This window comes from Schistocerca cancellata, chromosome 3 (assembly GCF_023864275.1).
Source record: "Schistocerca cancellata isolate TAMUIC-IGC-003103 chromosome 3, iqSchCanc2.1, whole genome shotgun sequence".
In the NCBI taxonomy this organism is placed as follows: domain Eukaryota; kingdom Metazoa; phylum Arthropoda; class Insecta; order Orthoptera; family Acrididae; genus Schistocerca; species Schistocerca cancellata.
This window is the reverse complement of record NC_064628.1, coordinates 248,131,670-248,203,758: the sequence shown is the minus strand read 5'-3', so window position 1 is coordinate 248,203,758 and position 72,089 is coordinate 248,131,670.

Sequence of the window (72,089 nt, the reverse complement as noted above, 5' to 3'; positions counted from 1 at the left end):
AATTATCCAGAATGTATCCTTAGATTGCGCATTTTTATGTTATGCGCTCGCAGTATGGAAACAAATTAATGCGAGCTGTATATTTAGATGCGTAGTTAAATAATAATATCTAAATGGTACTGACTCTGGTAACACGAGTTTTCTGTAATTTTGTGCCAAGAGTAATGTAATGAACTAATTAATTCTCATTGTTGGTAATCATTTTGAAGTAGCGTCTTTTCCCGAACATTTGACATAATAAATTACGTATCTCTAGCATCCGCAGTGATATGAAATAATGTGCAGTATCTGTTAAACGCACGTTATGTAATGCGGAGCTGTTCAGTTTGTGCCTGGATACCACAACCGTCATCAGAGAGACATGAACACGACGTTACTGCTGCGGACGTTACTACAAACTCTCATATCAAATCTGTGCATCAGTTAAAGACTTGTAATGTAATACATGCGTATTATGTCATCATTTTTGTTTTGTCAACTATTATCTTGTCCAAAATATTGTTTTATTCAGATAACGTCTCGGTGCGATATCATGCCATGCTTCCGTTACTGCGTCGTTTCATTCTGAACACTGTTTGGTTGGTCAGCCCAGAACACGCCACCTCACGCACCGGATGCTGCGCACGTCGTTTCGTAACACGCGCTTATTTTACCGCCGACAAACAAACACTATTATTATCCGAATATACAACGGCGCAACTTTGACTCTTCACTTTCACTTTAACTAATTTCTAACGAAACACTGGTTAACAATACTTCACGGCTTTCTGCACTGATAAGGTCTATGGTAATAAATGCTGTATAGTTTTAAGCCTATGAACGCGCATGCAGGTTTCCCGTATGTGTGTATCACACCATAGCAAGTAAATTATTAACCAATGAGTAGTTAGTGTCGGTCTCTTCTTCGATACATAACTCGAGTTAAAAAATTTAAAGAGCTGTGGATACAACGTGTACTCGCTACTGCTGTGATTAAAGACTTGTTCAGTTTAGTTTCCAATTTATGGCTCAGTAGCATATTTGTATCTTTATGCGCGACACTTAGCTGTTTCCTGACGACGGTCTAATAATCGGAAAACTGGTTTGTGACAACGTAAGTATTAGGACAGCAATCACAGTCCATTGAAAATGCTTACTGTTACAGACAACGGTAGACCTTTTATCCTGCTTTTATATCTTCTGATTGAATCAGAAGACGACAGAGTTGTGTCATGGGCCGAGAAACTAACAATACTTATCGTTTCTCTCTCACCACCCCCACTCTATTAATCATAATATTGCCGAGCTGAGGTGGCTTGTGTGCCTCAAGAATACAGATAGCCTACCTCAAGTGCGACCACATCGGAGGGGTCCCTGTTGAGGGCCAGACTAACTGGTGATTCCTGAAGATGGACGCATTCTTTTTAGGAGCTGTGGGGGCAAGAGCCTGGATGATTGACTGATTTAGTCTCGTAACTTTAACCAATACTGACTTGAAATGTTGGTACTGCAAACAACTGAAAGCTAGGGGACATTACAGCCGTTATTTTTCTCGAAAGCATGAAGCTCTGCTATATGGTTTAATAATGAAGGCGTTCTCAGTATTCTGGCGGTAAAATAATTTCCCACACGGAACTTCGGCCGGGGACTACTTAAGGGGCTCCGGAACGCCCTATACTTGCAATGTTAAAATAACGCTTATAAATTACATCTTTCCTCACAAAGTATTTGAGGTAGGAAGTTGAACTTTTGACAGATTATTTATTGGAATATGGGCTACAACATAACACAGGGATTTTACAAAATTTTAGTTCAGTTATTAAAGATGATTTTTTTCAATTGTAATGAAAATTCACAACATTTTTTTGCAATTTTTTATTTATATATTAAAAAATATACAGTTTTTTTGGAAAAAGGCTGTGTTAAATTATGTAGAAGGTACTGTGTAACATTTACTGAAAGTTTGAAACAAATATGTTTGGAAGATCCTTAGAAAACATGTAATTAATATGAGAAAATAAAAGTTTTGGGAATCGAGCGACAAAGATTGGATTAACTTTTTAGTGCATTCCAGGTCCATAGGATGGATTATCTTCATCCTCTGCAAACTCCTCCTCCAGCTTCCTCTTGTTCCTCCTCCTGTTTACTCTTGCTTGTATTTCTAGACTCTTTACAGCCCTGTCTGCAGCCCGAAGGCGTTCCTTGTCTAAAGCAAGCATCGCTCGTACCATGTTAGAACCTATCTTCATTCCCATATTTCTAAATACCTTGCACCTTACAATATTGCCATCATTGAAAGTCGCAACAGCATCATACACACCAAAGTGAAGTGTTTCTATTCCAACAAATACAGTCTTGGGGATTCTCGACCATATAACACTATTTACACTTTCATTGGGGTTTTGAGTTTTTCCGTGAATACACTTTTTCAACAGTTCAGGTGCTGCTAAGTCTCTGAAAATAGGTTTTATCACCTCCATTATTGCATGAGGCAGACTATGCTTATGAGTGTACACTTCACCAGTTAGCAATCCTTTGTTATATTTACACCAACTGTCTTCTTCTTTGGGGCACAAGCTATGTTGGGGATTTTCATCGGTGGAAGAAGTATGAAAAAAAAAAGAGCCCAAACAGCCTTCTTCATTTCGTCGACACTTTGTGTATTTTGCCTAATAGCCATTCCATAATAGTTCTGTATTTTGTCAATTACACTGTCAGTTAACCTTCCCTTCCCATCTAACCCTTTACCATCACTGAGTTTTTTGTACGAAGCTTTCAGTCGCCGAAGTCTTGTTCCCATTCGCTTCTGTACGTGTCCAATACACTCAAATTTCTGCACTACAACATCATCACCATAGGGCTTCAGTCCTTGAACATGTTTGAAACTTTTAGAATCACCGTTACCAAGGTAGTTAACATATTGCACTTTATCACACGCCTCAGAACGCTGGAATATACTGGCAACACCAGCCACTTCCATTCCTGCACTACTGCCACTATAGTTAGCTTTGCAATTATTTTCATGTGTACCTTTATATTTCTGTGGACATCAACAATACTTTGATATTACTGCTACATCTAAAACTTTCCCTGTATACAGACTGGTGGCAGATACTACACCATGAAGAGATGTGTGTCCCCGTTTATGCCAGGTACCATCGAACGCTGCAGTCAGATCTCTGTTACCATTATTTTCCATTACTGCCTCTTCCACAGACATCTTCTACTTTAGACCCTATTAATTTATTATAGGTCGAAAACTTGGTTGGGGGATTTGGAAGATTCATGATGCCACAGAAAATTGCACCTGCAGTAGCACCCTTACCAACTAAACGCAAGGAATAAACAAATCTAATGTTGTGTTCGTAGATTTTGCTACCATTTTTTTCAGTTGCAGTTACTGCAACACTGTTCCAAAAGGTGGTCATGTATGAACACTTATCACATTTCAGTTGTATTTCACTAGCAAGTCCTACGTGCTTTATTATGGAGAGTTTCAGACCAACTTCACTACAATGAATACATCTTACACAGTTTGAAAAAATTCCTTTGAGAACCGACATATCAAATATTTCATTCACATCCGATTCGCCCATAAAACATTCATAGTTTTCACTCATTGAACCAAGCTTCTTCTGTGAAGTATTTTCTTTCCCACTTTGACTGCTATGGGCAGGTGTACTTGAGAGGTTAGGATCACTCACTTGGTTATCGTCTTTATTGTTTACAGTAATAACACATACTTTTGGCTTTCCAACATTTCTCCTTTTCTTAAAAGCCTTCAGAGGATTTCTAATAACTTTACTTTTACTCATTATTATACTTCAACAAAACAGAGACTCAAGAAACAGAATTAATTACGAATATTTTCGAGATAACGACAGAGTAAATAAACATGAAACAATCGACAATCACACCAGCGATATATATTGAACCGTCACAGGTTAGCCACAACACATACTTTATCTCACATCACTAAAATGTACCTGATGAACATGGACGTTAATAATAACACCATTTGACAGCAGTTTAACAGCGCCACAGTGGGTCACGCCCATGTAGAACACATTTCAAAAACAATTTAAAAATAGTTGTAGTCTTCGGAATTGAATAAATTATATATCTATTAAAAGGTAATAGTTTGCAGATTCAGAAAAAGCAAAAAAGTAAAAATTGAACTTTTCATGATTTTGAGCCTTTCCGGAGCCCCTTAAGCAGACGTCATCAGGTAAAACAAAACTGCCCGGAGCGTGACTGGAAGATCCCTTAAGCATGTAAGGAGGTTAGAGTATTTGAAAAGGGAAATGGTTAGATTGTAGTTATATGTAGCGGGAATGAGTGAAGTGAGGTGGCTGGAAGGCCATAATTACTGATCATGTGAATACAGCGTTCTAAAAAATAATCAAATAGGCGTAACGCAGGAGTAGGTAAAGTAATGGATGAGAAAATGTAATTGCAAGTTGGTTACTGCCAACAGCATAGTGACTGCATTATCGTAGCTATGGTAGAGACAAAGCCGGAACCCATCATAGTAGTGCAAGTTTATAATATGCCTACTACCTCCGCAGATTGTGAAGAGGTAGAAACAATCTGCGGTGAGTCAAAAGATATCATTCAGATTAATGTAAGTGTAGACTTCCGTGACCGTTATCACTGTCAGTATAATTCTTCGTCGGACATAAGAGGGAAAGGAAGATAAGGAAAAAAAAACTGGGAGTGAAAGCTGTCTGGTAAAATTTTGCTCAACGCTTAATTTAATCATTGCAAACCATTCATATAAGAACCACGAAATAAAATTGTATAAATGGAAGAGACGTGGAGACACAGGATGATTTTAGATACTTGTACATTATGTAATAGTAAGACAGAGACTTTGGAATCAGGTTTTAAACTGCCTAACATTTCCAGAGACAGTTCTTTTACTCTGGCCATAATTCATGAACTAAAGATTAAAACTGAAGAAATTGGAGATGAAACCAGGCTAAGCTGAAAGATGATAATGATGTTTGGTTCGTGGGGCGCTCAACTGCGTGGTTATCAGCTTCCGTACAAATTCCCAACCTTTGCTCAGTCCAAACTCGCCTCTTTTATGAATGATGATGAAATGATGAGAACAACACAAACGCCCTGTCATCTCGAGGCAGGTGAAAATCCCTAACCCCGCCGGGAATCGAACCCGGGACCCCATGCTCGGGAAGTGAAAACGCGACGGCGAGACGAGGGGCTGTGGACTGAACTGGAAGAACGGGAGTTTGACATGATAGACACAGTGGTAAATACGATGTAATGTTTGTGTAGCACCAGCAATTAACCACTTTTTTATATACATTTTTTAATTCCTTAGTAATGTTTCCTTAGATCCAATTTCAGTTCATCTTGCACACATTGAGAACGCAGCATTGACAATGGCCAGTTGCTAGTCTAAAAAATCCCTGTTGGGAATGAATACTAAAGCTCAACTCCAAAGAATAATCACTCTGGGGTCCGGACAGTATTCCCAAAAATCAGTAGCTTCTCATTGTTAACATTGTAATCCTCCGAAAACAGCTATTGGATTGTCTCAGTTCCCGCTTAGAGCTGATTCGAAGCAGACGTTATATTCTAGTAACATTCGCCCTCTAGTATTACGGGTAATTCTAAAATATTTCTTTTTGCTGATGACACTATCTTGGTAGCAAAGGATATTGTGTGCGACATTGGCTCTGTTTCAAATAGTGCAGTTCATGACGTAAGTTCATGGCTTGTAGAGAAAGAAACTAACGCTAAATCACAGTAAGACTCAGTCTTTACAGTTTCTAACACACAGTTCAACAAAACCCGACGTTTAATTTCACAGAACGGGCATATGATTAGTGAAACTGAACAGTTCAAATTTCTAGGTGTTCAGATAGTAAACTGCCGTGGAAAGACCACGTTCAGGGTCTTGTTCAAAGACTTAATGCTACCATTTTTACTATTTGAACGGTATCTGAAGCGAGTGATCGTTCGACACGCAAATTAGTCTACTTTGCTTATTTTCATTCGCTTATGTTGTATGGTATCGTATTCTGGGGTAGCTCTTCTCATTCTAAAAGGATATTTTTGGCTCAGAAACGGACAGTTCGGGCAATAAGTGGTGTCAGTTAGCGAACCTCTTGTCGAATCCTGTTTAGCAGTCTGGGTACGTTGACATTGGCCTCTCAGTAAATGCATATCTTCTTTACTGTCTTTTCTTGTAACAGTATCAGCTTATTCCCAAGAATAAGCAGCTTCCACTCAGTTAGTACTCTGCAGAAATCCAATCTGCGATGAATCGCGCTTCCTTAATTCTTGTGCAGAAAGGTGTATAGTATACTGCTGCAGCCATTTTCAATAAGCTACCACAAGAATTCAAAAATCTTATTAGTAATCCATGCGCTTTCAAATCGAAACTGAGGAGTTTCCTCATGGGTCACTCCTATTCTGTCGAGGAGTTCCTTGAAAAATTAATCCAGTTTTTATGTTATATTGTTTATTGCGTTTACTTATGGCTTGACTTTTTTTGGATTGATAAACATTTTATTTTATCTGTCATTACTTTTCTGTTGTAATTTTATGCACTGACACATGCCATGACCTTGGAGATTTGCTCTCCGATTGGTCCTACGGAACTAGACGCATAAATTAATAAATAAATACAAAAGGTCGAAGTGTAACATTTTCACCGTTTTCTTCAATTTTGAACCGATTAAACTAAAACTATTGATGTTTGTCGAACGTGAAAATGTTCTTATTGTTTGAATAATTGACGAAAACATAGCTTAGACGGACACCGTCCTAAAAGGCCTCGGAAGGCTCAATGGTACCTGCCGATGGGTGTCACAGGATGCGGATATGGAGGTACATGTCGTCAGCACACAGGTCTTCCGACTGTTGTCAGATTTCGTGACCAGAGCCGCTGCTTCTCAGTCAAGTAGCTCCTCAGTTAACCTCACCAGTTCTGAGTGCACCCCACTTTGCCAACGCTCCGCAGACCCGGACGATGACGCATGCAGGTGCTTCAAAATGGTTCAAATGGCTCTGAGCACTGTGGGACTTAACATCTGAGGTCATCAGTCCCCTAGAACTTAGAACTACTTAAACCGAACTAACCTAAGGACACCACACACACCCCTGCCCGAGGCAGGATGCGAACCTGCGACCGTAGCGGTTGCGCGGTTCCAGACTGAAGCGTCTAGAACCGCTCGGCCACAACGGCCGGCATTCAGGTGCTAGCCAAGCCCAACAGCGCTTGACTTGGGTGATCTGACGGGAACCGGTGTTACCACTGCGGCAAGGCCGTTGAACTTAGTCGGAATCAATGTTAAAAGTCGGGCATACAGCCACTATACCAACAAAGACGCTCCATGTTATCGATTGTCCAGGGTACCTACACATTTAAAGTGAAAATGACGCTCATTGTATAGAATGCTGAAGACAATACTTTGAGATGTGAAGCAAATGGACGTAAAAGAATATTTTTATTAACATAAACAACTTTCCCTTATAGCAACTGTTCAAGGTAACGACTATCAGTTTCAATGCATGAATGACAAAAGCGATCAAATTTCAGTCACAGTCTCTCAAATAGCCCAGCTGTCAGTTGTACCACGAGGCAAACAGTTCCTCTTTAGTTTCATTTGGGATTTCATTAGTGAAACCACATTCCTCGATACGTAAAATTCTCTCATCCTTCGGCCGTTTGCTCACAGGATCCCACTTTTGACTGAGGTTTGTAAACCTCATATTACATGAAATATTCATTTCTGACCTCTGATTCCTTATCTAAAAATAATCAGTTTAGAGTCTGTATATGAAGGTTCCCGAAAGAACTGATACCATTGATGACCGTGCAGCTTCTCTAGAATGAAATGGTTATTAAATCGACACCCTAGCTGCAAACAGGAGTTGATATACATCATTGGGGACATGTTGAAAATGTGTGTCCCGACCGGAGTAATGAGTGTGATGGGCAAACATCTATTAGGCGCACTACGAATGTAGTGGTGTGGACATGTTGGGAATGTGGGTCTCACGGAGAGTGTGCAAGGGATAAGTCCCTGCAGGCACAATATTCTCTGTGCCCTCGGTGGCTCAGATGAATAGAGCGTCTGCCAAGTAAGCAGGAGATCCCGGGTTCGAGTTCCGGCCAGGGCACACATTTTCAACATGTCCCCAAGGCTGTGTACCAATGCCTGTTTAGAGATAGGGTGCGATTTAATTATCGTTTCAGTTTAGATTCCTTAACATTCCGAATAATTTTGGCACTACATTATTGGGACATCCCGTTAGTGACAATTGAGAACTGTGCTGCAGGTAACAACATGTGTTACAAGTCGTCGCCTGCGTGCTCATCCTGTTGTTTTTTTCTTTGACAGTATCGGTTATGGGGAAGGAGGCGTTCTTCAACCTGGAGTTCATTGGCCTGTCCTCCCCTGACCTTCCTAAATGGGTAGACGTCTGATAAAAGAAAAGGCCGGGTCAAGGACGAGTGATTTCCCCAAATCGGCCGGTATTTTTCACACATCCGTTGCAAAGAGTCGTGGCTGGAGGTAGCGCCTTTCAGAAGCTCTATAAGCGGAGCTGAAAACGACTGGCTGGAAGGGCCAAATGTTAAATAATTTCGTGGATTGGTTGGCACATCGCGAAATCGAGGAAACGATCGGTAACCCTCCCGGGGGGTCGGAATCGTGGGCTCTCTGGAGTGGACGTGCTGATTCGAGAGCGTTACTGATTTCTGCTTTAGGAGACGTACTGATTCACGAAGTGTTTCTCCTAGTACAGATAGCTGAGAGAATTGACAAGGACGCTTCCAACGCGCGTGTGGGCGCTGTTCAACGGTTTCGGTAGGCAAGTGTTGCCACTTAGCGAGTGTACTCAAGCTTAGCAGACAGAATCCTCATACTATGTTGTGGAGCCAACAAATTACTCTGTCCAGCAACATTAAAGTGACCATCTATCAAAAGCCTGAATAATCACCTTCTGCAGCGTGGTCCGCTGCGAGACGCGCAGGAGGAGAGTCAAAGAGGTTCTGGCAGATACTGACAGGGATGTGGAGCTGTGGCGACTCTAGCGCCGCGGCCAGCTGAGCTAGTTTCAAGGTTGAGGACTCATGGCTCGAACAGCCCGATCGAGGTGGTGTCAAAGAATCTCGATTGGGTTATAATCCGGCGAGTTTAGTGGCCAGAGGAGTAAAGTAACTCATGTTGGTGCTCTTTGAACCACGCACGTATGCTGTGAGCTGTGTGACTCGTTGCATTGTCCCGCTGACAGATGCCATCGTGCGGAGGAAAAACAAACTGCATGGTCCCAAAGGATAGGGAGCATATTTTGTCGATCGATTGTGCTTTCCAGAATTACCAGATAACCCAGGAAATGCTAAGAAAACATCCCTAGACCGTAAAGCTCCCTCCTCCTGCCTTGAACCTTCGCTTTAAGACATTTCACGCCCTACACACCAACGGACATGTGTCCGATGCAGGGTAAAACGTGATTTATCTGGACATACCTCCTGTCGCCAGCAAGTACCGGAACTTCAAGCGCTGATAGAAAGCACCGAAGCTGAAATCGTTATAGGTACAGAAAGCTGGCTGAAGCCAGAGATAAATTCTGCCGAAATTTTTACAAAGGCACAGACGGTGTTTAGAAAGGATAGATTGCATGCAACCGGTGGTGGAGTGTTCGTCGCTGTTAGTAGTAGTTTATCCTGTAGTGAAGTAGAAGTGGATAGTTCCTGTGAATTATTATGGGTGGAGGTTACACTCAACAACCGAGCTAGGTTAATAATTGGCTCCTTTTACCGACCCCCCGACTCAGCAGCATTAGTGGCAGAACAACTGAGAGAAAATTTGGAATACATTTCACATAAATTTTCTCAGCATGTTATGGTCTTAGGTGGAGATTTCAATTTACCAGATATAGACTGGGACACTCAGATGTTTAGGACGGGTGGTAGGGACAGAGCATCGAGTGACATTATACTGAGTGCACTATCCGAAAATTACCTCGAGCAATTAAACAGAGAACCGACTCGTGGAGATAACATCTTGGACCTACTGATAACAAACAGACCCGAACTTTTCGACTCTGTAAGAGCAGAACAGGGAATCAGTGATCATAAGGCCGTTGCAGCATCCCTGAATATGGAAGTTAATAGGAATATAAAAAAAGGGAGGAAGGTTTATCTGTTTAGCAAGAGTAATAGAAGGCAGATTTCAGACTACCTAACAGATCAAAACGAAAATTTCTGTTCAGACACTGACAATGTTGAGTGTTTATGGAAAAAGTTCAAGGCAATCGTAAAATGCGTTTTAGACAGGTACGTGCCGAGCAAAACTGTGAGGGACGGGAAAAACCCACCGTGGTACAACAACAAAGTTAGGAAACTACTGCGAAAGCAAAGAGAGCTTCACTCCAAGTTTAAACGCAGCCAAAACCTCTCAGACAAACAGAAGCTAAACGATGTCAAAGTTAGCGTAAGGAGGGCTATGCGTGAAGCGTTCAGTGAATTCGAAAGTAAAATACTAGGTACCGACTTGACAGAAAATCCTAGGAAGTTCTGGTCTTACGTTAAATCAGTAAGTGGCTCGAAACATCATGTCCAGACACTCCGGGATGATGATGGCATTGAAACAGAGGATGACAAGCGTAAAGCTGAAATACTAAACACCTTTTTCCAAAGCTGTTTCACAGAGGAAGACCGCACTGCAGTTCCTTCTCTAAATCCTCGCACCAACGAAAAAATGGCTGACATTGAAATAAGTGTCCAAGGAATAGAAAAGCAACTGGAATCACTCAACAGAGGAAAGTCCACTGGACCTGACGGGATACCAATTCGATTCTACACAGAGTACGCGAAAGAACTTGCCCCCCTTCTAACAGCCGTGTACCGCAAGTCTCTAGAGGAACGGAAGGTTCCAAATGATTGGGAAAGAGCACAGGTAGTCCCAGTCTTCAAGAAGGGTCGTCGAGCAGATGCGCAAAACTATAGACCTATCTCTCTGACGTCGATCTGTTGTAGAATTTTAGAACATGTCTTTTGCTCGAGTATCATGTCGTTTTTGGAAACTCAGAATCTACTATGTAGGAATCAACATGGATTCCGGAAACAGCGATCGTGTGAAACCCAACTCGCTTTATTTGTTCATGAGACCCAGAAAATATTAGATACAGGCTCCCAGGTAGATGCCATTTTCCTTGACTTCCGGAAGGCGTTCGATACAGTTCCGCACTGTCGCCTGATAAACAAAGTAAGAGCCTACGGAATATCAGACCAGCTGTGTGGCTGGATTGAAGAGTTTTTAGCAAACAGAACACAGCATGTTGTTATCAATGGAGAGACATCTACAGACGTTAAAGTAACCTCTGGCGTGCCACAGGGGAGTGTTATGGGACCATTGCTTTTCACAATATATATAAATGACCTAGTAGATAGTGTCGGAAGTTCCATGCGGCTTTTCGCGGATGATGCTGTAGTATACAGAGAAGTTGCAGCATTAGAAAATTGTAGCGAAATGCAGGAAGATCTGCAGCGGATAGGCACTTGGTGCAGGGAGTGGCAACTGACCCTTAACATAGACAAATGTAATGTATTGCGAATACATAGAAAGAAGGATCCTTTATTGTATGATTATATGATAGCGGAACAAACACTGGTAGCAGATACTTCTGTAAAATATCTGGGAGTATGCGTGCGGAACGATTTGAAGTGGAATGATCATATAAAATTAATTGTTGGTAAGGCGGGTACCAGGTTGAGATTCATTGGGAGAGTCCTTAGAAAATGTAGTCCATCAACAAAGGAGGTGGCTTACAAAACACTCGTTCGACCTATACTTGAGTATTGCTCATCAGTGTGGGATCCGTACCAGATCGGGTTGACGGAGGAGATAGAGAAGATCCAAAGAAGAGCGGCGCGTTTCGTCACAGGGTTATTTGGTAACTGTGATAGCGTTACGGAGATGTTTAACAAACTCAAGTGGCAGACTCTGCAAGAGAGGCGCTCTGCATCGCGGTGTAGCTTGCTCGCCAGGTTTCGAGAGGGTGCGTTTCTGGATGAGGTATCGAATATATTGCTTCCCCCTACTTATACCTCCCGAGGAGATCACGAATGTAAAATTAGAGAGATTAGAGCGCGCACAGAGGCTTTCAGACAGTCGTTCTTCCCGCGAACCATACGCGACTGGAACAGGAAAGGGAGATAATGACAGTGACACGTAAAGTGCCCTCCGCCACACACCGTTGGGTGGCTTGCGGAGTATAAATGTAAATGTAAAAGTGTGCGTCCAGTTTCTGTATTGGCAAGCAAATTCCAGCCTTCGGCGTCGATGAATAGTAGTGCGTGAACTAGGCGCTTGCTGTTGAGGCCAATAAGCAGCCTCATTCACTGAATGGTCATTGAGAAAATATTGTGGTAGCCTCTTGGTTATCTGGGTCTTCACTTGCTCAACAGCTGCACGTCTGTTTGCCCGTACACATCTCCGCAACCATCGTAAATGCCTTTCATGTATTGCCCGTGGTGCGCCATACTTTCCTCGAAGCCGCGCGGGATTAGCCGAGCGGTCTCAGGCACTGCAGTCATGGACTGTGCGGCTGGTCCCGGTGGAGGTTCGAGTCCTACCTCGGGCTTGGGTGTGTGTGTTTGTCCTTAGGATAATTTAGGTTAAGTAGTGTGTAAGCTTAGGGACTGATGACCTTAGCAGTTAAGTCCCATAATATTTCACACAAAACAGCCAGGCCAGTTTCCTCGGAGTCGGTCTTGGATAGCGTCGTTTTGCCATCTACTTCTACATTCATGCTCCGCAAACCACCGTACGCTGCGTGGCGGAGGGTAACCTGTACCACTACTATCATTTCCGTTCCTGTTCCATTCGCAAATAGATCAATAGAAAAAAGACTGTGTATATGCCTCCGTATCCGTGTGAGTCCTACTTCTTCGTATCTTATCTTCCTGGTCCTTACGCGAAATGAATGTTGGTGGAAATAGAATCATTCTGCAGTCAGCCTCATATTCCGGTTCTGCAAATCTTGTCAGTCGTGTTCTTTGAAAAGAACGTCATCTTCCCTCTAGGAATTCCCATTTGAGTTCTCGAACAAACTTCGCCATTCACTGTATCTTTAACCACAGCGTCACGCGAATGGTTTAGAAACTTAGCCGTTTCGGAAATGCTTGCACCCTTGTCCAGAAAGCCGATGATCATGCCCTCTTGGAAGTCAGTTAAATCACTCCGTTTCCAAATTGCGACGACGACTGCACTACTTTTTACGTCCCACTGACAAACTTTGTATAACCTCAACTGCTAGTGCTGCCACCTGTCGTCTACGTGTCATTACTACGTGTCATTACTGCACGCTGACGTCGAACGTAAGGGGCTGTCACATTATTGTTAGTGGACCGTGTAGTCGGGTGGTTGGTGTTTCAGTGAAGTACTTGGAGGAGGTTTCATTGAAGCTAATGAATTACAGGCGTTCCATGGAAATAGGTGTGTGGTGTTTTTGTGTGACTCATTCTTTCCCTGTTGACTTTGAACTGTATTCATGTTTTCTCGCTATGGAGATTACCAGCGGAAGTTTCTAGGAGCCAGCTGGAGGACGCTTGTGAACTGCAAGCGGTGTACATATTCCAGTCCAGTGACCGAATTACTGAATATTTCTGAAAGTGATTGGATAGCTATAGGGCTTTTACCTATTGACTTTGGAGTACTGAGAAGTTTAACCATGTCATGCGGGCCAAAGCGAAGCTGGTGGTTCTTTTTAAAACAGACTGGAGAGTGTGGCAATGCGGATAATTAATACTGGTTTGACAATAAACACTTCCAATTAAACCTGCTGAGTAGTACATTGCGTAATTTGTCTTGCGCGCAGCATACTGCTGAAAGTGCGTGACCTCTACCCACGGCCACGGAAACTCTGAAGAATGGTTGAAAGGAATGTCTCACTTGGGTACGTGCCATCCGTGAGTAGTACGCTAACAATTCGGCTACCCGAACATGCCTCATGAACTAATTGAAAGGTTAAACCTGCCACAAGCTATTCCTCGTTATTTGGGGAATTACTACCAGAGAGTCAGTCTGGCTTCGGTCCTTCTAAAGGGACCACAGACATATGCGTAGCTATTCCGCTTTAGGAAAAATGCGGGGAACAAAATAGATCTCTTTACATGACCTTTATTGACCTCGTTAAGGCATTTGATTCCGTAAAGCCTAAAGCTTTGTGGAACGTTTTAGCTCTGTATTATTTTATACAAATTTATTGCCATCTTTAAATCACTCTACACAATTATGAGAGAAGCTGTCATTGGTAACGACTCTATCGATGAGCCATTCCGTATCAAAACTGGCGATAAGGAAGTATGTGTAAGGGACAAAAGAATATCAGTGTCACAGTCGACCGGGTGACTCTTCAAGTAGTTAACACCTTTCCTTACCTCTCATCAAGTGCAAATATATATTCGGAAATTCAAGGCAGAATTAAGCGTGCTGGGATATCCTTTGCCAGATTAAGATCTCGAGTATTCGACAACCACGATAGCAATGCTGCAACAATGATCCTTGTGAACAAGTCAGTTATATTGCCACTCTGCTTTATGGATTTGAGTCGTGGGATTTTTACAGACAACATCTCAAAAAGCTGGAACAGTATCATCAGCGATGCCTGAGGAGGATTCTGCGCAAAAATGGCAAGATGGACACACAAGTATCAACATCCTTGAAGAGGCATATAGATCCAGAACAGAAGCGAAGGTTTTAAGACGCCAGTTATGATCAGCAAAGCATGTAGTCCGCGCGCCCAGTAATCGCATTCCCAAAGAAGTGTTTCACTCAGAGTTACCAATAGGCCAACGATGTGTGGGAGGTCAAAAAATGGTTCAAATGGTTCTGAGCACTATGGGACTTGACATCTGAGGTCATCAGTCCTCTAGAACTTAGAACTACTTAAACCTAACTAACCCAAGGACATCACACATATCCATGCCCGAGGCAGGATTCGAACCTGCTGTGGGAGGTCAGAGGAAACGATTTAGGATGTAATTAAGACTAATATGAAGATGTGTCACATTAATTTTACAACTGGGAGACTTCAGCACTCTCGTTCAACCTGGAGATTACTAGTCCACCGTGGCGCACTTTTTATGCAAGAAGACGGCTACTGATAAGGAGCAGAGTAGAAGAGAAAAGGAAATGCTGAAACGAAGTGGAAGTTTAGAACCTTCTCCACCTGTCATACTGTCGCAAACTGCGTACCTTTCGCTTTGGACTGTACAGTCGCCTCCGGACTCACAGATGATTGGAAGATAAACCTACTCGACTACGAGCGTTTGCTATGATGATGATGATGATGATGATGATGACGGCGATGGTGATGATGATAGTGGTGGTAGTGATTATGATGATGATGATGACAACTCTTCGTTCCTAATAAACATCAACGACGCCCTCCGACCACCGCTGGACCGGTTTCTGCGAGAGAAACGATTTAGTGGGTAGTTTGGCTTTTCCATCATGGGATGTTAATGTTACGGAGTTCCTAAAGAAAGGGAGAAGCCTTTGAGGAATTAAAGCTTTGAGTCAGTTCCTGAGGCGTGCTCGGGTAGTGCAGTATCTCGGAAGGCAAGTAACAGGCCACAAACCTAGTGCAGCACACATTATCAACATATCGCATTCAGTAAGCATATCACTTCTCTGTAACAGTAGAATAATTTAATCTCAGCTCCGTATAATTGTTTGAAGACCTGATTGTACTAAAAAACGTGAACCATTACAACAAGACGTAAGGTAACATTCGGAACGATATGGCAAACTTAAAAATGGACCACGAATGGATGCTGATACTCAGGACAGAAACCAATGGAAGAACGTTAACTGTGGACTTACAAATCCGATCCGCAATAGTTGACTCCTAAATGAACGGAAAACAAGATGTTAACATCGTGGCGGTTCTTCTGTTTATTGCTTCATGGTTTTGATATAATTTATAAGCGTCCAGCTTCTGAGCGCTCACTTCGCATATACGAGGTATGATCAAAAAATACGGCGAATGACTTGCTGTAGCAGCAACAGCTCACGCTATAACCATTTGATGTAATTTATCCGATAGCGTGATCCGTTGACACAGACAACGTCAAGTTGGAACAAGTTTTGACTTGGCTATGTTCGTCCAGAGACGCTAGAGTGAGGTTGTGTTTACCGTGTCTGTCGCGCATCATGGGTTTCGAACAACGTGTGAATATTAAGTTCTGTTTCAAGTTGCAAAAAAGTGGCGAAGAAATTCATAAAATGTTGAAATTGGTGTATGACGATAATGCTGAAACTGTAAAGACTATTTAAGGATGGTACGAGCGACGTAAAAACGGAAATGAGTTGTTAGAAGACAAGGAACTTTCGGGACATCGATTAACTTCGAAAACAGAAGAATACGTGCAAAAACTGTAAAAATTGTTCTTTCAAAAAGGCAAATAACTATTGGAGAGCTTACCAAAGAAATTAGCATCTCGTATACGAGTACGTGCAAAACATTTCAAGCGATAATTTCCAGATGAAAAAATGGGCTAGTGGCAGTCTTCATGGCGACAACGCGCTGTGTCACATTTCGCTTTTGATTCACGAGTTTTTGACCGGAAAAAGTGATCATGTTTGTCCTGCGTTACTCACCAGTTTCAGCGCTGTGCGACTTCTGGCTCTTCCCAAAAATTAAAACCGTGCTTAAAGGTAATCGTTTCACACCATTCCTGACATTGAGAGGGTCACGATAGAGCGGCCGTACACCTTTCCAAAGGAAGCTCTCCAGAAATGCTACAAATAATGGATTCAACGTTGGGATAAGGGCATCGATAGCCAAGGAAAGTACTTTAAAGGAGATTAAATCAAATGTCACGTAAGCTTGTTGCTTTGTTTCTAATAAAATTATTCACCGTACGAGGTGCATTCAAGTCCTAAGGCCTCCGATTTTTTTCTCCGGACTGGAAAGAGATAGAAACATGCACATTGTTTTAAAATGAGGCGGCGTTCATTGTCAATACGTCCCAGAGATGACAGCACCGTACGGCATATGGAATTTTACCGCCAGCGGCGAGAATGAGAACTGTTTTAAATGCTTAAAATGGCGACGTTTTCCTTACTTGAACAGCGTGCAATCACTCGTTTTCTGAATTTGCGTGGTGTGAAACCAATTGAAATTCATCGACAGTTGAAGGAGACATATGGTGATGGAGTTATGGATGTGTGGAAAGTGCATTCGTGGGTGCGACAGTTTAATGAAGGCAGAACATCGTGTGACAACAAACCGAAACAACCTCGAGCTCGCACAAGCTGGTCTGACGACATGATCGAGAAAGTGGAGAGAATTGTTTTGGGGGATCGCCGAATGACTGTTGAACAGATCGCCTCCAGAGTTGGCATTTCTGTGGGTTCTGTGCACACAATCCTGCATGACGACCTGAAAATGCGAAAAGTGTCATCCAGGTGGGTGCCACAAATGCTGACGGACGACCACATGGCTGCCCGTGTGGTATGTTGCCAAGCAATGTTGACGTGGAACGACAGCATGAATGGGACTTTCTTTTCGTCGGTTGTGACAATGGATGAGACTTGGATGCCATTTTTCAATCCAGAAACAAAGCGCCAGTCAGCTCAATGGAAGCACACAGATTCACCGCCACCAAAAAAATTTCGGGTAACCGCCAGTGCTGAAAAAATGATGGTGTCCATGTTCTGGGACAGCGAGGGCGTAATCCTTACACATTGCGTTGCAAAGGGCACTACGGTAACAGGTGCATCCTACGAAAATGTTTTGAAGAACAAATTCCTTCCTGCACTGCAACAAAAACGTCCGGGAAGGGCTGCGCGTGTGCTGCTTCACCAAGACAACGCACCCGCACAGCGAGCTAACGTTACGCAACAGTTCCTTCGTGATAACAACTTTGAAGTGATTCCTCATGCTCCCTACTCACCTGACCTGGCTCCTAGTGACTTTTGGCTTTTTCCAACAATGAAAGACACTCTCCGTGGCCGCACAGTCACCAGGCGTGCTGCTATTGCCTCAGCGATTTTCCAGTGGTCAAAACAGACTCCTAAAGAAGCCTTCGCCGCTGCCGTGGAATCATGGCGTCAGCGTTGTGAAAAATGTGTACGTCTACAGGGCGATTACGTCGAGAAGTAACGCCAGTTTCATAGATTTCGGGTGGGTAGTTAATTAGAAAAAAAAAATCGGAGACCTTAGAAGTTGAATGCACCTCGTATTTTTGATCACACCACGTAATGTCAATTCTGCTGTTCAGACTCGGTGAACTGTCTATAAAAGGGGGTCAAACGTAAAAGTCCCCGGTTATATCAACGCATCCAGTACATGACGTCTTAGTGAGGCTCTAAATTCGTATCTGACTGCGTATTCTCTCTTACTTCCTATGCTAACGAAAGTTCCGTCGCTCTGGGGGTATAACAGTGCAAAGTGTAGTCCATCACAATCAAGAAATAATCCTCTCCCTGCATCACTCAGTATTCGTTAAATTTAAAGAAAAGCTGCACTGCACTGTAAGTTAGTAAATTAATCATCACATGGTCACTAATACCTTCTTAATACACAAAGAAAAGCCATAAATTGCTTGAGTAAAATAACTTTACCGTAGCTATTATCCTGGTCTGAAGTCAGTGAGGGAAGGATATAGTATGAAAACTGGCATTAAAAAATCATCTTTTAGCTCGGCGACAACTTCTGTTTATTCTGCTCTGTCCGGGCTACTGCTACGTTCCCATCACCGCTCATGCCTGCTCCGTCCAAGTACTCAATCTCTTGGATTGAAGCACTGCGTGCCTGCTCGATACTCCATAAGAAACAGATTTTCAAAACAATTATAAAAAGGATTTTCCCCCGCCGACAGTCACAGTTCCGTCACTCATTAAACATCTTTAACGTAACTTTTCAATGTCACGTATTTAAGTAACACTTTACTTGTGGGGGTAAGAAAACAGATGTTCAGCGGATGTAGTCGGGCTGTTACAACATAACGGTACTGAAGGGTGGAGGTACCAAGTGACCAAATATCACTGATGAACGAAATGGGAAAAAAAGGAGTCTTACTTAATATGGTGCTGGAGAATGTAGTTCGGGATATGAAAACAGAAGTCAAAGGGGTGACGCTAAGTGGAAGAACACAGTTATTGGGACATGAAGACGACATTGCAACCATACAAGAGTAAGAAGAAGAGACCATGAAAACTTTAGAGGACTTAGCAAATGGCGGTAAGACTGGACTGAGAATTAATATGGAGAAGGCTGAAATGATTAAAAGTATTCAGAGAAGCCCCGAATAACGCCCCATTAGACTATGGAACATAGCCAGAGTGGAAAATTTTAAATATTTTGGCACCTGGTTCAACAGGCATGATAACCTAAAACAATAAATTAATCGACGTGTTGTCTATGGATCTGAACTTTATTTCAGTTTGAAGCAGATAATATCGTCAATAAATCTGTCAATTAATATCGAACTTAAAGGCTATAGTGCAGTGATAGTATTAGTGTTGTTATCTGGGACAGAAACCTTTTAAGCGTTACAAAAAGAAGATGAAGAGGACCTGTTGATCTTTGAAAGGGGGAGATGTTTGGACCAACCCGTGAAGAGACCGTCTGGAGGCGAGGAGAATAAGTCTGGCAGAGCACACTATCACGAGTCCAGACACTTGCCAGGTTTATCGGAAAACCTGATGGAAGCCGTGAAGTTGGAAGACCAAGGAAGAGATCGGGTTTCCGTGAGAACGGGATCCAAAGTGCACAAGACTGCATAGGGGGTGAACATGAATAAAACCGACAAACTGCAGGGACCCATTCCCGACTGGAAATGAAGGAAAAAAGGTCCTACGAACATATGTCCGGAAATGGACAGTGTACATGCAACGACCACAAATCGTCCCGGAAAACAGTACAGTGTTCAAAGTAGCCTTTACGGAATGCAGTGCACGCGTTCGCATGTTGCATCATGGACAGCCGCACTCTTTCGCACATTTCGGCCTCTCTCCGAATAGTGTCACAGGGGTCGCGACAAGCTGTTGAAGGTTCTTCACATCAGGAACTAGTTCAGCATACATAACGCTTTTCAGATGGCTCCAGAGGTGATCTACAGGGCTTCCGCGTCGTATACAACGACTAGGGAAGATGTTGCTGAGATGTTAGCGAACTATAATGCAGAAGTGGGGTAGTACTCGGTCATGCAGAAACCACATAACTTGTCGTATTGCCAAATGTATATTCTCAAGCAATCCAGGCAGAGTATTCCGCATGAAGTCCAGGTACATTTCTCCATCGAGGCGTTGTGGAATAATGACCTGTCCAAGTATGTGGCCTCCAAGAATCCCTGCCCACACATTGCTGCTGAACCGATGCTGATGAGGTGTCTCAACTATTTCCCGGGAATTGCCTGTATCCCACAGATGAGGATTGTGCAGACCGATGATGCCAGTTCTGGTAAAGGTGGCTTCGTCGGTAAAGAGAACTGATAACAGAAATCCAATAATTGTGATAGTCCAGTGCAAAAACCATCGGCAAAAGCCTTCCCGTAGAGGGGAATCCGCTGCATCACCTCGCACTCATTGCATTTGATAGGGATACTAGCGGTTATTATGTAGGATACACATAATCGTACTTTTGCTTACACCATGTTGGCGGACCACATGCCTGGAACTTGAATTATACACTCCTGGAAATGGAAAAAAGAATACATTGACACCGGTGTGTCAGACCCACCATACTTGCTCCGGACACTGCGAGAGGGCTGTACAAGCAATGATCACACGCACGGCACAGCTGACACACCAGGAACCGCGGTGTTGGCCGTCGAATGGCGCTAGCTGCGCAGCATTTGTGCACCGCCGTCGTCAGTGTCAGCCAGTTTGCCGTGGCATACGGAGCTCCATCGCAGCCTTTAACACTGGTAGCATGCCGCGACAGCGTGGACGTGAACCGTATGTGCAGTTGACGGACTTTGAGCGAGGGCGTATAGTGGGCATGCGGGAGGCCGGGTGGACGTACCGCCGAATTGCTCAACACGTGGGGCGTGAGGTCTCCACAGTACATCGTTGTCGTCGCCAGTGGTCGGCGGAAGGTGCACGTGCCCGTCGACCTGGGACCGGACCGCAGCGACGCACGGATGCACGCCAAGACCGTAGGATCCTACGCAGTGCCGTAGGGGACCGTACCGCCACTTCCCAGCAAATTAGGGACACTGTTGCTCCTGGGGTATCGGCGAGGACCATTCGCAACCGTCTCCATGAAGCTGGGCTACGGTCCCACACACCGTTAGGCCGTCTTCCGCTCACGCCCCAACATCGTGCAGCCCGCCTCCAGTGTTGTCGCGACAGGCGTGAATGGAGGGACGAATGGAGACGTGTCGTCTTCAGCGATGAGAGTCGCTTCTGCCTTGGTGCCAATGATGGTCGTATGCGTGTTTGGCGCCGTGCAGGTGAGCGCCACAATCAGGACTGCAGACTGCATACGACCGAGGCACACAGGGCCAACACCCGGCATCATGGTGTGGGGAGCGATCTCCTACACTGGCCGTACACCACTGGTGATCGTCGAGGGGACACTGAATAGTGCACGGTACATCCAAACCGTCATCGAACCCATCGTTCTACCATTCCTAGACCGGCAAGGGAACTTGCTGTTCCAACAGGACAATGCACGTCCGCATGTATCCCGTGCCACCCAACGTGCTCTAGAAGGTGTAAGTCAACTACCCTGGCCAGCAAGATCTCCGGATCTGTCCCCCATTGAGCATGTTTGGGACTGGATGAAGCGTCGTCTCACGCGGTCTGCACGTCCAGCACGAACGCTGGTCCAACTGAGGCGCCAGGTGGAAATGGCATGGCAAGCCGTTCCACAGGACTACATCCAGCATCTCTACGATCGTCTCCATGGGAGAATAGCAGCCTGCATTGCTGCGAAAGGTGGATATACACTGTACTAGTGCCGACATTGTGCATGCTCTGTTGCCTGTGTCTACGTGCCTGTGGTTCTGTCAGTGTGATCATGTGATGTATCTGACCCCAGGAATGTGTCAATAAAGTTTCCCCTTCCTGGGACAATGAATTCACGGTGTTCTTATTTCAATTTCCAGGAGTGTATATTCTCAAGCAATCCAGGCAGAGTATTCCGCATGAAGTCCAGGTACATTTCTCCATCGAGGCGTTGTGGAATAATGACCTGTCCAAGTATGTGGCCTCCAAGAATCCCTGCCCACACATTGCTGCTGAACCGATGCTGATGAGGTGTCTCAACTATTTCCCTGGAATTGCCTGTATCCCACAGATGAGGATTATGCTGACCGATGATGCCAGTTCTGGTAAAGGTGGCTTCGTCGGTAAAGAGAACTGATAACAGAAATCCAATAATTGTGATAGTCCAGTGCAAAAACCATCGGCAAAAGCCTTCCCGCAGAGGGGAATCCGCTGTATCACCTCGCACTCATTGCATTTGATAGGGATACTAGCGGTTATTATGTAGGATACACATAATCGTACTTTTGCTTACACCATGTTGGCGGACCACATGCCTGGAACTTGAATTATAGTTCGTCTCAATATCCTATAGAGTCTGGTCCTCCAAATCTGGTGAAAGCGCAGTCCGCTGCCTCTCTGCAGGTTCGCCTGTCTGAAGGGACTCACGATCACACAAACGCCCAAATAAGGTTTGAAATGTGTGATTTGATTTGTGTCTATGAGGGTACTCGTGTCAGTATAGCCGTGCTGGCTCTCAACCGTTTCCATCTGCTTGTCGGTACACAACACATCTCGGCTTATTCCCGACATGTATATCGGAACATCCTGCCGCTTACAGTACGCTGCGTCAATCACATAGCCTCGAGGCCCACGAGGAAGACAGGCTGTGGTGCATATATCACAGCAAGTGACACTGCAGGTTTTACGAATGCCAGCAGCAGTCTCCGGCGTGGAGCGAGGAAATATTTCAGACGAGTTTAAGAATTCTCGATTGTGTGTTTAAATGTATGCAAGTTCTCGACAGCACACAACAAAATTGAGACCTTCAGTGTGTACCTCTTCTCTTAAATGTTGCACAGAGCCGAGTGATCGATAAGTGTGGCGGACAAGACGACTAGTGTGACGTCACAAGTTCGTTGCAGAACCTGTGTATCTCGCTGGCCCCGCAAAGCCTGTGGGGCCAACACAGTAGGAACACACGGCACGTGGTCATAGGAACTTTCTTTCGTCAGCGCCACCTACCGCGACAACGATGCATTTCCGGATACATGTTCATAGGACCTTTTTTCCTCCATTTACAGTCAGGAATCAGTCGCTACAGTTTGTCGGTTTTATTAATGTTCACCCTATATGCGGAGCGACATTGTCAGTTTCCGTGATCTCCAATAAGTGTATATGTGAGTCAGAGTTGATGTAGGGCAGTTTCTGCTAGAGCCCTTCAGTAACAGTGCTCCTCCATTACGCCGGCCAGCAGACGGCCAGCGTCGAGGCAACGGTGCGGCTGTAGCAAAAAGTTAGTGGCGCCGGCGCTGGGTCAAGGCGCCAGTGGGGTAGCCCACCGGCCACAGCCGGCCGCCGCAAGCAGGGCACAGCCGGAGCGCCGACCGCATTCCCCGCCTGCGCCTGCGCCCCAGTTCTGCCGCTGCGCGCGACAGGCTTGGCGAAGCAGGGTAAATATTGTCTCTGGAAAAAAAAAGAGAGACAAATTCTGCTGTCGCTTTTTGTTCAGTCCGCTGCTCTGGTTTTAATATCGGAGCTGTTTACAGGGGACTTCTGAGCGTGTCAAATGGAAATTTCCCTGTGACGTAAGCGTGTGTGTGGTTTCGTACCTACATATAAAATCGAAATGAAACAGAAGTTAGACATTTCTCAACGTGAAAGCTAGGCAACGGAATATTAGTACTCTGACTATGAAGGTGTGCTTTATCACAAGCCCTTTAGCAGCAAGAATCATACACGTAAAATTGTTCAGTCCAGGAAATCAATGTTATTGCTATCTAAACAATCAAAATGAATGAAAAAAACTGCGCCTGACAATATTTAACCTTTTGATGGTGAAAGAACAAGTTATTGAGTTCCACAAATGACAGGGCATCTCCTTGTCATCGTAGTGCATTACCCGAAATGAAACCCGACTATTCAAATGTCTTCCGTGCCAGTTTTAATATGCTCTCAGTGTTCGTCTCACCTGCAATCATTATAACTACAAAACTGGTACCATGCGACCGCCTTCTGAAATAAAGCGTCGTGCCGTGCATGTTTGTACTGGGGCATGTAATGAACACTTCAATTCTACCCTCCAGCTACACGCACCACAATGTCTCGAAATGAACTGAAATAAAAAAGGCGAGACGTGTAGCCATTTAAGATGTTTCAAAAGGGATAAACCTTTTTGGCCGAAAGGTAAACGAGATTGTCAATGAAAACTGTTGTAGGCTGCAGGTTTTACTTGCAATCTATACAGGGTGAATCACCTAAAACTTGAACCGCAAATACTTTTGTGCATACATACACTTTTTTTGATGGCAAAATGCCTATTAATTTAAGAAAAACTAAAAGTATTTTAAATTGGGATGTCGGTGGTGTTTGTTTGCAGGATTCTAGTGCGAGTCGTGCACGAGATATCGAATTTGGAACAACACTGTACAATATCTGTGGTAGCACACACTGAAGAACAACACAGGTACATACACTAGTTATATCGATTCTGACCATTTCTGTTCAAAATGGCCACCGGCAGCAGCAATACACGCTTCCAGACTCGTATGGAAGGACGGCTGCCCACGTGCTGCGCCCCAGCGGAGATGTCCCAGCAGGCTGCAGTGATAACTCGTTGCGTGTCATCGGGTGTAGTTGGTGTCCTTTTAGTTAGCGTCTTTCAGCTTTCCCCACAGAGAAAAACTCCACAGAAGTGAAATCTGGGGAACGGGTCCTCTGTGTCCAATCACATGATTTGGAAACAATTCGTGAAGACGTGCGACTGCGCCGTAGTTAACGTGAGGATCAACTGCAACAGCAGCAAGAACATTAATTTCCCCCTCTTATGTCGTCACTTGTTTCTGCCTGACGCATACGGGTGTTATTCTTTCATGTGGACATAAAAGTTGTGAAACAGATGAAATAAAGGAAAAGGCAAGAAAGTGTAGTTACCAGTCGAATATCCAAAATGCAATAAACTGTGCTCTTCAGTTCAGTTTAGTAGCTCCCTGCTATATTAGCAGGTCGTTTGCGTTCCCATTTCCTGCGATCCATTGCTTCCTTCTTAGTTGCTCTATGTGCTGACGTCCATCACATCACCGAGGATCTGAAATCATCCTCCCTCATCTCCTCTTTTCTTCCATATATCCTTTTAAGACTGTTTATATAATCCCTCCTCATTTCTTAATATACCTCCAATCCAGTTTCGTTTCGTTCTTTTTATTACAACCAGTGTCTGCCCCGATAGCTGATTGGTCAGCGTGACAGACCGCCGTCCTACGGGCCCGAGTTCGATTCCCGGCTGGGTTGGGGATTTTCTCCGCTCAGGGACTGGGTGTTGTCTTCATCATCATTTCATCCCCATCCGGTGCGCAGGTCGCCCAATGTGGCGCCGTATGTAATAATACCTGCACCAAGGCGGCCGGACCTGTCCCGCAAGGGGCCTCCCGTTCAATGACGCCAAACGCTCATTTCCATTACAACCAGTAATTGTCTTTGCTGTTCTACTCTTCTAAGTATCTCCCCATTTTTCAGTGTATCCACCCAACTTATTCTTTCCACCATCCGTCATGTCCACATTTCAAAAGCCTCCAGCCTTTCTCTGTCTTTCTTCCTCAGCGTCCACGTTTCAACATCATACCTGAGGACAGTCCAAACAAAGGATTTTATTAGCCTTTTTCTCAAATCTATGTCCATATTGCTGCAGAAAATTCTCCTTTTCTTATAAAATGCCTCTTTAGCCATTGCTATTCTGGTGTTAATTTTTGTGCAGCTCTTTCAGTCGATTTATATTCTGTTTCCAAGGTACTGAAACGTTTGCACAAGCTCTCATACTTCTCCATTCGGCTTTATCTTTCCTTTTTCTTTTCTCCTAGTGCCATTTCTTTTGTTTTCTTTGTATTGATTTTCATTTGATAAATTTTTCCTTTAGCTTCAGTGGCATCCGCTATATCCAATAATTCTTCTTCAAATGGTTCAAATGGCTCTGAGCACTACGGGACTTAACTTCTGAGGTCATCAGTCCCCTAGAACTTAGAACTATTTAAACCTAACTAACCTAAGGACATCACACACATCCATGCCCGAAGTAGGATCCGAACCTGCGACCGTAGCGGTCGCGCGGTTCCAGACTGAAGCGCCTAGAACCGCTCGGCCACACCGGCCGGCAATTCTTCTTCACCTGTTCCTAGGAGAACAATGTCGTCTGCAAACCTTAAACACCATTTTCTTCTTCCTACAATTTTACGCCCTTGTCGTTCAGCGGGCAGCGATCAGTCGTATTTTCTAAGTGCAGATTGAAACGGGTAAGAGACAAACAGCAGCCTCGTCTTACTCTTTTTCCTAGCTCTGTCCAATTGGTACTTTCTGCTCTCCCTTTAATTGATGCTTTTTGATTTAAATACCAGGGCGTGCTGAACGGTAATGCCTCCTAATTTTTTATGTGAAAACTCTTATAAAGATTTTTAAATAAAACAATCGTTATTAACATTCTATGTCTTTATTGTTCAGGTGTGCTTATTTATTTCTCAATATAGTCATCCTGGCGATGAACACATTTCCGCCAAAGAGAGACCAGTGTGTTCATACCGTCACAGTGGAATGTTTCACTTTGTTGACGGAGCCACAACGTCACCTCTGCTTTCACCGCTTCGTCACTATCAAAGTGGAGTCCTTGAAGGGGTTCCGTAAGTTTTGCGAAATGCATGAAAATCGGATGGGGCCAAGTCAGGGCTGTATGGAGGGTGATCAATGGCAATGAACTCAGGGCGTCAGGTTGCTCAGTTCTCACAGCACTCATGTGTAATGTGGCACTGTCATGGTGAGGGAAGAGGTGTACCACGTGTGAACGAACTCTTCGAGTTAGAAACTCGTTAACAGCACGCTGTTTCTCACGCACCGTCGTAGTTACGTTACACACCGCTATGTTACACGCTACCATTCGGAGCCCTCTTGCTGAGGGCTGCAAGTATGTAAACATCAAGAATAAAGATGTACTCGTAGAATGTTAATAATATTTGTTTTATCTAAAAAGCTCTTAGAGTTTTCACATACAAAATTCGGAGGCACTACTTTTGAGCACGCACTCGTCTAATGAGCTTATAAATTATCTCGCATTCCAGTCTACTCTCTTTTTCCCTGATTGTAGTTGCAAATTACCCCAAGCCACATCATCAAAGGCCTTTTCTGGGTCTGTAAAACACGTACATCAGTCGCTTTCCTTTTCAATAGAATTCTCTCCAAAACTGGCGACAGTCCTATTGCCTCTATTGTGTCTGCATTCCGTCTATAACCAAATTGGTCTTCAGCTTCGTTGGGGGGGGGGGGGGGGGGGGTGAGGAGGGGGGATGGGGAGGGAGTGACGTATAGCCATACAAGAAGTCATGGTAGTTTTATTATATATTTTTAGTTTTATTTCATTATATAAATGAAATAGCACAATTGGCTGCATTTTAGGTATTCGACTGGTGAATTATACACTTTACCTTTTCTTTTGAAATCATCTATCTACCACTTTTATGTCTACGTGAAGAAATAATACCTGTGTGCAGCATCTGTATATGTTGAGTCCATCGACTTTGTATATCTGTGTATACCTCAGCATAAGGTCTTTGCAATAGCTGTTTCATTGTCGTTTGCCCGCATTAAACTTTGTGTGCCCAGACCGTGCATGGTGAATGCGATGGGATGCGAAAGGTGCGTAGTTTTAAAAACTATGACGTGCACCCGTGGTGACGGAGCTAATGTTTTCAATTTTATGACATTTAAGACACCTGCGCTCATCGGCACTTTAACGGTGGACGCAGTTTAAATGTACTCAGGTACAGAAACTTGTATACATCCTTTTACCATTATCCTCATCTATAAATTCCTAATACACCCCATCCTTCCACCTACGCCAACATTTCCTGGATATCCGAATCCGCTAAATTCTAATAGTGTCTTGAAACCTCAGAAAGACATGCACTCTACCTCGGCTTCCACATCCGATTACCTTCCCCAACTCCTTCTTCCCTTCCTAGAGCAAGTTCCAATCCAATGCACTAATCGCTAAACCCCATCCTGGCACCCAATATCCCAACTATTAATAACCAACCTAGGCCTAGGTACCCTGCAGCGCCCCTACAGCCACATTCCACCTTCAGTGCACTTTCGTGGTTCACCCATCGTCTTCCCAACGGAATGTCAATTCCGTCCCGAGATATACCGCTCTCTCCAACCCTACCCACAACGCTCCACTTCACACCGTCCTTCCATTTTTCTCCCTCCTCCTTCCACCACTGTACTGACTTTTAGTCGCTGCCCGTGGTTCCACAGCGTCCCATTGACATACTTATCATTCCACCTCCGTTACGGCCATAATCGTTTTCATGCATCACCAAAACAACACAGCATCATTCACATTATCTTCAGCGATTACATTGTATTTGTAATATAAAATCATCCATAAAGTTCTAAAAATTATCAATATTGTCCATTAATGTGTTTTTTTTAAACTTCATCTAAATATTGTCCACAAATGTGCTTTTTTTTAAAAAGATATTTATTGTCATCTGTTTTTATGTATTTTAAAACATCTTTCCAAATTAGGCAACCTTTGGCTGAAGAGTAGTTTTATCTGCTGCTAGCCCGCCCCTTCATGGAGAATTGAAATTACGATAAAGAAAAAGAGGGGACATGACATAATGGGCCATCAACGATTTTTTTGTAATGTAAGGTATATCTTTCCTAGCATATCACAGGATATGATCTGCTTTTATCTTAAATTCGTAAGTGATTGCTAGTACAACGAACGTATGGTGCTTCCGTTTTATGGTGTAAGACCAAAACTCCAAAATCGGAAAACAGACAGCTGTAGATGGCATAAAATCATTTAAACAACTCATCACAGCCACGGACCCAGTCTCATTGAGGACCACCGAGTACAAAAATTTGTTAACTACAAAATCTCCCATCAGGACATGTGGAAGGCCGTGAGGTCTCTTTCACCAACAGATTAACGAAAGCACCAGAATTGTTCTACGATCGATTGGCTTTTCTACTACAAACCTACACTTGCTTACAAAGAGCATCCAATCTGTGGCGTCGTCGGAAGAGCGTGGAGTCAAAGCAACAGAAGATAGTCGCTGCAAGCCGAATCGCCGAATTAGCGACACCAGCGTAGTCACGCTCAGAATTGTTCCTCTACGCCACCGCAACGGCTCTTCAACTGACGGTCGAGCGCAGGACCGGTCAGCCCATTCCGCGATCATCGACTGAAGACCTGGCCAGGCGTAGCGCTCTGGCGGCGCGGTGCGTGGAGCAGCGGTTGGCAGTGGCTTTCAGTGGCCAGGGACGCCACACAGGAAGCGGTTCCCAGTGAGCGGCTGGTTGCGGTACACGGAAAAAAATGAGTCTTCCAAATATCTTGCTGTAAAAAATACTGAATTTAAACGAAACAAAGCTACTTAAACTCCTGGCGTTAATTTTTCGGCAGAGATTCTCCTTTTCTTAAAAAAAATTTAAAACCGCTTCTTTCGGTTTTGTGAGTTTTCTACATTGTAAAATACTTCTCATTCGATTCAGCGGAAAAATAATTGGCACAAAAGTTGATTTTTGCTTGTCTTATAATTTCACATTATAGCTTGATGATGAAATGTTTGTTTTGTCGATATTGGTCATAGTTACTGTGATACCTATTTTCCAGTTACTATGTACACTCCTGGAAATGGAAAAAAGAACACATTGACACCGGTGTATCAGACCCACCATACTTGCTCCGGACACTGCGAGAGGGCTGTACAAGCAATGATCACACGCACGGCACAGCGGACACACCAGGAACCGCGGTGTTGGCCGTCGAATGGCGCTAGCTGCGCAGCATTTGTGCACCGCCGCCGTCAGTGTCAGCCAGTTTGCCGTGGCATAAGGAGCTCCATCGCAGTCTTTAACACTGGTAGCATGCCGCGACAGCGTGGACGTGAACCGTATGTGCAGTTGACGGACTTTGAGCGAGGGCGTATAGTGGGCATGCGGGAGGCCGGGTGGACGTACCGCCGAATTGCTCAACACGTGGGGCGTGAGGTCTCCACAGTACATCGATGTTGTCGCCAGTGGTCGGCGGAAGGTGCACGTGCCCGTCGACCTGGGACCGGACCGCAGCGACGCACGGATGCACGCCAAGACCGTAGGATCCTACGCAGTGCCGTAGGGGACCGCACTGCCACTTCCCAGCAAATTAGGGACACTGTTGCTCCTGGGGTATCGGCGAGGACCATTCGCAACCGTCTCCATGAAGCTGGGCTACGGTCCCGCACACCGTTAGGCCGTCTTCCGCTCACGCCCCAACATCGTGCAGCCCGCCTCCAGTGGTGTGGCGACAGGTGTGAATGGAGGGACGAATGGAGACGTGTCGTCTTCAGCGATGAGAGTCGCTTCTGCCTTGGTGCCAATGATGGTCGTATGCGTGTTTGGCGCCGTGCAGGTGAGCGCCACAATCAGGACTGCATGCGACCGAGGCACACAGGGCCAACACCCGGCATCATGGTGTGGGGAGCGATCTCCTACACTGGCCGTACACCACTGGTGATCGTCGAGGGGATACTGAATAGTGCGCGGTACATCCAAACCGTCATCGAACCCATCGTTCTACCATTCCTAGACTGGCAAGGGAACTTGCTGTTCCAACAGGACAATGCACGTCCGCATGTATCCCGTGCCACCCAACGTGCTCTAGAAGGTGTAAGTCAACTACCCTGGCCAGCAAGATCTCCGGATCTGTCCCCCATTGAGCATGTTTGGGACTGGATGAAGCGTCGTCTCACGCGGTCTGCACGTCCAGCACGAACGCTGATCCAACTGAGGCGCCAGGTGGAAATGGCATGGCAAGTCGTTCCACAGGACTACATCCAGCATCTCTACGATCGTCTCCATGGGAGAATAGCAGCCTGCATTGCTGCGAAAGGTGGATATACACTGTACTAGTGCCGACAATGTGCATGCTCTGTTGCCTGTGTCTATGTGCCTGTGGTTCTGTCAGTGTGATCATGTGATGTATCTGACCCCAGGAATGTGTCAATAAAGTTTCCCCTTCCTGGGACAATGAATTCACGGTGTTCTTATTTCAATTTCCAGGAGTGTATTTCCTAAATCTGATTAAAGAAGTTTTCGGGAAGAATTCATGAAATTCGGAATTAGCCGTAATACTAAAGTAAGAAAATTCAAAATAGTTTGAAGATTACAGTAGTTTATTTACAATTTATTTTGTTGTAGATGGTGTTTTTCCACATACCTGGCAAATACGAACAAAAGTAGAATAGTTGTATTTTAACTTCAAGCAGAACACTCCACTGTTTTCAGGACAGTAAAGCAAGTTTGCATTAAAATTCGGAATGTTTTGCAAAACTACATAAGAAAATATCTGAACTGTGTCAACACTTACGAAGCTGAGCCTGTCGTAGACACAGAGGCATTCTCTCCAGCATCTCACAACGCTGTTAACTGCAGAGCTATCTATGTTGCAATTTCAGTAAAGCACAGTTTCGTAGACTACTACAGTATTACATTTGAATAAATGAATACCTTTAAAGGGAAGAGAACCAAGCCACATCTCTGCTAAACTGCATGCAAGATCTAATTTCTTTTTTTAGTGTATCCAGACATAATTCTACATCTACATGTATACTCTGCAAATCGCTGTGAGGTGCGTGGTAGTGGGTAAGTCCTATTGTACCAGTTATTAGGGTTTCTTCTAATTATATTCCCGTATGTAATGCACGAAAAATGACTGTTTAAATGCGTCTGTGCATGCTGTAATTTGTCTAACCTTGTCCACACTATCCACATCAGAAGGGGTTGTAGCATATTTCTAGTCGTAATTTAAACCCGGTTCTTGAAACTTTGTAAGTAGGCTATCTTCCAGTATCTACCAGTTCAGTTCTTTCAGCACCTGAGAGACATTCACCCGCGAGTCAAACGAACCTATGACCATCCTTGCTGCCCTTCTCTGCATGTGTTCAATATCCCCTGTTAGTCTTGTTTGGTATGGGTTCCACGTATTTGAGCAATATTGTAGTATGAGTCTCAGACGGGTGTTATTAATCAAGGAAAACCTCCAGTTGGGAAACGGGGTCAAAATTAATTGGTTACTGTCGGGTTGCAATTTAAAATTTCTTTATTGATTACTTCAACCATTAAAAGTCATTTCTTTATCACTTGACCAGGAAGAGATCCAAAAAAAGCTAGTAGGCATCAGTGCCTTTTCAAAACAATTTACTTTACAGTTAACGGCCAAGTCATTTTACTTAAAACCGACTTTGATAAAACATTTGATACCAAATCAAAATTTTCCAAGTAATGAAATTAAAAACTTTACTTTACCGTTAATAGCCAAGCCATTTTACTTAAAACAGACTTTGATAAAGCATTTAATAACAAAATTAAAACTTTCCAAGTAATGAAACAAAAAAAACCACCAATTTGCATACAATTTCTCTACCGAACAAGTAGGGAGCCAACTTCTTTTATACTTTGACACAACAAGATGTTAAATTACAAGGGCTCGCTAACAGGGAGGCAGAACTAGCATTTTCAAGGGATGCCAAGTAGATTAAAACAATCAGAGTAAATATACAGTCATTCACCTTTTACAATAACTAACAATTTTAAAGCCACGTATTTTAAAAACGCACCAATGAAAGGCAAACTTAACCTTTTTAAGCAGTGGCCAAAAAACAATCAGAGTAAAATACAACCATTTAACATTTTACAATAACTAAAAACTTTAATACCATGTCCTGCCACCAAAATGTCCTGGGATAGAAATAATTAACCGACGGGTTGTAAGGGCGGCCACAATTGTCTCAGGCTAGAAGCGGACTAACAGACCCACAACGCCTCACATTCAGCAATCACATCGACCTCACGCGAGGCCAGGGGAGGAGGAGGAATCAAATCAGGAACCATAATCCCTGCCCAAAAATACACTTCCTCCCAGGCAGTACTAATAAGAAGCCAAAAGATCACTGTCTATAATTACACTGGCGACAGGGACAGGAAATCCGAACGCAGGAGGCCACAAGGCAGAAAAGACGCTGGTTGCACAAACCAAAATTCTTCAATTAACATCTAAACCTTAAACGAACTTAACTTGCAGTTTATCAGAGAAATAGCCGGTGAACTCCGATGCAGAGGTTCCTCACACTCGACCGTGTACACGTCGCCAGCGTACCCAACTGGGCACAGTCACGCAGCCACGCGCTCTGTCACCGGAGACCTAGTCTTCTTGCACCCACGGCGGCGAAATACCACTCCTCAGGTTAGGCGAGTTATTAGTCCATCATTCCCGCCTCCAGACGGAAAATTTAAAGACATCCGTTGCCGCTCCCACCAAGTAGTGACTCGGAACCACAGCCGTGGCCCCAGGGTGCTCACAGCAAGAACTTACAGCCTTGTCCCGTCAACTCGTCCCACTCGTCTCGCACCGCCAGGATAGACCACGCGGCTTCCCGGAACAACAGCCAACTCTCCACCGCCACGCCACGCCGCGGTCTCCTCGCGCGACATTCTCTAATTCCCGATTTTAAAAACCGACCGACCGACTCGTCACCGCTAGGCAACCAACCGGCCACCCCCCCCCCCCCCCCCCAGAGATCTTATTCCATTACACAAGGCTAACAGGAAGCAACGATTCGAAGGTCAATAAGACCAGACACGCCGCCAGAGGGGAATCTCAACAGAATCGTACGCAGCATAACGATAAATATGAAAGAATCAATTAACGATGGAATGGAAGGACTCAGAACAATCTTTACAGCGCGATATATGTTGAGAGCCGACACACGGCTCAGAGTCAGATGAGTGTTTTGCAAGCAATCGCTTTGTAGACTGACTGCACTTCCCCACTACTCTACACATAAACTGAAGTCCAATGCTTGCCCTGCCTTCCCCGTGACTGGGTCTATGTGATCGTTCCATTTCATCCCTACAAAGCGTTACAACTAGGTATCTGTACCAGTTGGCTGATTCAAAATGTGACACGCATGGCCATATTGGTGTATCACCCGGCGTGATGCTATGGGGTGCCATAGGTTACACGTCTCGGTCACCTCTTGTTCGCATTGACGGCACTTTGAGCAGTGGACGTTACATTTCACATGTATTACGATCCGTGGCTCTACCCTTTATTCGATCCCTGCGAAACCCTACAGTTCAGCAGGATAATGCACGACCGCATGTTGCATGTCCTGTACGGGCCTTTCTGGATACAGAAAATGTTCGACTGCTGCCCTGGCCAGCACATTCTCCAGATCTCTCACAAATTGAAAACGTCTGGTCAATGGTGACCGAGCAACTGGCTCGTCACAATACGCCAGTCACTACTCTTGATGAACTGTGGTATCGTGTTGAAGCTGCATACGCAGCTTCTTTCAGACAGTACTTCACAACATATAATTGCATGATTTGCAGAAATACGAGGTTGCTATTAATATTGCTCGAACAGTCCAGGCGTGTACTACCGGTCCATAGTGTCCAACGGGCACTACGGACACTATGGACACTATGGACCGGCAGTACACCCGTGGACTGTTCGAGCAAGAAATACGCCGACAGAAACTGAAGAATCACGCTATTAATATTGTCCAAAAGGCCATAAATGCACAGAAAGAATATACATATCATTCACATAGAGACTTTGAGGTAAGATTACCGCATGCACAGAGGCATTCAGACAATGATTCTGCCCGTGCTCCATACGTATATGAAACCCTAATATTTGGTACAATGGGACGTACCGTCTGCCATGCACCTCACGGTGGTTTGCAGAGCATAGCTGTAGATGTAGTTGTAGATGTAAATCTCAACACACTTCCTGAGGTATACCTGAAGTTAAGTCAACACCTGTTGATGACACTCCATCCAAGATAGCTTTCTGAATCCTCGCTAACAAAAACTTCTCAGTCCAGTCACAAATTTCACTTGATACCCCACATGATCGTACTTTTGATAAGAAGCGTAGGTGTGGTACTGAGTCAAACGCTTTTTGAAACGCGAGAAATACTACGTCTACCACCCGACTGCCTTTATTTATGGCTTTCAGGACGTGTGAGAAAACTGCGAGTTAGGCCTCACATGATCCGTGTTTTCGAAACCCATACTGGTTGGCATGGCGGAGGCCATTCTCTTCTAGATACCGCATTACGTTTGAGCTCAGAATGTGTTCTAAGATACTACAAAAAATTTATGTGGAGGATATTGGACGGCGGTTTTGTGGACCACTTCTCCTACCCTTTTTGTAGATGGATGTGACCTATGCTTTCTTCGAACTACTGGGCACGGCCTGTTCGAGAGATCTACGACGGATTACAGTTAACAGAAGGACTAACTCAGCCACAGTAAAGAATTTGATAGGGATTCCATGAGGTCCTGAGGCTTTGTTCGATTTTAACGTGTAGATAAACTCTTTACTGACTGCAAATGTTCAGCATATAATTTCTAATAAGATACGGGGCATTGCTTTAAATTCGTTTACACTAAAAGTATGGAGAAGAACATCTTCGGTTGTTAGTGTTAGAAACAAGCATGAAAATAAATAGTTTTGACATCAGAAATACCATGTGAGGCTAGACAATTAATTTTCGTTTGAATGAGATACATAAATGACTTATATGAAACTCTATTTCGTGCGTGTTGCTTCTTGTTTTGTCTGTATGACTGTTTAATACTTGCAGTAATATCTTTCACATGCTTCAAGATGTAATACACACTGATTTCTGGTAATTAAAATTGTAGTGTACTTTATTTTATGTAGTATTGCATGTCTGAAAATGAGAAGTTTAGCAAAAATATTTATCAATTTGAAGCGTGCTTCAGCCTTCTTCTAAACGTTCTTTAATCTGCATTACCTCTGTTGAATAAGAAGTTGTACTTCCTCATCGGTTCTATAAGCTTTTCTGTTTGCATGATTTCCACTGAGTGCACTACACGCTCACCGATACGACAGATGTGCCTCCGGCTGCTGGCTCAGGCGACACTGTGAGAACACAGCCTAAAATGCGGCTGCAGGCGCTCACAGCCTCTGACCGCGGCGGCGAATCTGCATTCTGAAATAGACTGGCGCTGCCCGCGGCGGCTGCTCTGTTGCCGCGGCGGCAATACCGCCCTTTGTGTGACCGACACGATGCAATAAGCAAGTATTTCAACGACTCAGCCTGCCCGCCGCGGCTCAAGGTCGCATTGCCTTCTAGCACTCCAGCTGGGTGATCAATGTACATTACTGGTCACTAAAATTGCTACACCAAGAAGAAATGCAGATGATAAACGGGTATTCATTGGACCAATATATTATACTAGAACTAGAACATTTTCACGCAATTTGGGTGCATAGATCCTGCGAAATCAGTACCCAGAACAACCACCTCTGGCCATAATAACGGCCTTGATACGCCTGGGAATAGAGTCAAACAGTGCTTGGATGGCGTGTATAGGTACAGCTGCCTATGCAGCTTCAACACGATACCACAGTTCATTAAGAGTAGTGACTGGCGTATTGTGACGAGCCAGTTGCTCGGCCACCATTGACCAGACGTTTTCAATTGGTGAGAGATCTGGAGAACGTGCTGGCCAGGGCAGCAATCGAACATTTTCTGTATCCAGAAAGGCCCGTACAGGACCTGCAACATGCGGTCGTGCATTATCCTGTTGAACTGTAGGGTTTCGCAGGGCTCGAATAATGGGTAGAGCCATGGATCGTAACACATGTGAAATGTAACGTCCACTGCTCAAAGTGTCGTCAATGCGAACAAGAGGTGACCGAGACGTGTAACCTATGGCACCCCATAGCATCACGCCGGGTGATACACCAATATGGCCATGACGAATACACGCTTCCAATGTGTGTTCACCGCGATGTCGCCAAACACGGATGCGACTATCTTGATGCTGTAAACAGTACCTGGATTCATCCGAAAAAATGACGTTTTGCCATTCGTGCACCTAGGTTCGTCGTTGAGTACACCATCGCAAGCGCTACGGTCTGTGATGCAGCGTCAAGGGTAGCCGCAGCCACGGTCTCCGAGCTGATAGTCCATGCTGCTGCAAACGTCGTCGAACTGTTCGTGCAGATGGTTGTTGTCTTGCAAACGTACTCATCTGTTGACTCAGGGATCGAGACGTGGCTGCACGATCCGTTACAGCCATGAAGATAAGATGCCTGTCATCTCGACTGCTAGTGATACGAAGCCGTTGGGATCCAGCAGGGCTTTCCGTATTACCCTCCTGAACCCACCGATTCCATATTCTGCTAACAGTCATTCGATCTCGACGAACGCGAGCAGCAATGTCGCGATAGGATAAACCGCAATCGCGATAGGCTACAATCCGACCTTTATCAAAGTCGGAAACGTGAAGGTACGCATGTCTCCTCCTTACATGAGGCATCAGAACAACGTTTCACCAGGCAACGCCGGTCAACTGCTGTTTGTGTATGAGAAATCGGTTGGATTGGTTCAAATGGCTCTGACCACTATGCGACTTAACTTCTGAGGTCATCAGTCGCCTAGAACTTAGAACTAATTAAACCTAACTAACCTAAGGACAACACACACATCCATGCCCGAGGCAAGATTCGAACCTGCGAGCGTAGCGGTCGCTCGGCTCCAGACTGTAGCGCCTAGAACCGCACGGCCACTCCGGCCGGCAAAATCGGTTGGAAACTTTCCTCATCTCAGCACGTTGTAGGTGTCGCCACCGGCGCCAACCTTGTGTGAATGCTCTGAAAAGCTAATCATTTGCATATCACAGCATCTTCTTCCTGTCGGTTAAATTTCGCGTCTGTAGCACGTCATCTTCGTGGTGTAGCAATTTTAATGGCCAGCAGTGTATCCGGCAGAAATCTACTTTAAATGTATTCTGAGTGAGTGACTTGGGAATGACTGAAAAGTAGGGTCTTTCTGCCTCTTTCTTACTTCCTCATCACCTTTAAAAATTTTGGCTTGCGTATATATTCGCGATCTTTTTGACGTGCAGCTCACCTATGACTCTCACAAGCTCCTCTAACTGTAATTGGCTTACACCCACTAGTCCATCGCTGTAGGTCACTCATCCCATCCACTCCGCCGAGTGAAGTGGCGCAGTGGTTAGCACACTATACTCGCATTCGGGAGGACGACCGGTGAAACCCGCGTCCGGCCATCCTATTTAGGTTTTCCATGATTTCCCTAAATTGATTCAGGCAAATTCCGGGATGGTTCCTTTGAAAAGGCATGGCCGACTTCCTTCCCCATCCTTTCCTAATCTGATGGGACCGATGACCTCGCTGTTTGGATCCCTCCCCCGAATCAACCAACCAACCAACCCATCCACTCCCATTTGACCATTCTCACTTACTCATTCAGCCCAACTCTTTATCTCTTTGTGTCTCTCTCATCACTGTCCCCTTTGTTCTGTCTCCTTTGTTCTGTTCTACTACTCCTGTGTCCTCCCACTGTCACTGTCTCCCTCTTCCTGTCTCTCTTCCTGCTACTGTCTCATTCATTCCTTCCTACTGCTGCTGCCTTTTCTCACTGTCACTATCTCTGTCTTCCTCGCTGTCACATAGACTCTGTCTCTCATTATCACTAGTTTTCTCCGACTTCCACTATCTCTTTCTCTTTATTTCATTCTCACTGACACTGTCTCCTTCACTGCCTTCGTAGCACTGTTCTGTCACTGTCAACAATGTTCCGCTTCCACTAAGTCCCTCTACTTCTCTTATACTGCCATTGTCTCCTTCGAATTTTCTATACTACAACCACTGTCGACTATCTTCGAGTATTTGTTACTTTTCTGTTTCTTATCCGATGCTCTTCTCTCTCAGCAAAAAGAAGTGCGAATGTGATCACATACCAAAATGTTTGGGAAAATTTTTAAAAGTGCGAGAAAAGTAGAATGAGGCAGCTGGTGACCAGCTTTTCAGTCAGTCTTTTAAAAAGGAGCATTCACCTTTTTTGTGCTTTGATTGTAGCATTTTTCCGCTGGTGCCCTTCTTTACCCTGCTGCAACAGGGCATGTCACTCATATGAAAAGAACTTTACGGTCAGTAAAATTTTGACATTTTTCTTATGTGAATTGAAATAATGCAGTCTAGTTTTATATCTCAGACCGAAGTTTACAAGCACAAATATTTTGTATGTGCTCCAGTACTACAAACTGGGGTTGCTGCATAAAACCGTCTTGGAATCCGCGGCTCGGTTTTGGTTCCCAAAAACCATGTTTTTGGGGTTATTCTCAATAATGAACAAATATTTTTATAAACGTGAGGGCAGCACTTCTTGATAAATGCCTAGAGAATATACCGTTAAAATATGAGCAGTTCGCTGCGTTTAGTTATTTAGATACCAGCTACTACGGCAAAAAAAGCTTTTTCGGGTTTTTTTAGGAACCGCCCATGACCTAAACGGTGCCCTCATCAGCCCCGTAAGATGCATTATAGACCACATCTAAAGCGAAAAGCGATTTGCTCCATTTACCTAAGCTGGAGGAAGTGTGTAATTTTGAAATATTGGTAGTTACAGTAAGACGATCGTTTTGCTTGGTATACAAATAATCCCTAGCTCAAGAGCTATCCAAAATACTTGATCCGACCTTTCTGTCACCAATAGAACCTGGGATACGAGCCCCTGAAAAATTTCGGTTTTATGTGTGACATTTTGGACCATATTGGCAGCGCATGCTGTCACATGATCCCGATAACGGAATCTGTTATGTTTGCAGATGGCGACCGATTAGAGGAAAATATTTGTATTACAAACGCAGAGGTACACAGTTGCGTAACACGTACTTTTACTTATAATATTTACATTTAACCTAAGATGGCAAAGACGAGAAGCAGATTCTTAACTTCTTCTGTTGGATTTACAATAATTTGTGCCACTGAATACTTTCTTTGTTTTGACGATTTGCTGTGCAGGAAGGACAGATTGGGAACTTGAAATAGTAACAGGAAATTCCAACTTAGGACACAAGCATTTCGGTGTACTTAAGGTGCACCTAGGGAAAGGAAGGCCAGGTGGCGAGAGCTTGGTGGAGTCATTTGCGTTAGGATTTCGAGGGGTGGGGAGAGGAAGCATGCTGTCAAGTCTGGGGCTGGTGGCAGACAGAAAGCTGGTCTCAGTCGACTGACTGTTTGCAGCCTCTGCTGCCTCACGTCACATCCTCCGGCTCTTCCTATTGTTCGCTAATACAAGCCAAATTTGCAGACTTACTTTGCCAGCAATATCCAACTCTGGGAACCGCGCTTAGCTCGGCAATACCAAGGCGAGCTGCAGAGCAGCCTTCCACCTGTAGCACATAAAATGGAGCGAAATAACTCGTAATAGATTCCCTAATTTTCGTACAAAGGGGTGGCCGCCTACACGTTGCTTTTAGGAACTAGTGATTGCGGCGTAAGCGTCGATGGTAGTCCTCCAAAGACCAATGTGTCTTCTCCGATATCGGCGTGCGCCAGCTTATAAAGAGGTGCGTAAGGATACAATCAGCTTCGCTGTGGGCATGCTCATTTTCGGCGGCGGCTGTCTTCTTATGTAGCGAACTGTTAACTTGACTTCAATAACATAATTAATGAAGTTGCTTCACTCAAAGCAAGGAAATACAAAGTACGACGTACCATCAATCATCCAGAACATTATGACCAACGAACTGCTATCAATAAAAACCCGTCCTGGCGATAGTAGCGTCACCTGGAGAGGAATGACTGCTAATCACACATACACACGGTGCATGTAGTATCAGTGAGTGTGGTGTCCATGTGCAGAATGGGGAGGTGCGCGATCTATCTGAGGTAATGTGCCATGTCACAAGGCCGGGAGTGTGATGTAGTGGTTCGAGGAACACAGTAGCGAGTTCCAATTGATGTGCTGCCCCCCAAACTCGTCAGATTTGAACCCGATCGAACACATCTGGGATGTGATTGAACGTGGCATCAGAGCTCATCGCCCCTATCCCCGAAATTTACGGTAATTAGGTGATTTGTGTGTGCAGATGTGGTGCCAAATTTCTGCAGCGGCCCACCAAGGCCTCATTGCTTCTATGCTACGACGCGTCGTCGCTGTTATCCGTGCCAAAGGTGGATAAACCGGCTATTAGGTAGGTGGCCATAATGTCTAAGCTGATCAGTGTATAAACGCAGTGTCTAAAATGGATGTTTTCTCAGTTTTTAGTTGCAGCCCTTTTTCTTGTATTTCTGATAATAATTTATACACTGTTAAAAAGTTTTGAGGAGCAAATAAAACCTATTCTTCGTTATATATCATACTAAAACTGTGATGCAGTAGCTGCCATAAACAATAACATCAAGTCGTTTTACGTGATGAAATCACTAACTAACTAACTCACCGACAAAATTTCGTATATTGTTCAGAGAGATTTCCTGAGTATTTTAATATAATGTACCCACGTCTCCGGTGCGCCTTTACTGAGTATTAATTCCGTTGTGCCTGAATCGGTTTGATGCCTCAGTTACGTTTGTTTATTTGGAAATATCTGACCAAAATACACAATAAGGCGCAGATGCAAAAGTACTGTAATGCCATTAGCATCACTGTGAGAACAGCTCAGCACAGTGTTGTTGTACCACACTTCCCTCGCAGTTTATGTACCCGTACACGAGGTGCATATGACCCAGGTGTTCATCGGGAAAATTATCCATATTGCTATGTATCACTGTTAACTTACAACAAACACTACCACAAAAACAAATCCGAAACAGAACAGAGCGGTACTGAAGGCAAACTTGAGGGCAAAGAGTGAAGTGTTCTCTACTGCTGCTAGCAGCAAGTACTGTGAGTGTGCATGGAACAAATTTTTCCAAAGAAGACACACAGCGCCTGCAATGACATTACACTGTTGTGTATATACACTCTAAGACACAAGAAAACCCACGCACCACCAAGGAATTATCTGATATCTGAATGGGGCGGCAATCCGTAGATGTGATTGGCATGTACAGGCAAACAAATGATTACAGCTTCAAAAAAACTGAATGATTTGTTGAGGAGAAAAATCTTCACAAATTGAGCAAGTCAATAATGTGATGGTCCACCTCTGGCCATTATGCAAGCAATTATTCGGTTTGCATTTAGTGACAGAGTTGCTGGGTGTCCTCCTGAGGGATATCGTGACAAATTCAACTGGCGCGTTAGATCGTCAAAATCTCGAGATAGTTGGCGGGCCCCTACCCATAATGCTCTGAATGTCCTCAGTTGGGGAGAGATCCAGCGATCTTGCTAGCCAAGGTAGGTTTTGGCAAGCACGAAGACAAGCAAGAAACTCTCACCTTGAATCGGCAGATGTACATGTGCACACAAATAAATCATTACATCCACGGTACCCTTACAGCACAACGGTACGTCGACGATATTCTTCACCCCGTTTTGTAACCTTCCATGCCAAGCTACCCTGGGCTTACATTTCAGCAAGATAATGCTACTTGTCTTCATGCCTACCAAACCGTGCCTCGGACAGCAAGGCCGCCGGATCGCTTACCACCTGAGAACGCTTGGAGCATTATGTGCAGGGGCCCTCTAACAAGCACGGGATTTTGACGATCTAACGCGCCAGTTGAATATAATTTGGCACGATAGCCCTCAGGAGGGCTCCAACAAATCTGTCAATCCATGCCAAGCCAAATAACCACGTGGATAAGGGCTAGACGTGGACCAACGCGCTATTGACATGCTCAATTTGTGAAACTCTTTCTCTTGAATAAATCATCCCATTTTTCTGAAATTGGAATCATTTATTTGTATGTACACGTACATCACATCTATCGATTTCCATTCCATTCGGATAGTCCCTTCGTGGTGCCTGTTTTTTTTTTCTTAGAGTGTATTTTCATTATAATACAGATAAGAGATAAATGAAGGTAGAAATCAACGGAATGAAACTATTGTCTGACAAGGCACCGGAGATTAAGAATCGCTTGTACCAAAACATTCAGACAATATCCCCGAAAACGCGCCTAAGTTCTTTCAGTGCAATTTGGAATTACTCTTTGTAACTACTTGTTCGATGTTTTCTCAACAGTTATACACAAGTTAATATTCTGAATTAAGAGACCGCTCGCACCTGGATGGGAGCTATGTCACTGTATAGTACTGATATCCAATTCAATTGCCGCGCGTAGTAGCCGCGCGGTTTAGGGCGTCTTGTCACGGTCCGCACGGCTCCCCCCGCCCCCCCCCCCCCCCGTCGAAGGTTAGAGTCCTCCCTCGGGCATGGGTGTGTGTGTCGTCCTTAGTGTAAGTTAGTTTAAGTTAGGTTAAATAGTATGTAAGCTTAGGGACCGATGACCTCAGCAGTTTGGTCCCATGAGACCTTACCACAAATTTCCAATTTCCGACTCAATGAGGTGACTTCGAAAAACGTACTGACAAATGTCACTGTTTTTAAAGTAACCTAACCTAAACTGTGCAGTTAAATCTTATTTCCTTTCACATATATTTGTGTGCAGTCAATCTCTGTTAACACTTTGCGTAACACGCCATCATTACACACAGACACACACACACACACACACACACACACACACTCACACACACACACACACACACACACACACACACACACAGACACACACACACACGAAACAACAACAACAATAACCTGCCTGCAAAAACTACTACAGTGTGCAACTAATGCGCATTCAAGGAGACAGGGGATTAATCTCGTTATTGTTGAATTTTTCGGCACTGCTGGTATGGATACCAGCGGAAAAATCCCCCCTGTCGGAGCACAAAAAAGGAGAATGTGCTTTTGTTTAAAAGGGTACAGCTGCCACATTCTATCTTCCTAATCACCTTTAAAAATGTTCCCGAAAAATTTTGGCTTGCGAACTTACTAGCGCTCACTTCTCACTCCTACAAGTTTTCCTGACTGTAACTCTCTCACAGCCACTGCTCCATCGCTGTGAGTTGGTCGTACCCATCCACCCCCAACTGCCCATACTCACTGGCTCATTCAGCCCAATTTATTGCCATTATCTCTTTGTGTCTCTTTAATTATCACTGTCGCCTGTCTCACAGCCACAGTCTCTTTCGTTCTGTCCTACTATCACTGTCTCCTCTCACTGTCGCTGTCTCCCTCTTGGTCTCTCTAACTGCTACTATCTCATTCACTGTTTCGTTCCTACTGCCACTGTCTGCTGCTCTCTCAGCATAAAAAATGCACGAATATATTCACATGCCAAAATTGTTGGGAAAATTTTTAAATTAGCCGAGGAGGCTGGAATAAGGCAGCTGGTACCCCACATTTCAGTCGTGCTCTTTTAAACTGCGGCATATTCGCCTTAATTTAATGTGCATGACTTTTCGATCGCGCCTTAGGAAAGCTGAGTTCTGCAAGTCTATGGTAGTCTGACTCCAAAAATGGTTCAAATGGCTCTGAGCACTATGGCACTTAACAGCTGTGGTCATCAGTCCCCTAGAACTTAAAACTACTTAAACCTAACTAACCTAAGGACATCACACACATCCATGCCCAAGCCAGGATTCGAACCTGCGACCGTAGCAGTCGCGCGGTTCCGGACTGCGCGCCTAGAACCGCGAGACCTGTCTGACTCCAAGGTAACGGAAATCTCAGTATGTTGTTATGAAAATGGTGGCAAACAGCTGCGCTAATATCGTATTATCAAACAAAGAGTAAGGAATAGAAAAAAAAAAAAAAAACAGAAACGAATGAGATTCAAATGAGCAGTGAATCAGACAGAGAGCAGTGTCTCTGGGTTTTATAACTTTGTTAGTTTGCTTCCACGGCTAGAAACATACTATGTGATACCAACCTTGCAGAAACGCTACACATGCCTAAGTGTTTCGTATCTTTATGCCGGAGGCGAGGTGTTTTCGGGCCTTAAGCTTGTTTCTTTCCACGTGGTGTCAGAACGAGGACACACAGACGAACGTCTCCCTCCGCTTTTGTGTGGACTGTAAACAAAATGTGAACAGAAACAGGTTTTCCTGATAGCCAACGGAATATGAATTTTTTCCCGCGGATAGGCAACTAATTCGAAATTTATAAATTTTCGTTTTTTGACGATTATGGTTCTGAGTGGATCAATACTGTGTTAACCGCAAAAGGAACCCAGTTTGCACGATAAAACGAGTCTGGAAATTAAATTTCCGTTTACTACATGTAGGGAACTAGTCCTGGACATGGCGGTGGCACTACGTGGCTGGTTTGCGAACTACATTTCACAGAATATGACAATTTTCATCTGTCGTGAAGGTGAGAGAGGAAAGGGCTCAAATGAAGTGTCTACGGCGTTGAACTGGTCCATCGAAAATAAGATCAACAAGGATGTAGGAATGTTATACGTGTTGGGGGACTTTTGTGTGTGCCAGAACAAAAGCTATACTCTGGTTAGGACGCCTTTCGTGAAGCGTCTGCCACTGCGTTTTTTGTTTTTCCCCATAACGCTCCCCCACTTTCTAAAGGTCCTTACGTCGAAAGGTGGCGGTCTCCTCATTCGATCTCATCTATTAATATCACTTTATAAGGGTCCCACACTAATGAGTATCCCTCAAGAACTGGTCTTATTTTTTGTAAGCTATTTCTTTAGTGGACGACTTACATTTTCATTAACGTTCTTTCACTGAATTTCAGCCTAATATAGTCTTTCACTGCAGTTAGCCCTATGTAGTTATTCAACTTCAGATCACTCCGGACGATTACTCCTAAGTACCTTACAGCTGCGAATGTTTCCATTGGTTTATCACCAATAGCGTAATTGAACAAGAATGGATCTATTCGTCTATTTATGTGGAATGCTCTATATTTATTTTCGTTCCTCACCAACTGCCAATGCCTAGTTCAGTCATCGATCCTCTGCAGGTCTTCCTGAATTTTACTTTGGTCATCTGGCGTTGCAGCCTCCCTAAAGACAATAGCATTGTCTATGAACAGTCTTATGTAGATAACGTTGTTATCTCCTGAGTAATTTCAATGTATTGTAAATATTAACGCCCATGTACCGCTGCCGAGGGGTACTCCCCAAATTATCTTTAGGTCTGTGGATTTCGATGCGTTAAGATTAATATGTTGATTTCTTTTTACTACGAAGCCCTGAATCTAGTCTGTTACTCGGTAAACTCGAGTTTTTTTCATTAGCGATAATGCGGAACTGGATCGAGTATCTTCCAGAAGTCAAGTGACATGACATCAACCTGGGCCCATTTGTCTACGGCGCTCCGGATTTCATGGACAAACAGACCGAGTGGAGTTTTGGAAGAGCCTGGTTTACGCGACCCACATTGTTTTTTGTGAAAGAGGTTTTCGCCCCCCAAAAACGTTGGACTAGGTGAAAATAAAAATTGTTCGTATTTCTGCCACGGATTATCATCAACAGTATATCTTTTTTTCCCTCTATTGTAATTTCCATTCCCCATCAGGGGTGGGCTCGCAGCAGCATAAGCACTACTGCTCTTCAGCTGAGGGACATAAATAGACAGGAAGACATGTAAAACAATATAAAGGAGAAAACATGGTGGAATATAGAAACAAAAAAGGTGGAACAGAAGAAAAGAAAGCATACAAAGCGGTGATTGTAAAACACACATTAGATTAAAAGGCACCAGGCGAACTATGGCCGGAGCATAAAAAGTTGCAGAGCGATTAAAACAGCACGGAACAGTCATGGACGATAAACAGGTTGAGCACACAATTAAAACCACATCACTAGATGACACTGTAAAATGGCACCGAAACACAACACACTAAAGCAGCACACTGATAAGAATAAAAACCTGGTGTGTGGGGAGGGGGGGGGGAGGGGGAGGCAAGGGAAAAAGGAAAAGGGAAAAGGAGGCGAGGAGGAGGGAGAGAAAGGGGGATGAGGTGGGGGGCATGCCAAAGGAGGGCTGGGGATGGAAGGGGCAGGAGAGGAAAACAGCCGAGGACTAGGTACAGGGACTCAGGGGGGAAAGAGGGAAATCCAATCTGGGAGGCGGAGGGGTGAGGAAAAGGGGGGTACGCTGGGGAGGGGAGGGGCGGAACAAAGCCAGGTTACAGTTGGAAGGAAGGGTAGAGGTCACAGTGAAGTTCGACATCGAGGAGGGAGATTCTGGAAATTTCCCTGATGAAGGAGATGGAGGGTGTGGTGGTGGAGAGAGGGAGGGATACAGCGATAGAGGCACAGCAGTGGGAGAGGGGTGGAGAGGAACGAGGAAACCAAGGGCTGGGGGATCAAGCCTGCGGACAGTGTAAAGGATGCGGAGATGTTGGAGGAAAAGGAGGAGGTGGAAGAAGGGGATGAGATCATACAGGAGTCGCAGGATCTCATCTCTTCTCTGTGTACATAAATTAAAGTCGCCTCCTTGCATCCGTCTGCATGTGCAGGCTAATCTCAGGAACTGCTGTAGGAATTTTGATCCAGTTTTCAGTAATAGATACATCGATTCACAAGGAATGTTTGTGTATGTAATTAAAAAGTATTTAGTACAAACTGTCTGAATTATGATGAGTACAATTAAAGTCGTGGAAACGATGCCATTGCCACCTAGTGAACAGCCGCCATAACTCGAGATAGCATCAGTGCCTTAAGGGAGCAGAAAGCATAATAAACCTCCCATCTGCTGTGCTAGTCTGGTGATAGAGTGCTTGCTATAAGTCGAAAGGTTGTGGGCTGCATTAATTCTTTTAACTCTGTGTTTTAACGTACATTCCCCTCTCATTGATGTAGAGATTCGTCACAAACTAAATGTGGCTCGGATTCCACGTTACACTGTAGCTGCCCTTCCGCCTGTTGGATAAATGGTTAGGGCCATGCAAGTCGCCTAAGTGACATCCTGCTGACTAAAATCGTTTCAGAGGAATTGCAAAATGAAAAAAAAACATACTAGTCCAAAAGCAGTGGTTTTCAGTTATTTTATGCTCAGAGTAAAACGCAGCATATAATGCAGCTTCACTTCGTTTATATAAAGGAAGTTTTGCAGCAGTGCAATAGAAGGTTCAACTTTCAGCGTGCTGCTTTCCTTGAGTCAAACATAGATGCGATCACGATTCGCTGCATAGTTGGGTGAAACAGATTATTTGTTTGGAGGCTTTCAAATTGTAACGAAGACTGGTAAACGAATCTCAAGTGCCGAGAAAGAGATTTAAGCTGTTTAAAGATCATAGAGACATGAGCTGATGAATACGCAAGATTTCGAAATATTTCTACAGATGAGAGACGTTTTACGAAATTCGGTGACAATTTCAGACTGCCAGTTTCCGCATTCCTCAGGTTACTAGTCGGAAATCGTACTCGTAATTAACTTCAAATTCTTCGAACAACGGCCAGTGAGCTATTCAACTTTAAAGTATCGTAATAACTATGACAAATAAAAATATAAGAACCCCATTATCAGGCTGTCACGTGAGATTTACAGTTTGAAATAATCAAATATTTCTAACCAGCAGTTTCCCTGCAGTCGTTTGAGAACAATTATTGCATATTGAAAAACATTCGAATTCAAAATATGTAGCTTTTCAATTTTAATGCATCAAGTTTCCCGTAAAGAATTTTAGCAACTTTGCTTCGGTTACAAACAGTACTTTTTTTCAGCAGCGCAGCAGACGACGTAACTTTCAGTTGTCACTTTCCTTGAGTCTAGCCAAGACATGGACACGATTGCTTGCCTGGCGCGTTGAACAAGTCTGCCATAAAGAGTCCACGACAAAGAATTGCGCCAATAAGTCCCAACAGTGCACCACCGTATGTGCTAATCTTCACAAGGTGTGCTGCAACACGATGTGACGTTATGATTCCAAGTAGTACTGTAATATAGAAGAATTCAAGGAGCCCACCTGTGTACGTAGGAGCTAATACGCAGATCCGATACAAAGGGAATGATGGACACGGCCAAGATTTTGTGGGTGAAAACGGCGATCTAACGTAGTATTATTAATTGGTAAGCATAAATCTACAGCAAGAGAAAGACTATTTCGTCCATGCAGAACTTTCTGGCGCCGAAAAATTAATCTCATTGTTTTCATACGTCTAAACATTTATTATATATTTTTATTATATTGTTACGAGCTAAACATATAGGTCACGCGTATCTTTTCTTATTGATTTCTTTTATTAATGCCACCTCAGCCAACCCCGTTACGTATTGAATCACTTACACATACGTACACCCATGATTCATATGCAATATTTATATTCGTTGTAAGCATATTGCTTGGATCCGGATGTGCTTACAACTCTGCTACGTTACTACAGACGCCAATTCAATACGAAACACGTGATATTCATGCCTCCAGACAACTTTCCTGACGTGAACTATTTACATCGTATTGGTTATTATATGAAAGTGATGATATTCACTTCCTCAACGTTGTTCTCTGAATTTCATTCTTGGCCCACAAGCAAAATACGCTACGCGAGTCAAGTTGACTGGCCGTAGTGATCTGCTGGTACCCGTGCAAGATCGGGTCGGGTCGCTAGTAGGCATTTAGTAATGTGCATCTTACCGAACCCTACTCGAAAACGCGAATGACCTGCGTTTTATTTCAGTCGATAGGTAACTTTGGTGCGCGCATTTTACACGTATTGGATTTCGGTGATTGGTTTTTGTCCGCCGTCAATATGTTACCATTGGTGGCTGTTGATGGGTGATATCGGTAGGTTCAGTGTTCACCATCTTCATGTTTTCGCGGCGTAAAAACTGTTCCATAAAATTTCGGGCGTGCATCCGCATAAATTCAGTTTCTTCTTCTAATATTTCGACTAAATATCGTCTAGACATCTTCAGAGTGAGCCGAGGTGACTAACACTCCAGCACTTGCTCCGTCCTTCTAAACTCGAGGACCGAACCACTGCGTATGCGGCCAAAGATGATATGGTATGTTGATGACACGTTTGTAGTGTGGCCCCATGGTGAAGACAAGCTAAAAGAATTTTTAAATCATCTGAATTCTATCCACAGACAAATTCAGTTCACGATGGAAATCGAAAAAGATGGATGCCTTCCATTTTTGGATGTGTTGGTACGGCGCAAAGATGATGGCACTTTGGGACATGCAGCGTATCGAAAACCGACCCACACGGATTTATATTTACGTGCAAATAGCTGCCACCGTCCTTCGCAGACGATGAGTGTACTCAGAACTTTAGTACACAGAACACACGTCGCTGCTGACTAGAGCAATCTGGAGGACGGGCTTCTACACCTGAGAAGAGGTTTTGAATCCAACGGGTAACGCACTACAAATGAAATTAACAGTGGGTACAAGAAAAGCAGAAAAAGACACGGAAAGTTTTAAATCCATGGGTTTCCTGCTATTCGTGGGAAGCCTTTCGTCAAAAATAGGACGAATCCTAAGGAAACACAAAGTGAAAGTGATTTTTCGCCCTCCAAAATGGTTCAAATGGCTCTGAGCACTATGGGACTTAACATCTGTGGTCATCAGTCCCCTAGAACTTAGAAATACTTAAACCTAACTAACCTAAGGACATCACACACATCCACGCCCGAGGCAGGATTCGAACCTGGGACCGTAGCGGTCACGCGGTTCCAGGCTGAAGCGCCTTTAACCGCACGGCCACACCGGCCGGCTTTCGCCTTCCACCAAAGACTGCAGCACTCCTGGGTCCCGTTAAAGATGGTTTGGTGCTTCGGAAGCCTTGGGTTTATAAGATCCTCTGTGAGTGCGGCCGTTCATACATCGGATAGACGACGCGCACAGTCCAGAGAGATGCACAGAGCACCGCAGGTCTCTTACAACCTAATAAATCTGCGGTGGCAGAGCGCTGTATTGACACTGGGCACTCTGTGGTATACGATAATGTCGAAATTTTACCCTCGACTTCATCTTTCTGGGACACAGTAGTGAAAGAAGCAATTGAAATTCGGTTGTCGACGAATTTAATTACTAGAGATAGCGGCTTCAGCTTCGACAAATCATGGAACCTGGCAATTTCTGTAATTAAATCACAAAGACGCCGCGACGGTACAGCTCACCGAGACACATCGATATCACCGTGTAGATCGACTGCGTAGCCATAGATTTAATTTCCATGCATATGTTACACCTCTTTGCCGCCTATCAACGTCTCTGGCGCCTTGTGTATCTTTGGCTGCATACGCAGTGGTTCGACCCTCGAGTTTAAAAGGACGGAGCGAGTGCTGGAGCGTTAGTCACCTCGGATCACTCTGAAGATGGCTGGACGGTATTCAGCCGAAATATTAGAAGAAGGAACTGAATTTATGCGGCTGCACGCCCGAAATTTTACGGAACAATCAATATTCACCAATTCGACAGTAGTTCAATTCGGATGTACTCTTAGGATTCGTTTCCCGAAGATTATATTCGTTGCTTCTGAAGACAGTGATTCACACGGTTGGTGATTCAGCCTCCAACTGCAGGCCTTGGCAGTCAGGCGACACGGTTGGACTCACTCGAGGAATGTCCGAGACGTGGGGCGAGATGGGCCAATAAAAAAGGAATTACGGCAGGCCTTGAGAGCCAGCTGGGCTCTGGAGAGCGCGTGCCAGCAATAACACTGCTGGCGCGCCATGTGGAACGCTAGCAGCCTCTGCAACCGGCTTAACAGCACCCGCGGGCTCCGTTTTGCTCATACCCGCCGTACCCTGGCTGGCGACGGTGGCTCAGTGCGGCCTCGATCACGAGGAGCTCGCGCGACACGAATCTCGTTCGCCCCAGTAGTCTCATTACCCGCACAACGCAAAGAGCAAATTGGGAGTTGCTATAATTTTCCTCTTTGATCTCAACTTACCTGGCAAAATGTTATCCGCCTCCGTCTTTGAACCAATGCAACGACATTTATGAACGAAAATAAATAGTCCTGAATATTGTAACACAATACAAATATTTTAGAAAGAACAACATTTCTGTCATGATGGAGACTCCAGTGACAGTCTAAATAGTTTTTAAAAAGTAGTTTATTTTCCGGCACATCATAAGCCATTGGTTGTGGCATCATACACAACCATTAACCCGAATCAGGGGAATAGGGCCGCCTTCCATATCACGCACTTGAGAAATTCTTGCTTGGCAAATCCACGCGGCGGGGACGGGCATCTCTCACATCAGCTGGCCGATGTGAAACGATGGCTGAGTTCAGGCATATACGAGGTATAACGTGGAACCCATGGACAGGGCTATGGGCAAATATCTTAACGGCACCTTCGGTAGAGGAGGAGACCTCCGGAATGACAGAGATGGCGGATGAGGCAACCCATCCTGCCTGGGGTAATTAGAGGTGGATATCACTGGCTTGTGGAGAAAAGGGATCTTCAAACGCTAAGGGAGTACCCCCTGAAAGAAAATCCTAATCTGTGTTAGGCCTAGCAAGTCAGCACCTGAGTAAATATATACGTCAAAACTAAACCAAGCTTTGGATAGACGAATGATTTAAACACAAGACATAATAGTTCTTCTAATTTCGCTTGAAGTAATGAGGGCAAATACCTGATGTTCGTCGAAGATACCAGAAGACACAAAACCCTCCCGAAAAGGAACGACTGAAAAGTGATATACTCAGTAGCCTCATTCTCACCAGCAAAAGTGAAGAGCTAGCAGATCTTATGCACAGGCATAAGCTCAGGATATTGGGGTTGAGTGAGACAAAGTGGAAAATCGATGAGAAGATATCAATGAGGAATGGAGTGGTAGCAATAGTGAATCCAAAAATGGAGTTGGCCTCTTCCTCCATAAATATATACACTTACAGATAACGTCAAATGCTTGAGTGACAAAGTCATACAGATGAGACTATGGGCTGGTAATACACAGCATACTGCTTTTCAGTATGTGCACCACAGACGGGGTGTGCCACGGAGAAAGAACATTTCTTTAATGAACTTGAAGAACAAATAGAGGAGAAAAAAATCATTAAGGGCGATCTGAATGCTCAAGTTCCTAAAGAAAGACTAGGATGTGAAAACATAATGTATCCTAATGGTTATGGGAAAAGAAACGTGGGAAGAGAGAACCTAATTATTTATGTGCGCGAAACAACTTGGCCGTACTGAACACGTGGTTTCAGAAGAGAGAAAGTCATAAAATAACGAGATAGCAGCTGGGATGGCAAGCTCAAGACTATGATAGACTTCATCATCAAATGGAAAAGCTGGTCAGTATGTTACAGACGTGGAAGTCATGACCAATGAGTGCCTAGATAGCGACCGGTGGCTATTAATTGCTGGCCAAAAAGATGTTTAAGTGCCAAGAGGTTAAGACTTGGCTGTTGAAGGACGTGAAAACGGAAAGAAACTATGGAGCACGAATATAAGTCAAATTACCCAAAACTGAGACAAGAGGAGTAGGAGAAGAATGGCGTTTTTCCAAAATAACCATTGTTAAAGAAGCCACATCTGCGGATAAACGAGTGGCACACTAAAAGAGAAGGAAACACCTTGGTGGAATGTTCGGGTGAAGAGAGCAGTAAAAGATAGGAATGTACTGAAAAGAAAAATAGACCATGAAAAATAAGAAATAGATGATAGACGAAATGAATTAGCAATTGAACATCTAGCACAGGAATATCGGAGAAAGAAACTATCTGTAAAAAGACTGAGCCAGGAAGAGAAGGAAAAGTGCTGGGAGGACTTTACTACAAGCGTAGAGGAAGATTGTCAGGGAAGTGGGTAATTACTATACAAAGTACAAAAGAGTAAACAAAATGAATACATAGATATCCTTGCACTGGAATCAGATGACGGTAACTTAATATGAAAGAGCAAGGGATCAGCAATGAAATGAAAAAATACTTCAACGTGCTGCTAAATAGAGAATGAACGACTTAGAGTAATTAATGAAGTCCAATCCAACGGACACCCATTAACATGGCGTGAGGCAGAAACAGCTTTAAAGAGCATGCAGAAAGGGAGGTCGACAGGTTTTGATGATCTAAACTCAGACATAATAAAGGCAGCTGGAATATTAGGTTTAAATTGGCTGTATGGGGTGTTATCAGTAATTAGTGATTTGGGCGGAAGACAAAGAGTGTAGTAAAAGAGTCATCATCCGTCTGTTCAAAAAGGGCAATCGACGAAATTATAGAAGCATCACGCTGCTGTCACACACCCTGAAGCACACAGAAATGATCATAGAAATGAGACTTAAAAAGACAGTAGAACCTTTGCTTGAAGAAAAACAACATGTATTCACGAAAGATCGAAGTACTAAGAACTCTGACAGAAAAGCACTGGGAATATGGAAGGAATCTTGTGATCGTATTTGTGGACACTGAAAAAGCGCATGACAGTTTTCCACGAAACAAGATATGGGGATGATTGGACTACCTAAAGGTGTCAAAGTACCTAACTGACAAAGTGAAGATGCTATACCAAAAGTTTTACAGCTGTGTCCAAATAGGCAATGGACGATGAGAGTGGTCTGAAACAAAGAAAGGTGTTCAACACGGAAGTGCTCTGTCACCACTCCTGTTTGTGATAGTAATGGATAAGATCACAAAATGTATCAAGAAAATAGACAGCGAACCAAATGCCCTGATTTTTGCTAATGGTTTGATAATACGAGGAGAGACAGAAGCTGAAGCACAGAAGAAACTTAATGACTGGAACAACACATTCAGAAACTTCGGAATAAAACTAAGTAAAAGAAAGACAATAGAAATGATCGTCGACATGCAAGGAACAACCTCAAATATATTTCTAGAAGGAGTCAAAGTAGAATCTGTTTCCCATTTCAAGCACCTATGAAGCATGATCTCGAAAGACAACACCGGACACAAAAGCATCCAGTTTTTACTGTCAAATCGGAAATCTTCTCTGTGAGGACAAAATGCCACGAAACGCAAAAGCCACCGTCTACCACACCTCTTTCGTATCAGTCCTTACATATGGTTTGGAAACATGAGCCCTACTAAACAAATACCTCAGCAGAATTCAGGCAACAGAAAGGAGATTTATTTGAACTATGAATCAAACAACTAGAAAGGACAAAATCAGGAATGAGGTGACTAGAAAAGTTGCTGGTATTGAGGATCCTGTTGCTTATGTCATAAAGCAACGCGGGCTTCAGTGGTACGGACACATAACGAGAATTGCAGTTGTTTAACATTTGTAACTGTGGAGGGTGGTCATACAAAATGTTGCATTTGGTGTTAGGCTTATTATGATAGCCCTCTGTGTCTGCAAGGCGTACGAAATCGAATTGTCGTGTCGATTTTGCTTATGTTACGACAGACATGTATTTTAATAAGCTATACAGACATTTTAGATGTGGCGGTATTTAATTTCTGCTTGATAAGTGTGAGACGTCTCGCAGTATACTGTGGTAAGTCGTTGTCTGTAAGATATCGACTGTGACATTCTCTTTGGAATGGCACATCTCCCACTGTTACTGTCTTTGGTCGTGTGTTTACAATTTATATGCTACATATACTTGGGTTGTCAAAGTAAAATTTTTGGTAATAAAGAAAACGCCTTCCTCTTTCCCTCCTTCCCTAATAACATAGTTGTGTTTGTGTATGTGTGTGTGTGTGTGTGTGTGTGTGTATGTGCGTTTATGGTGCTGTAGTTGGTTACAGGTTTTTATTTTTGCAAGCCATATTTCTCAGAGACGCAACTGCACAGATCGAATACTCACTTTGCATACTTATATTATGTAGACAGCACTGCTGATGTATTGTTTTAGATTACTGTGATCAGTAATGTGGGACAAATACAGGCTATAAAGCTTTTAGGGTGGCTGCTGACTGCAGACTTTGGTTATTTACATAGATTGTTGTGTCATTTGTACAGTACTAATAGCAATAACTGACAATGAATAGCTACATTTACATTTTTTCTAGTGAATAACACGACGCATTACCTCTGTTCCTATGAAATTGGTGCTTGAAATTAACTAAAATGCTGAAATATATACTTCGAGGAGGTACTGTGAGCAGTTAAATTCAGTCTCTATTTGCCTGATAAGCTAACATCTATTTTTCTGCAGAATTCTTCTCTAGTAATAGCATAGTGTTTATTTAAGCTGCAGCTCAGTTCCATGACTCAAGCAGCAACAGTTATATTAAATTTCATTATATACTTGTATCTATTTTATAGTTGTGATACTATTATAATCTAATTTATAACTAGCCGGCCGGTGTGGACGTGCGGTTCTGGACGCTTCAGTCTGGAACCGTGTGACCGCTACGGTCGCAGGTTCGAATCCTGCCTCGGGCATGGATGTGTGTGATGTCCTTAGGTTAGTTAGGTTTAATTAGTTCTAAGTTCTAGGCGACTGATGACCTCAGAAGTTAAGTCGCATAGTGCTCAGAGCCATTTGAACCATTTCAGGTGCTGGTGACTAGAGGAATGGGGATTTGCCATTACTTCATGTTTTCTGGAATTTGAAGGAAAACTCATCTTCAACAGATACCAATTCCTAATTTGTTATTTACATTTTCTAAGCAATTTTATTTATAGAAAAATATCGTTTTTAAGTGCAGCCATTTTCTGGTGATAAGATCAAGCAGGATGTGAAAATGAACTTGTCTTTATTTACGTTTTCAGAGTTTGTGGGAAAATGTTTATGGTAAAAAACTCATTTTCCCCGAATTAGAAGTCCTGTTTTGTTATTTATATTTAATACACAAATATTAGTTTTAACTGCTTACAGAGAAATATGCTATCTACTCTTTCAAATCTTCCATGACGAATGATATATAGCTTCAAATCAAAATTACCAATGTGAGGGCTGGTGAGTCAGCCGTTAAATGAATTGTTGGAAGTCCACAATACAAACATAGTTGTTGAGCAGAGGCGCGATGCAAAATATGATGTGCATGCAAGTTGCAGCCGAATCTCACTCCCACAAATGCAGGCGAGCGGTGGTGCATTCATGGTGGTGGTGGTTCATGCAGAATTTTGAGAAGTGCGGGGGAGTGACATGGACCGGCCCTCCCCTCCTCTCCTCTCCTCTCCTCTCCTCTCCTCTCCTCTCCTCTCCTCTCCTATCCTCTCCTCTCCTCTCCTTTCCTCTCCTCTCCTCTCTTCTCCTCTCCTCTCCTCTCCTCTCCTCTCCTCTTCTCTCCTCTCCTCTCCTCTCCTCTCCAGTGCTGATGGTGATATCAGTGAAAAATGACATGTACAATTGTCTCAGATGTGACATGACACCATGATAAAAAAAAGATGCTAACAGATTATGAGTCGGCGTTTTTTGCTACAGTGCCGACGACCACAGTATTGTCGTATCATATGACTCGTAAATATGCTCATGAAAACGCAAGCTGAGGCAACTTCGCGTAGGAAAGCATCCAAAAAATCTAAAAGCCCAGGGTGGAGCGAGTGCGAGAGGTACGGTAGCTCTGAGCACTATGGGACTTAACATCTACGGTCATCAGTCCCCTAGAACTTAGAACTACTTAAACCTAACTAACCTAAGGACAGCACACAACACCCAGTCATCACGAGGCAGAGAAAATCCCTGACCCCGCCGGGAATCGAACCCGGGTACGGTAGCATCGGAACGGAAATGAAAAAGGGTTATATACTTGGCCCATTGGGCATACGAGTACCATCGACAGTCCAAACTTGTAATTTATCAGTCTTCTAATCATTGTACACTGAAGAGCCAAAGAAACTGGTACGTCGTGTAGGGCCCCCGTGAGCACGCCGAAGTGGCGCAACACGACGTGGCATGGACTCGACTAATGTCTGAAGTAGTGCTGGAGGGAACTGACACAATGAATCCTGCAGGGCTGTCCATAAATTCGTAAGAGTGCGAGGAGGTGAAGATCTCTTCTGAACAGCACGTTACAAGGCATCCCAGATATGCCAATAATGTTCATGTCTGGGGAGTTTGGTGGCGGTGAAGATCTCTTCTGAACAGCACGTTACAAGGCATCCCAGATATGCCAATAATGTTCATGTCTGGGGAGCTTGGTGGCCAGCGGAAACGGTTAAACTCAGAAGAGTGTTTCTGGACCAATTCTGTAGGAATTCTGGACGTGTGAGGTGCCACATTGTCCTGCTGGAATGCCGAAGTCCTTCGGAAGGCACAAAGGACATGAATGGATGCAGATGATCAGGTATCTACACGTATCAGGGGTAACATATCATTCCAACTGTACACGCCCCTCCACCGGTTTGTACAGTCCCTTGCTGTCATGTAGGGTCCATGGATTCATGAGGTTGTCACCATATCTGTACACATCTGTCCGCTCGATACAATCTGAAACGAGACTTGTCCGACTAGGCAACAGGTTTCTAGTCATCAACATTCCAATATCAGTTTTGATGGGCCTAGGCGAGGCGTAGAGCTTTGTGTCGTGCAGTAATCAAGGTTACACGAGTGAGCCTTCGGCTCCGAAAGCCCATATCGATGATGTTTCGTTGAATGGTTCACACGCTGTCACTTGTTGATGGCTCAGAATTGAAATCTGTAGCAGTTTGCGGAAGGGTTGCACTTCTGTCACGTTGAACGATTCTCTTCAGTCGCATTCATGCAGGATCTTTTTCCGGCAGCAGGGTGTCGGAGATATGATGTTTTACCGGACTCGTAATATTCACGGTACACTTGTGAAATGGTCGTACGGGAAAATCCCCACTTCATCGCTACCTTGGAGATGCTGTGTCCCATCGCTCGTGCGCCGACTATAACACAACATTCAAACTTATTTAAATCTTGAGAATCTGCCATTGTAGCAGCAGTAACCGTTATAATAACTTCGCCGGACACTTGTTGTCTTATATAGGCGTCGCCCGCCGCAGCGCCGTATTCTGCCTGTTTACATATCTCTGTTTTTGAATACACTTGTCTCTACCAGTTTCTTTTTGCTCTTCAGTGTGTATTCAGGAAAGGAAATAACGAAGGCCATAACAAAAGGTCGTCCGCAAGATTTTGCAATGTAGCATTGTTGCCTACACCACAGAGGTTACATGACAGCGGTAACGTAAAAGGACGGGTAGCATTTGAAAATGACTTATTTTTTCGTCGTAAGCGGTGACTCAAGAACAGTTGTGTAATGCAGCGCTCCATGAACTTGAAGGATGGTGTCGAATGATCAAGTTGTCACCAACACCTCACAAAACTACATACCTCATGCGGAAACCTAGCAAGAACTCCTAAAATAAAATTAAACGATGTGACGATTATAAGAAGCATAGCAGTGAGATATCTAGAGGTAGTCCTGGACGAAGTTCGTAATATTGCACTTCATATACTCGTAGAGCAAGCAGACAGAAAAGGTACACAAGAGATGAAGAACATTATAAACTTCGCAGACAGGCAATTTCGATATTCCTTGAAAACAATCAGAACATGCCAACAGTCTACATTAGAATCAGTCGTGGAATGTGGCGCGAGTGTTTCGGCCCATAGATTTCAGCTTGGGACGCCAGTTTCATTAGTCAGAAGAGTTCAGCGAGGAATGCCCCTAAAATTGACGGAAACCTACTGCACTACCCAGTACTATGCCTTGTTAGTAATTTTAGAAATAAGCGCTTTGGACTAGGAAATAAAGGAAAAGGGGAGCACTCTATCGGTTAAAGAAAGGCAGGCGAATGGAAGTACGAAGTATACTTGGAATTGAGGCCAATGCGAAAAATATAATAGAAGATAGCACATTACAAATGCGGCAAAATGAATGAGACAGTTAGGTACAAGCAGGAGGTAATACGCATTTCTCCCTATCATCAGGGAGGGAATAAAATGGGATTTCTCTACCTCACTCACAAAAGAAAAAATATATTTATTTCTGACGCCAACCTGCGAGACTTACAACAAATTATGGTTACTAAAATGTGCTATTAATCTCATACATTTTGCGTTCTCAAAAATCTTCGAAAATATTTGTAACAACTAAACTGATCTGTAATTGTACACATTTTTCCTTCTCATGAAGCACTTTCACTAAAGAGTTGTAAAACAATATGGTCATTGACCGAGTTTGAAAGACATATTACACATATGACTCATTAACGCACTAATGAATGGGTGTCTTTACTCTTCGTCACTCAATAAGGCTTCCAGTTTTCTTGGAACACCGGGTTGTAAAAGTTCTGCTTGTTTGCCAGTACAGAATAAATTAATTAAATAAAATTATTTGATTTGCCAACTACTGATTAGCAACAATCATTAAATACTTTTCAAAACTCTAAAGGGTCACAAAACGTTTCACATTACTAAAGACAAAGTATAAAATGCTGAGAACCACCTACCACCTTCTATTATATGTGACACACAACTGACATTATAGTTTTTATCTGGGTCTGTGCCCCTCTACGCACTTTTTTGAAACGCATGGTTTTATCCTGTTTGATGACATTTTTCACCACTTAAGAATGTCGTCTGCACCGAAATACTGCAACAGAGCTGTGTGTTTCATATTATGATACATCGCCTATTTCCTCCTAATTGATATTCAGATGACATTAGACTTTCAAACTTTGTTTATAGGCACTGCATCTGAGATTGTAATTTTTGAATGGAGACGAGCTGTAGGGAAAGTGACTGTGGTCTACAAAAACACACTATACACACTCAATTTGTTTGTATATTTATTTATTCTCCACTATTACAGCCTATTATCTAGGAAGCTAACATAGGCCATAAAGTCACATTTTTGTGGATATTACTAATTGTACGTATTAAATTTTTTATTGCTGATACGTATTACACTAAAAAACTGTTACAAAGCTACAATAAAATGCGCCAAACAAACTTCACAATTACTAATACTACTCTTAGTGCAACAGGTTCTGTTTATGTTTATTTATTACGATGCAGGCCGGCCGCTGTGGCCGAGTGGTTATAGGCGCTTCAGTCCGGAACCGCGCTGCTGCTGCGGTCGCAGGTTCGAATCCTGCCTCGAGCATGGATGTGTGTGATGTGCTTAGGTTAGTTAGGTTTAAGTAGTTGTAAGTCTAGGGGACTGATGACCTCAGATGTTAAGTCCCATAGTGCTTAGAGCCATTTGAACCATTTTATTACGATGCATCGAAACTGTTGATATTTAATTCTGCTGCTGAATCTGGATCCGCGCTCATATTACCCCGGCCAACAGCCATTGTCTGACTGATTTCTTGGAAGCACGTCAGCAGCGTTTCCACTGTAACAAGCGATTCCACGATTCACTCTAACGTCTTAGAATCCACACTTCTGTGATCACTTGGTCTAGCGGTTCTAGGCGCTCAGTCCGGAACCGCGCGACCGCTACGGTCGCAGGTTCGAATCCTGCCTCGGGCATGGATGTGTGTGATGTCCATAGGTTGGTTAGGTTTAAGTAGTTCTAAGTTCTAGGGGACTTCTGACCACAGATGTTGAGTCCCATAGTGCTCAGAGCCATTTGAACCATTTGTGATCACTTACATCACCGCAATGTAAATTCTTCGTGTGGTTCAACGCGTCGTGTAGCCTTCCATGGTCTTCCTCGATAATGCGGCTGCTGTATCGTCCAAGATGTGCCAGACTGAGGACAGTAGAATATTCCTTGATATAAGAAAAGTATTTAATTTTACACAGCACGCAATAGTTATAAATTGTGAGCGTAAGACAACAGAGAAAAAATTCAATAATGGTTCGTTCCGTTTTTAGGAAACAGAAAGAATATTTAATGTTAACAGGCAGGGAACGACTGGTGCACTGTAATGTAGACCATGATTCTGGATTCTGTTCTACTGATTTACTTAATACATACGGTAGACATCAATGCTTTACCAAGAAACGTGAAAGATAATTATAAAAATGATGTTGATCGTAATCGAGTTTTGCGATCTGAAGTCCTACACCAACGTCAGGCAGTTGCCTTAAAGTTAAAATGTTACTAATTCACAAGGGACCTAAACAAAAATCTGCAAGTTACTGATTGTATATCAGAAGAAAGCCCGAGTATACTATTTTAGCTATGTTTGGCACATCTCGCCAGAGTGAGATTAGGATGAATCGACTCAGCAAAGCTTTCGAAGATACATGGCGAAACTCCTTCTCGCACAACTAAAGGGAGCAAGAAATGATGCTAGTTAGTTACCTGTCTAGAGCTCTCCCACGAGGAACCACGCCAATTAAACTGTGTACAATAGACTTAATAAACGCTAACTTTCGACCCAGCAACGGATCCATTGATGGGCGTAATCATGTAGTTTCCTTAACCATGCACAGAGATTACTAGCTATAGAATGAAATTTAATGGTGTCATAAATTCTTAAGTTTATTAGTACAAGTTAATTTCATTAAAAATTGACATGTAATTCTGTAAAAGTTACTCCAAATTTAACAACAATAATGAATACAAAATGATAAAATTGAAGTGACTTTTGGTAGGGAATGTTCGGGAAGGGCAGCACGAGATGGTAAATTCAGCTTTCTAACATATTAATGTTTAACTAACTCAAATCTACGACTCAGCAACATTCATTGTATTCGCGCTTGGACTATAAGTGTAGTTGTGCAACTGTGACCAGAGAGAAGCTAACCGTGAAATTACTGGGGGGTGTTAAATTCATCGCGGCCTGTAGCGCCGTTGCTGTCTGTAAATCTCATTATTGTTGAAGTACGAGTGTGCTAATGTGGGAGGTGCCGATGGGTCGCTGCTTGCAACTGAGTGGGTGCCTCTGGTGCATCGTCCACAACTCTGCTGGGCGAAGTCTCGACTTCGAGCGTCCTGACCGAAGAATGTCGCAGTAAAACGTGAAATGACTCTGCTGCAAACAGAAGCCCATGTGTCCTCTCCGCAAGCAGAGCCTGAAGTCGCCATACTGAGAGCAGAATCCGAAATGAGAGTCGAAAAGTGCAGAGCATGTCACTTCTGTGGACGTTTCCTACGTCTCAGGCAGCAGTTGCGAACCGGAAAGGGACATTTTTGTCCCTGCAATAAAAAAATGAAGCAGGCGCCGCTGTACTCTTACCACTATAGGAAAAATGCGGCTCTTACAATCAAGTGTACTGAATCCACTCTTCCAGAAACTTGCATCTAAAATTTTACGTCACGATACTCGAGCCAATCCAGATGTCTTACATCTGGCGCCTTTTGCATGCTGTTTTCTATCAAGGGAACATAGAAAGAGAAAAAGAAAAAGGGAAAACGTGTTGGACTAGATGCTGAACAGGCAGCTAAAGCGTATGATCGTCATTCCCAGGGACTGCCCATGTCTTTTAGAAACTTTTCAAGTTCGGCATCTCTCCTAGAAACTTTTCTCTTAATGGCTCAAAAAACTGTCTGCGTTACTTACAGCACTAAAAGCCGATGTTTTCCCTGCCTGCTAAACCAGTGGGAGCTGGAACTGTTCTTTTATTGAACTGTCCTAATTGTTGTGTGCCTGGCACAGCATGAAGAATTCGTCTTACCTCGTACCTGCACACATGCAATGGAATATGCCGAGGGGGAAGTAAAGGAAGATATCACCTACGCAATCACTTGTATTTCAGTTGGAAATAAATATGGGTTTCCCCAGTTTCCCCAATTTCGACTCAATTTATTTTGAAATTTGGAAACGTCAGGTCATCAAATGTGTAATTTCAGAACACGGATAGACGCATTTTAGCAAGGAACTGTTGTGCCAAGTCATCTCCTTATGGCAATAGAATGCTTAATCTTCGGGTCATGTCCCTTTTATTTGTCTCGTTCCCACATCTGTAACGTATAACTACTGTTTAATTTTGTGTTGGCAGTGATGTAAATGGAAACCATTTCTTCCTGCTATATTTTGGAAATCTGTTACTGAGAAACTGAATCCATAGCGACAACACTACTAAAGTCAGAGAAAATTATGTTGATGTAACTGCGAATGCTCCCGACGAGACGAGAAATATCTATACTGTACAGTACAGCCGCCGCTGTTTAACAAGCTTTTCGATAAAATTTTGCTAAACGAAACTATCAAAAAAGTGTTACAAGTAAATATCGCTAAACTTTTATTCTTATTCTTAAGGGTAAAAGCAATGAGTATCGTTTTCCCATGGGAGATAAGCATTCAAGACACATTTTTTTGACGAATACAAGTTAAAATATCGTTTTTCTGCTTCCAATTAAAGGTTCCTGAACATGAAGATTTTGCTAGGGATACGTAGGGCTACATATTTGTGAACTTGCAGTTACTTTTCTTTGTTATGAACTGGACCACTTCGCAGCTACTGACTGCAAGTAATGCTGCTTCTGGTAACGGTTAGTATTTTCATTCAGGAAATAAATGTACAATTTTATAGTTATTATCAACCATTTTGGGGTCACAGTTTACCAATGTGGTTCTATCTCTTCTTTAATTCTCCAATAAGAGTTAAATGATGAAAATAAAAAGGAAGGGAGACCACTTTGTGACTGTCGGTTTTAAATTTGGTACATTTATTTATCCACCATTACCACAAACTTTTATTTTGACGTAGAATTCTGTGGCATTATACAGGGTAACTCTCCTAAGAATCGTCAGGCGCATTTCCTCTGATGTTTCGGTAAATATCTGCAATTCAGAATTTGCAGTGTGTCGCTGAAGTCAGCCCAATCAAACACCACTCATCACATCTTCCGTGTGACTCTCGGTGTCAGTTTGTTTCGCGTTACAAAGAAAATAATTTTTAAATCGGAATTTTACGTGCCTATTAGATAAAGCGGTCCTAATTTAGTCTACTGCGACATTTATTTTCTCGATATATGTTAACGAGGGTAGTAAAACACTATGAATTATCAGTATTCCAGCAGCGACTGAGCAGCGCTAATACACGACTGTAGCAATCAGCACGGGCCAGTCCGTGTTTTACTGTCCCTGTTAACAAGTATCGATGAAACAAATATCACAATAGAATAAACTGGGACCGCTTTGTCGAATGTATAACTAAAATTCCGCTTTAAATTAATTTTGTCTCTAAGGCGAAACAATCCGACGCTTTCTGTCGACACTAGGCGTCGCATAAAATATGTGACTAGTGATTTTTTTTTCGGGCTGCCTCCAGCTACACATTGCAAACAAGAAATTGCAGATATCTGCCGAAACACCAAAGAAAATACATCTGACAACTCTTAGGAGAGACACACTTGTGGAAACAAGTGAAATTAATTTCTTAGCTTGTTGCTGTATCATGAATACCTCTATTAAAATCAAGATGAGCATTATTTTTTTCGACAAGTTTTACTTGTTTAAACTATTGTAGTTCTCGTCTTAGATAAGAGCACAAATCTAGAGCAAAAAGATTATCGAAAGAAGTGGCTCTGGAGGTCACCTCGCTCCTAAATCGACTAACATCCGTTACTGTAACGTTTAGTCTAACATTTCTAAGTATTCGAAAAAAAAATATACCTAGCATATTTCAAGAAATGTGTTTACAACAGCAATAGCACACAGATGATGCGAGTGCTCACACGAGCGTCAGCAGAGTCGCAAGCGTAAGACGCAAATATCGGCGCAGGAGCTGGCCCCAACCGGAATGAACTAGTGTTCGCCTTGCAGCAGTCTGCGAAAATCTTCCAATAAGCTCCAAACGATACTCACGCAAGAAGAATAAGCGGACTTTCTAATATAATTAACCGAATGAATAGTGTTCTTTATCGGATGGATATCTTGAAAGTATTTTATGTTAGTGAAGGAAACTCAGCTTCCATTCGCAGTACTATATTCTTCGACATCAGCTTCGAACTTGGAAATTTCCAGTTTTTATGAGAAATATTGAAAAGTACCAATCCTCGCCACAAACGAAGACGAAATAGTTGTAAGGGATCTCCGCGACAAGGAATTATCAGTCTTAATTTCATAGTTGCTTAAAGTAGCTTAGACATCTATGCCGAGACATAAGCATAGTGTCGTTGTTGTTGTCTTCAATCTGAGGATTGGTTTGATGCAGCTTTCCACGCTAGCCCTTTTTGTGAATCCTCTTCATCTCCTATATACTGCTACAACGCACATCCATTTGGACGTGCTTACTCTACTCAAATCTTGGTCTCCCCCCCAATTTTTACTCTCCCACCCCTCCCTTCCTCTCCCGCCCTCCCCGTCCCTTGTCCGCTCATCCATTATCAAGCTGACGATTCGTTGATGCCTCAGGAAGTATTCTAACAATCGATCCTTTCAAGTTGTGCCACAGATTTCCTTTTTCCCCACGTCAGATAAGTACCTTCTTATTCGTCATATCCACCTAATCTTCAGCATCCTTGCGCAGCATCACATTTCAAAGGCTTCGGTTCTTTTCTCGTCTGAACTGTTTATTGTTAATACTTCACATCTGTAGAAGGCTACACTGCATATATACGCTGAGGTGACAAAAGCCATGCGATATCCCCTAATAGTGCAGCAACTCGACGTGACATGGACTCAATAAGTCTTTGGAACTCCCCTGCAGAAATATTGAGCCATGCTGCCTCTATAGCCGTCCATAATTGCGAAAATGTCCCATGCGTCTAATCCAACTACCATGTCGGAAACCTTTTCACATGAATCATCTGAGTTGTAATGACAGCTCTGCCAACGCACTGCCCTTTTATACCTTGTGTACGCGATACTACCGCCATCTATATATGTGCATATCGCTGTCCCATGACACTTATCATCTCATTGTAACGTCTCTACTTTGGCAATCGTCAAGCATTTTTCTGGCTAAACATCAATGCACATTGACTGACTACTTTTAGTGTCTTATTTCCTAATCTAATCGTCCGCAGCTCGTGATCGTGCGGTAGCGTTCTCGCTTCCCACGCCCGGGATCCCGGGTTCGATTCCCGGCGTGGTCAGGGATTTTTTCTGCCTCGTAATGACTGGGTGTTGTGTGCTGTCCTTAAGTTAGTTAGGTTTAACTAGTTCTAAGTTCTAGGGGACTGATGACCATAGATGTTAAGTCCCATAGTGCTCAGAACCATTTGAACCTAATCTAATTCTATCAAAATCATGAAATGTAATTCGACGATTTGTTTTACTTTTGTTGATGTTCATATTATAACATTTTTTGCAACACACTATCTAATTTGTCGAACTGCTCTTCCAAGTCCTTTCTCGTCTCTTACAGAATTACAATGTCACTGGCAAGCCGAAAGTTTACATTTTTTCCCCTGACCTTTAATTCCCTTTCAAAATGGCTGCTTAGTTTTCTAAACTATTTGGTCTGTGTACAGTCTGAATAACATCGGGGAGATGACTGCCTCACTCACTTCTTGACTGCTGCTTACCTTTCTACACTTATAAGTGAAATCTGGTTTCAGTACAAATTGTAGATAATTTTCCGCTCTCTGTATATTACTCTTGCTACGTTCAGAGTTTCAAAGAGTGTGTTTCAGTCAACTTTGTCAAACGCTTCCTCTAAGTCTATAAATGCTATAAACGTAGGTTTGTCTTTTTTCAGTCTATCTTCTAAAATAAGTCGTAGGGTCAGTATTGCTTCGCGTGTTCCTACATGTCTTTGGAATCCAAACCGATCTTCCCTGAGGTCTGTTAATACCAATTTTTTTCATTCTGTAACTGAAAATTAGCGTATTGTATACATAAACAGTAACTAGTAAAATGTCTGAATCTATATTACTGTAATGGACACAAGGATAAGCTGTTTACGTTTTGAAGTCCAGATTCAGTAGTGTATTGCTTAATATCAAATTCTAGCAGCGACCACCTTGCTTTTAATCCATATACTGCTTTTTTAGTCTTTTAATTTCTCTATCACTGTTTCCATAACTGGATCTATTTCTGCAACTTTTATATGAATCTTGTCATGTAAGTCACCTTGCAAGAAATCCGTGACAATGAACCGGTGATTAATGTTAAGATCATGTTTAGGAGCTAAAGCAAATAAATACACTCCTGGAAATTGAAATAAGAACACCGTGAATTCATTGTCCCAGGAAGGGGAAACTTTATTGACACATTCCTGGGGTCAGATACATCACATGATCACACTGACAGAACCACAGGCACATAGACACAGGCAACAGAGCATGCACAATGTCGGCACTAGTACAGTGTATATCCACCTTTCGCAGCAATGCAGGCTGCTATTCTCCCATGGAGACGATCGTAGAGATGCTGGATGTAGTCCTGTGGAACGGCTTGCCATGCCATTTCCACCTGGCGCCTCAGTTGGACCAGCGTTCGTGCTGGACGTGCAGACCGCGTGAGACGACGCTTCATCCAGTCCCAAACATGCTCAATGGGGGACAGATCCGGAGATCTTGCGGGCCAGGGTAGTTGACTTACACCTTCTAGAGCACGTTGGGTGGCACGGGATACATGCGGACGTGCATTGTCCTGTTGGAACAGCAAGTTCCCTTGCCGGTCTAGGAATGGTAGAACGATGGGTTCGATGACGGTTTGGATGTACCGTGCACTATTCAGTGTCCCCTCGACGATCACCAGTGGTGTACGGCCAGTGTAGGAGATCGCTCCCCACACCATGATGCCGGGTGTTGGCCCTGTGTGCCTCGGTCGTATGCAGTCCTGATTGTGGCGCTCACCTGCACGGCGCCAAACACGCATACGACCATCATTGGCACCAAGGCAGAAGCGACTCTCATCGCTGAAGACGACACGTCTCCATTCGTCCCTCCATTCACGCCTGTCGCGACACCACTGGAGGCGGGCTGCACGATGTTGGGGCGTGAGCGGAAGACGGCCTAACGGTGTGCGGGACCGTAGCCCAGCTTCATGGAGACGGTTGCGAATGGTCCTCGCCGATACCCCAGGAGCAACAGTGTCCCTAATTTGCTGGGAAGTGGCGGTGCAACTTTTATATGAATCTTGTCATGTAAGTCACCTTGCAAGAAATCCGTGACAATGAACCGGTGATTAATGTTAAGATCATGTTTAGGAGCTAAAGCAAATAAATACACTCCTGGAAATTGAAATAAGAACACCGTGAATTCATTGTCCCAGGAAGGGGAAACTTTATTGACACATTCCTGGGGTCAGATACATCACATGATCACACTGACAGAACCACAGGCACATAGACACAGGCAACAGAGCATGCACAATTTCGGCACTAGTACAGTGTATATCCACCTTTCGCAGCAATGCAGGCTGCTATTCTCCCATGGAGACGATCGTAGAGATGCTGGATGTAGTCCTGTGGAACGGCTTGCCATGCCATTTCCACCTGGCGCCTCAGTTGGACCAGCGTTCGTGCTGGACGTGCAGACCGCGTGAGACGACGCTTCATCCAGTCCCAAACATGCTCAATGGGGGACAGATCCGGAGATCTTGCGGGCCAGGGTAGTTGACTTACACCTTCTAGAGCACGTTGGGTGGCACGGGATACATGCGGACGTGCATTGTCCTGTTGGAACAGCAAGTTCCCTTGCCGGTCTAGGAATGGTAGAACGATGGGTTCGATGACGGTTTGGATGTACCGTGCACTATTCAGTGTCCCCTCGACGATCACCAGTGGTGTACGGCCAGTGTAGGAGATCGCTCCCCACACCATGATGCCGGGTGTTGGCCCTGTGTGCCTCGGTCGTATGCAGTCCTGATTGTGGCGCTCACCTGCACGGCGCCAAACACGCATACGACCATCATTGGCACCAAGGCAGAAGCGACTCTCATCGCTGAAGACGACACGTCTCCATTCGTCCCTCCATTCACGCCTGTCGCGACACCACTGGAGGCGGGCTGCACGATGTTGGGGCGTGAGCGGAAGACGGCCTAACGGTGTGCGGGACCGTAGCCCAGCTTCATGGAGACGGTTGCGAATGGTCCTCGCCGATACCCCAGGAGCAACAGTGTCCCTAATTTGCTGGGAAGTGGCGGTGCGGTCCCCTACGGCACTGCGTAGGATCCTACGGTCTTGGCGTGCATCCTTGCGTCGCTGCGGTCCGGTCCCAGGTCGACGGGCACGTGCACCTTCCGCCGACCACTGGCGAAAACATCGATGTACTGTGGAGACCTCACGCCCCACGTGTTGAGCAATTCGGCGGTACGTCCACCCGGCCTCCCGCATGCCCACTATACGCCCTCGCTCAAAGTCCGTCAGCTGCACATACGGTTCACGTCCACGCTGTCTAGGCATGCTACCAGTGTTAAAGACTGCGATGGAGCTCCGTATGCCACGGCAAACTGGCTGACACTGACGGCGGCGGTGCACAAATGCTGCGCAGCTAGCGCCATTCGACGGCCAACACCGCGGTTCCTGGTGTGTCCGCTGTGCCGTGCGTGTGATCATTGCTTGTACAGCCCTCTCGCAGTGTCCGGAGCAAGTATGGTGGGTCTGACACACCGGTGTCAATGTGTTCTTTTTTCCATTTCCAGGAGTGTACTTCAATGAGTTTTATCTTATAACTGATGCATTTGTTATAGCGTACGATGTGGCCCTTCAAACTTTTGTTTGTTTTAAAAACCCACTCCGCATTTAATAGATTCATATATGATCAGAGCGTGGAATGTCAGATCCCGTAATCGAGCAGGTAGGTTAGAAAATTTAAAAATGGAAATGGATAGGTTAAAGTTAGATATACTGGGAATTAGTGAAGTTCGGTGGCAGGAGGAACAAGACTTTTGGTCAGGCGAATACAGGGTTATAAATACAAAATCAAATAGGGGTAATGCAGGAGTAGGTTTAATAATAAATAGGAAAATAGGAATGCGGGTAAGCTACTATAAACAGCATAGTGAACGCATTATTGCGGCCAAGATAGACACGAAGCCCAAGCCTACTACAGTAGTACAAGTTTATATGCCAACTAGCTCTGCAGATAACGAAGAAATTTAAGAAATCTATGATGAAATAAAATAAATTATTCAGATAGTGAAGGTAGACGAAAATTTAATAGTCATGGGTGACTGGAAATCGGCAGTAGGAAAAGTGAGAGAAGGAAACATAGTAGGTGAATATTGATTGGGGGGAAGAAATGAAAGGGGAAGCCGCTTGGTAGAATTTTGCACAGAGCAGAACTTAATCATAGCTAACATTTGGTTCAAGAATCATAAAAGAAGGTTGTATACATGGAAGAAGCCTGGAGATACTGACAGGTTTCAGATAGATTATATAATGGTAAGACAGAGATTTAGGAACCAGGTTTTAAATTGTAAGATATTTCCTGGGGCAGATGTGCACTCTGACCACAATCTATTGGTTATGAACTGTAGATTAAAACTGAAGAAACTGCAAAAAGGTGGGAATTTAAGGAGATGGAACCTGGATAAACTGAAAGAACCAGAGGTTGTAGAGAGCTTCAGGGAGAGCATTAGGGAACGATTGACAGGAATGGGGGAAAGAAATACAGTAGAAGAAGAATGAGTAGCTTTGAGAGATGAAGTAGTGAAGGCAGCAGAGGATCAAGTAGGTAAAAAGACGAGGGCTAGTAGAAATCCTTGGGTAACAGAAGAAATATTGAATTTAACTGATGAAATGAGAAAATATAAAAATGCAGTAAATGAAGCAGGCAAAAAGGAATACAAACGCCTCAAAAATGAGATCGACAGGAAGTGCAAAATGGCTAATCAGGGATAGCTCGACGACAAATGTGAGGATGTAGAGGCTTATCTCACTAGGGGTAAGATAGATACTGCCTATAGGAAAATTAAAGAGACTTTTGGAGAAAAGAGAACCACCTGTATGAATATCAAGAGCTCAGATGGAAACCCAGTTCTAAGCAAAGAAGGGAAAGCAGAAAGGTGGAAGGAGAATATAGAGGGTCTATACAAGGGCGATGTACTTGAGGACAATATTATGGAAATGGAAGAGGATGTAGATGAAGATGAAATGGGAGATATGATACAGCGTGAAGAGTTTAACAGAGCACTGAAAGAACTAAGTAGAAACAAGGTGCCGGGAGTAGACAACATTCCTTTAGAACTACTGACAGCCTTGGGGGAGCCAGTCCTGACAAAACTCTACCATCATGAGACAGGCGAAATACCCTCAGACTTCAAGAAGAATATAACAATTCCAATCCCAAGGAATGCAGGTGTTGACAGGTGTGAAAGTTTCCGAACTATCAGTTTAATAAGTCACAGCTGCAAAATACTAACATGAATTCTTTACAGACGAATGGAAAAACTGGTAGAAGCCGACCTCGGGGAAGATCAGTTTGGATTCCGTAGAAATATCGGAACACGTGAGGCA